Below are 72,089 nucleotides of genomic sequence, written 5' to 3' on the forward strand. Positions count from 1 at the left end.
ATAACTGGCAAAAATAACGATATCCAGAATATGCGCTAGTCCATACAGGTACATATTCTCGGATATTTATTCACTATGAACACTTGTCAAATCCAAAACCCTTTCAGATTGAAACACAGTATAAAAATTACATGGTTCAATATGAAAGCTATTACGACTTATTATCTGTCTCGTCAGATGACGAAACAAGTAACGATGAGGAAACATGGCACAACCTACAAAACATGATGGAAGGCTGACACGAGTGGTCCCAGCTCCAGTCCATAAAAAAAAAAAAGGAAAAGAAAGAAAGAAAAAGAAAAAGAAAAAATTTAAGACCGGCAAAAGAAATTTATGGCGGCAAAATTATCCATTTTGTTTTTCATTCTCTTTATTTTCCATTCTGCTTTTATTTTTACTCTTATAATTTTGCACTTTTACTTTTCTTTCTTACAAAAAATCTAACAGGGTACTGTTCACCTATCACTGTTCGCATGTGAAGACAATAGGAAGAACTGTTCGAGCACTGTTCACCCGACAAGAAGAACTGTTCAGATACTGTTCACACGTGAAAAAGTAAGTGGAAAATACTGTTCAAGATTCCAAAAAATTATAAAACTGCCCCTGGTCACTCTATATAAGGAGGCACCTATCCAAGGTAAAACCAAGGTTCTTCAACCCAAGCCTCTTCAATACAAGCTTTTATCCCTTTTCAAGCTTCTTCCTTTCAAGCTTCTTAAGCCAAGAGAATCCGAAGAAGGTCCTGAAGGAGTTTCACCCTGAGGTGAAGAAAAGAGCAAGAAGGTCGATTCACTTCCCATCCTGCCCTACCTCTATCTCACCTACAAACCTAAAAACATTATAACTTCCTTGTAATAGATCTTAGGAAGCTCATGTCTTGAGCAACCTTTGTAAGTCCTACCCGAAATTACATCTCTAAAACCTTTGTACAAATCTTACAAAATTTATATGATTTTGAAGTAAGTTTTCTTCAATTTCTTTTACAAAATTTCAAATTTATTTTGCATGCATAAGGTCGGTTCAACCGCCTACCTTGCATAAATATACGTATATATATTCATAACGAACTGGCTCTGCCACCTATTGAATATATACATGTATATTTATATTTAAATTTCTTGTTTAATTTTTATTTCTGATAAGTATATATATTCATAACGGACTGGCTTTGCCGCCTATTGAATATATATATTTAATCTTTAATTTACAAATTTAATTTTCATTTTTGAAGATTTCCTTTTCTTGTGCATTTTGTTTATTTCTTTAATTATTTATATATTGTTCAAGATTTAGATCGTAGTTTCTTCCCTGTTAGCTCATCCCCCTTTTGATCCCCGTGCGTCCTTGGTGTGTATATATATATATTTGACATACCAAACTCATTTTTGGACGATATTTTGCAGGTTTATACACACAAGCTGCAACACAATGAATTATTCGAATCATTTCTATTTTTCTATAATTATTTTGTAATTTGACATCAATGATATTACTATAATCGTGAGTGTCTAAAGCTTGTTTGAGTTGAGCTGCTACCTAAAATTTGACCAAAAAAAAAAAAGTTTTAATTCATAATATCATCATCAATATCATTATAACTCTCCGATTAACTTAATGATATTTGACTTGTTTTTTTTTTTTTTTTCAGTTGAAGATATAAACTTATTATGAAAGTAAATTACGGAGAAAAGTCAATAATTAAATCGGACTTCCATAATAGAAAGTATGGAAAAGAAATTATCTAAATTAATATAAAATAAATTTCTAAAAAAATTATTTGATTATTTTATTTTTTACGTACATAAATATTATCAAATTATTTTTTTATCAAGTTACAAATTTCATGCATATTTATATATTTAGTATCAAAATAATTTAAATATTGCACAAATTTTCTTGATTTTAAAAGGGAGAATATAAAAGTTCTAAAAGTAAATATTTTCTACATTCAAGTCCAAAAAGTTAATTACAAAAGAAAAGAATAGCATGTTTAAAACCAAATGAAACCTAAGTGAAGGATATAATGATGCATGGATTTGTAATAATGTGTTGACAGATATGGAGCTGTCCTCTGGATGCAGGAACAAATATAATATATATATATATATATATATATATATATATATATATATTTTTTTTTTTTTTTTTTTTTTTTTTTGAGGTGGTTTAGTCATATGAAGCGTAGGTATACGGAGACTCCAACTAGACAAGTAAAGCATAGTGAACTATTAAGGATATCTAAAGTATCATTTTGCTGATAGGATTTAGAGAATATATGTTCACTATGGTATGTTGGGATCATATATAGAAACAAATATTTAGAGCCTAAGCCAAAGGATTATTTGGTATGAAGACTATTCATGAGTCCAACATTTAAAAAAAAAAAAAAAAAGGAAATTTTCACATTAAAACCTAGTTATTAAAATAAGGAAAGTTACATCCTTATTAATTGGATTAATAATATTGAATTTTTCATAATATTATTATTAAGTATAAACTCACTAATTTCAGTTTAAAGTATAAAATATTTAATGAGGCTCGGTTGTCTGATTTTTATGCTATTTGACAGAATCAATTCTTTCTTTTCAGATTTTGGACTTGCCAAGGAATTTTCAAATTCATCTGTTACCCATATGTCCACTGCGGTAAAGGGAACCGAAACCTTGGGGTATACATATATATATATATATATATATATATATATATATACACACACACACTCAACTCAATTAAATTTTTATCCCAAAAATTTATTGGGGTAGGTTATATGGATTCTCTTTCTGCACTCTAAACGATTTTGGGTTAAATCATCGGAAATGCGTAATGCTTTTAAGTCATGCTGTACTACTCTCCTCCAAGTCAGTTTAGGTCTACCCATTCTTTTCTTTCTATCCTCTAATCCAATGTGCTCTACATGTGAAGCGTAGATATACGGAGACTCCAGCTAGACAAGTAGAGCACATTGGGTTAGAGGATAGAAAGAAAAGAATGGGTAGACCTAAACTGACTTGGAGGAGAGTAGTACAGCATGACTTAGAAGCATTACGCATTTCCGATTATTTAACCCAAAATCGTTTAGAGTACAGAAAGAGAATCCATATAACCTATCCCAATAAATTTTTGGGATAAAAGTTTAGTTGAGTTGAGTATATATATATATATATATATATATATATATATATATATATCTTACCCCAAGGTTCTGGTTCCCTTTACCGCAGTGGACATATGGGTAACAGATGAATTTGAAAATTCCTTGGCAAGTCCAAAATCTGAAAAGAAAGAATTGATTCTGTCAAATAGCATAAAAATCAGACAACCGAGCCTCATTAAATATTTTATACTTTAAACTGAAATTAGTGAGTTTATACTTAATAATAATATTATGAAAAATTCAATATTATTAATCCAATTAATAAGGATGTAACTTTCCTTATTTTAATAACTAGGTTTTAATGTGAAAATTTCCTTCTTTTTTTTTTTTAAATGTTGGACTCATGAATAGTCTTCATACCAAATAATCCTTTGGCTTAGGCTCTAAATATTTGTTTCTATATATGATCCCAACATACCATAGTGAACATACATTCTCTAAATCCTATCAGCAAAATGATACTTTAGATATCCCTAATAGCTCACCTGGACATCGTATAGATTTTTTTTGTTTAATAAGCTAAAATTTTATTAAGAAAGCAAAAACAGAGAACAAAATAAAACCAGCAAATACAAAACATGGCATAGATTATCTTAAGTTAATCAAATCACTGTCACTCTGTGAGTATTGTCTAAATCGAATTATATTAATTGTCTAGTGCGCGATTCATGCACTATAAATATGTTTTGAGCCCGTTATAAAATCAATATTTTAGCTCTATGTGAATTCATTTTTTACCAGACTTTTTTTTTTTTACAAATTTCACCAAACTTTTTATTTTCTAACTTGATTATCATAGTGAACTTCTAGCTAAGGCTAGACATGGAGCACTTCAAAAGTATTTATACTAAATGCATTAGATTGATGCGTTGGAATGCATCTTTAAAATTATCTGAAAGGGTCTTTAATCATCTTAGTTTCCAATAATGACTGCCTTAATCCCTTTTCTATTTCAGGGCTCTAGCTAGCTCACACTTTAAAGGCATATAATTAAAACTCTCAGAAAAAATTGCAGAACATATAGTTAAGAGATTAGCAAAAATTGTGGGAGCATGATAAAATTTTATCTCGCATAAATCTTACCTTTGGTTCAACGTTGTGATCAAGAAGGATATTGCTTGCATTGATACCCCTGTGTACGATCTTAGGATTACCTAATCATACATATATCATAAAATTAAACTGAAATTCAATGACCATACCAATACCTCAAACATGAAAAAAGAATCTGGCTTATTCGCTAAGTACTCACAGATTTCTTGCAAATATGCCAATCCTTTTGCAGAACCTATAGCGATTTTCATTCTAGTTGGCCAATTGATAATCATTCTATTCTGTCCTGTAATTTTGAAATCTTGTACATGATTTTGCTTTTCCTTTTGGATACATATAAGGGGAGAGGGTGTTGGGGATTGATTTGAACGATGCTTATTAACCTCCTCCATATGATTATCTACCCATTTATGTCATATTTTTTTGTTGCACATTTGACTAAAGGTAAGGACTCACCGTGTAAATTAATTCGCAAGGAGTTGTTGGGAACATACTCATATCAGCAATCTATTGGCTCTGTCAGCACAATATCCAATTAGCTTCACCAGATGTTGGTGATGGGCGTGGTTAAGCGTCTCAACCTCCATTAGAAATTCTTTTTCCCCCTGCCGAGACGCAGGACTAAGCCTCTTAACTGCAACAACTTCACCATTTGAAAGTGTTCCCTTATAAACTTGACCAAAACCACCCTCGCCAAGGAGGTTGACGTTGGAGAAACCACCAGTTGCTATTGCTAGTTCTCTATAAGCAAAGATTTTCTATGAAGTAATTTATATCCTCTCAACACCAAGTACAGATTCTAGATTAGTAGTAGCCCTTCCTGTACGTGATGGACAAATGATACATAAAACATATTTCATCTACAAAGAAAATAAATAAAAATGGCATTTCATAGTTGTGATAAGAAATAGAACTTTATATATAGTACCCTGTAGAGTTTCGATGTCTTTCCAATTCATAATCTTCACATGAGGCATAGTTCCCTCAAGCACTTTAATTATCTGCATGACAATCTTAAAATGTTATATATAGCCATTGTTTATATCAAATAAAATATATTTTGATTTGTACAAAATATCTATTGATTCTCATTTTATATGTCAAGTCCACTAGTGAGAATATTGCAGATTTATTTTAACTTTATTTTTGAAGATATATGATTTTTTTTTTAAATTAGTTTAACCTCTTCTCTAGCTCTAAAACTTTTTTCATAACTCTTATATTTAAAAAATATAACTCTTATTATCAAAAACTTTTTTAAGATATATTTTTCTCTCATAACTCTTATTATCTCGTTATAATCCATCATTTAAAAAAAATCAAGAACACAAGTCATACTAGCATATGATTGCTTAATCATTATGTGAATGAAAAAAAAAAAATCTTAATCGAGTACCAAACTGAAATAATTAACTGTAAAATCTTTTTTTTTTATATAATTTATAAGATTGTTTTTAGAAGTAAAAATTGCGAAAATGAAATCAACCATGTTCATATTTAAAAGTTCTTTCAATTCCCAAAAACTTGATGCGTACTCCGCAAGTATACGGGTCGTTCAAGTAGTAAATAAAAGATATCGTCTCACAGAGATTTGTTGTTTGAGTACCAAACTATAAAAGTCTCAATTATTTGGGCTATCGATATTGTGTGCCAAAAAGTAGAGTAAGAGATGCAGCAAATTTAATTGGAAAATTAAGGAAATTATAATAAAATGAGCAATTAAATTTCTAAGCACTATATTAATTTTCCAAAAAAAATTCAGCAAGTAATTAAAGATTTAATTAATTAATGACAAAATTAATTCCAGAGTTGAGGTTCATGAAGTGGATTTCATTGGGATTTGGATGACCAAAATCAAGATTAAGGGAAATACAAGTTTGAAGAAAGTTGATTCTGATTTCCTTTAATTTCTCTTTCAAACAAACTAAAGAGTGTTTTAAAGGAAACTAAATCTTATTCTCATGTGATGTTTAATTAACCAAAATCCTTTAAGCACTTTAATCAACTTGAGATTCCTCTTAACCCACCAGTTTATTTCTAACACTAGGTGATTAAGCTCATTATCTTGATTATCTATCATAGATTTTCACCTTTCGGTCCTTCAATCTAAGATTAAGAACAAACCCAAAGGGTACCAATAATGGGTATATAAATAAGCACACAAGATAAAAATCAAGACTTATATATATTAAAATCTGGCTAAATCCAGTCCAAATCCACAAATAAAACTTAAATCATTACACCCAACTTTGAAATCTTAGTATATACTCACTCATGCTTGTATTTACAAGTAAAAGATATGAAATAGAGCAAGAAAATATGAAAATAAGACTAAAAATAAAAGAATCCAGAAGAAGAGAATCTAAATCTCTGAAAATGGAAGCTGGAAACGTCACTCTGCACGTGTCCTTCCTCCAGAAAATGGCGATATTCCCTCTTTCCTCTTTCTTTGATTTTTCTCTCCCTTTCTCCTTATGGTAAAAATGAGAATATGATGCTTATATATCCCCTTAAGGTTTGCCCTAAAAATAGTCTCTAAAGGGATAAAGACAAAAGGAGTAAAAGGTGTGAAAGAGAAAATTTTTTCATGTCAGCAAATCTGCCAGCGTTATCCCACATGCCTCATGTTGATTTAAGTTATTTTCAACATGCCTCATATTGATTCGGAGGAGGAGCCTTTAGATTCTGCACGACCAGCTACACGGGACATGTTGAAGTCCCTGAAACTTTTGGCGTATTTTGTTCCAAAATCTCTGTCTACACGACCTAGTGTTGAATCTACATGCCTCATGTGGATTCCTGCTGGCTGACTCTTATCTTCACATGACCTTCAACATGGGGGATGTTGAAGCCCTTAAAAATCTCGGTTGGTCTTTTTCCTTAGGCAAATTTTCTTCATTTTTCACACTACTTTAAACTTCCAAATACTTTGAATTTCTTCTATATGAATCTTTTTGCCATTAAACCTTATTAAAACCTATCAAAAACATTAAAATTCTAAAAATCAAATATAATGAAATTAAAATTAACAAATTAACTAAAATAAGCACTAAAAGCATAAAATTACTAAACTAAAAAAGGCAAAATGAATGCAAAATTACCCTAAAATACCTATATAAAATGAGTTTATCAAATTCTCCCAAACTCAAACCTTTGTTTGTCCTTAAGCAAATTAGAAACAATTATATGCGATTGGGGTACTTTTTTCTTAGATTCATGAAAATCACTCATCCAAGCTTTTAAACTTACCTCTAGCCACCAACAAACCATATACCCACCTTCAAGGTATAAAGAATTCAATTCTTACCAAAGCTATTACCGCTTAGCATTGGGTCAATTATTCATTCCATCAAACCCAAACCAATCAATTACATAAAGAAATCATGCTAAAATAGGCTCTAAAACAATCCATAAACTAAAGTGTCTCAAATGATCATGGAAATAGTTTAAATGGAGGAATAATGTGCCAATCCCATAAGCAAACCAACTATTCCAATCTCCACTAATGTAGCAAGACACAATCAAGAGATCAAAAGGACTTTTAATGGTTGTAATGGGGCAAAGGGGTAATAATGTGGCTAACAAAGAGAAGGTAAAAGGGAAGCAAAATATGAGAATAATTAATTTTTAAAGAGATCAATATACACTTTTCTTTTTCTATTTTTTTTATTTTTTATTTTTTATTTATTTTGTTTAAGAATCAAATGGGAGAAAGAACTTTACAATAAATCACCTATGCTAGCATACAATTTTTGAAATTCTTTTAGGGACAACATAAATAACATTGGATTTTGTATTGCAATTGTTCCTTTTTGATCCACCCCCAGACTCATTTCTTTATATACTTGGGTGGTAAATAATTTGTTTTTTTAACGTATCTATCACTTAATCAAATTATTCTCATGAAGGGTAGGTAAGTGTTTAGGTTTATAGCTAGGTAAATTATGGGTACCAAGGAAATAAAGGCTATAAATGAAGGCTCAAATTGGTTTCAAAAGGAAATTTTAAAGTGAAGTTGGTTAAGGCTAAAAATATGGGTTTAAAACCCAAAGAATGCCTTGATCATTTCTCTTTTCAAGTGAATGCTAAGATTTCGCCTCGAAAGGTCTAGAAGGCTTGTTCTAGGATTGGTGAGACACAATTAGTTATTTCTTACTCTAGAGTTTTCTTTAAATACTCAAAATTCAATGTAATTAATTGGGTGGCCCTTGGCTAAGAAGATATAAACCTAGATAAGAATCTTATAGCCTTATACCAATCCGAAACTTTCAATCCATCAAACCCATCTAGAGGCAAACTCAATCGCTTTTCAAAATGATTCTTAATCTTCTAAGAATTAGGTAAAAATTTATTTTTTTTATGTATGCAAAATTCCTAAGATGAATGCAAAACTTAAGTAAAAAATAAAATAAAAACTATACATAATCTATATGATATCTATATGCAATTGTATATATTTACATGGTGTAGGTATATGGTATATGAGAACTAAATAACTCAGTATAAATGAAGTGCAATTTAAGTAATGTAAATACAAAGGATTAAAAATTTTGCAAAAATTTTGCCCTCCCCCAAACTCAAATTAGACAATGTCCTCATTGGCTTAATCGAAGTGGCAAAAATGTAAATTAAATCAATAAATGATAGCTCGAGAGATATAAACCAAGAAAGAGTGGAAAAGAATTACCATGTAGAATAGACATGCCTAGTGATGAATAATCAGAATATGTACATGAGGCATGTGAATTATAAGTATTTGGAGCATGAGGCATGTTAATAAAAAAGCATGAGGCGTGTTGAAGTAAAGGTAAATTGACATGCCCTGTGCTGAATGCTGAGCAACTGACACTGGGTACCAACATGAGGCATGTCATGCTCCATGAAAATTTCGGTAGGCCTAAAAAATTTTGCAAATTTGAAGCAATTTAATTAGTTTACATGATAGCATCACCCTTAGTATGAGGCATGTTCAGTTTGAACATGCAACATGTGAATGTCCAGAAATTACCTTAGTTGCTGAATTGTCATAGCTAATAGAAGAGCAGCTGCTAAACTTTCAATAATCCAATTATATGACTATCAAAAAGCAATATCAATAATGCTATTACAATAGACCATAGAGACTAAGATTAAAGAAAATGATCAATGCAATAGAAATCTGGATTACAAAGATAAGGCAAGTATCATAGCAAAATAAATCAATGCAGCCAGCAACAATGAGCAAGCCAACTTAAGATTCATGAAACAAACAGAAATAAAGAAAAACAAAAATTTAAACCATTCACAAATAGATAAAACATGTAGAAGTTCCAATAACCAGAAAATTAACAGTGCAAATATAAACAGACTGACCAAATTACACAATTAAAAACTAAAGTTTCATAAAGTAACTGAAACTAACAAAAACAAAGTTCTAAAATTAGACAACTGATTGGTCTTCTTCATTTATGGATTGCACTGGCTCATTTGCTACTGCAAGTGCTTGCTCATTGGATTTCTCAGAAGCAGTATCTAGGTTTTCTACCATAGCCTTCATCTCTTCAAAAATGTCTTGGCCCCATTTGTACAGCTGGTTGAAAGAGGCTGCCAGCTTGTTATAAATGTCAATAATTTCTTTGTCATGAATTTTCTGCTTTTTCCTGAATGAAGAAAATTTCTTTTTAATCTTTTTCTCAAGCTTGGCTTGCTTCTGTCCAAGTGCATCAACCTTAGCTTCTAAAGCTTTCAGAACAACCACGAGATCAGAACTATCATCAGAAACAGGTTGCCGTGCATCACTCATCTTGTCAATTTTGGCTCCCAAATTTTTAAGAAAAGCAAATAAATCTAATTGCCCAATAGTAGGTGGGTGAGAGCTAGAAGAACCAGCATCATATGGCTATCCTATACCTTGTGATTATTGCTCTTCACCATCATGTCCCCCATTGACTAGCACATAAACATCACCTCTTTTCATACAAATTTTCATTTGAGTCATGATAATCCTATCCAGAAAGGACTGGCCAACCATATACACCATAGCATATTGGTCAGGGTTAAAACCAAATGATTTCGCAATCACAGTCACTATCCCTCTAATAACTATACTGCCAGCTGAATGCTTAGAGACTATATGTTCCATATGAGAGCAAAGAAAACAAGCACCATTTATCTTTTTCTTATCTTTCATGCACCATAAAAAGAATAAATCACTTTTCCCTATAACTCCATTACTGTGTCCTCTACCTAATATAATGTAAGACATGAACCTTTGCAAGTATCTCAGAGCAGGGTCTTGGATAGCTGAGGCCTTAGCAAAACTAGGGTTGTAATACTTTCCATATGGTGCAATTGATTTTGAAAATGAATGGGGGTCATAAATAGTCGTTCGCCACTCAATCACTTTCGCACCATCATCACAAAAACCAAATAAAGCATTCACTTGAGCAGTGTCAAGTTCTCTATCCTGACCCAAACACCTAAAGTAAATAGTGTCCCTATGGTTATTGTTCATGGGCTGGAAATCCAATTTCAGTGAGCTTAAAAACTCAATTGTCAATTCCTTAGAAGTAGGTTCTTGAATCTTAGCAAAGTCACTCCAACCTATATTCTCCAAATATTCACTAACAGAGTCATATAGTCCTATCTCCCTGAGACTGTGTTCATCAATGTACTTGGTGGCTAAAATTTTCTTTTTAGCAAGTGCCTCATAATTTTTCCTCATATCAAAGTCTCTAAAAGTCCATGGGTAAAATGAGTTTACCTTATTGCCAAATTGAGGGACAATTAGAGCAGTTTGAGACACTGTTGGGGAATGATGAAAAGGTGATTGAACCCTATTTGGAGCAGAAGAGACCTACGGTGAGATAGGACCTTGGGCAGCTGAGTGGGTTCTAGCACTAACAGGTCATGGGGAAACCACCCTAGGCTATTTCGGTGGAGCAGAGGAGCTAGGAATTGATTTCTTCCTTTTTCGTGATTCATAAACAGTGGAAGGGGCGGATTTTGTGTGTTTTTGGGAGGGAGGTGTGGCATCTTGGGTTACATTGTCGGGGTTAGGGGTAGAATGAGAGGATTGGTGAGATGGGGAACTAGGGTTCATATCGAGAATTTGGAGCCAAAATGGGAATTTCGGGTGTAGCGTTTGGTGGTGTAGAATTTGGTGTTAGGGTTGAAGAGTCACTGTTAGTAGCCATTTTTATGGCTCACAGCTTAGGTATGTGTTTGGAAGACTGTTTGGTGCGCACCATGGGAGGAACAGTGAAGGTTTTAAATCGGGCTACTGATGAAGTGAAATAGGACGAAATGGCTGGGGTAAGGTTTAAGTGGTGATATACTTAGGGTCTGACATGAGGCATGTTGGAAATAGTTGTGGGGTGACATGCCCCGTGTGATTAGGTGCAAGATGAATGACATGAGGCATGTTGGAATATAAGGGAAAAGTGACATGCCCCGTGTGATTGTACATGAGGTGCTACATGAGGCATGTGAGACCCCTTGAAACTCTCGGCAAGTTTTACATTTTTAGCAATTTAAAGTGCTAAGAACAAGTTTTGATGGTGACACTACCCCTAGCATACATCATATTGAACCCAGTGCTAAATGACCTAATATACAAGCCAAAAATGTGATCCTAAACACACTAAAACCAAACCTAAGTCACAATTTGCACAAAAATTTCACTCAAAACCCAATTGAAACCCAATCAATCACTAAGAACAATTAAAATCCATTAATCCACCAAACAGAAACTGAAACATTATTCAACTAATATTCACATTAACAGTCGCACCACAAGAAATAACACCCAAATTCAACCCCAAACTCAACATTAGAAATTCATGAACAAAGAGCAAAATTCTGCTGCAGACACTGTTCACATGACTAAATTTCTGCAGAATTGTATCATAAAATTTTACAAAATATCCAATGGCAAATATGTCAATCTCAGTGCAATACATCAAAATTAATTACCTAAGAAGTAAAACCAAGAAGATATTGATATTGATTACTATGAAAATTCCTATATTTCTCACCAATTTTGTTAAATTTTTGAAACAAAAATAGCCTTCCACTCCACCATGTTGCTGCAATCAGACATAAAGCTCAAAATAGTTCAAATTTGACTTTGTTAAGTACAATATGCATCATGGAAGACAAATATAAGGTTCAGCAACTTCCCAGACATTTATTCCTTCAATTCAGCATACACATTTGTTTAAACATCACCATTAACCTGCAGAAAGAAAATTTAACGACAAATTTGAGTTCAATGGGGTATAAAATGAAACAAAACAAAAGAAAAATTAAGTATAAGGAAAAATTTTAGGGTGCCTCCCAAAGAGCGCTAATTTTAGGTCATTAGCTTGACCCTTCTTAATTTAGTGAATTGGTGAATCATAAAGGAACAACTTGTTCTCTTCTCAATGGTCTGGCCTGTGATATAAATCTTGAGCCTTTGACCATTAACTTTAAAAATCCTAGAATTTTCACTCCAAATATCCACAGCTCCATGTGGATAAACTTTGACGACCTTGAAAGGACCAGACCATCTTGATTTCAACTTCCCAGGAAAGAGTCTAAGTCTAGAATTATACAATAAAACTAGGTCACCCTCTTTAAACTCCTTCCTTTTAATATACTTATCATGCCAAAATCTAGTCCTTTCCTTAAAAATCCTAGCATTCTCATAGGCATCCAACCTTATCTCTTCAAGTTCATTTAATTGAAGCAACCTTTTCTCTCCAGCACTTTTTAAGTCAAGATTCAAAGTTCAGATTGCCCAATATGTTTTGTGTTCCGACTCAACCGGCAAATGACATGATTTCCCATAGACTAACTTAAAAGGTGTAGTTCCAATGGTGTTTTGTAAGCTGTCCTGTACGCCCATAGTGCATCATCTAGTCTCAATGACCAATCCTTCCTTGAATGATTAACAATTTTTTTCAAAATTCTCTTCAATTCCCTATTAGATACTTCAACTTGCATACTAGTCTGAGGATGGTAAGGTGTAGCTACCTTATGAGTAACCTCATATTTCTTTAAAAGATGTTCAAACTGTTTATTGTAGAAATGAGATCCACCATCACTGATTATAGCTCTTGGCACTCCAAATCTAGTGAAAATAAACTTCTTCAAAAATTTCATTACTACCCTTGCATCATTCGTAGGGGAAGCAATGGCCTCAACCCATTTTGACACATAATCCACACCTACCAAAATGTATTTATTCCCAAAAGATGATGGGAATGGTCCCATGAAATCTATGCCCCAAACATCAAATAACTCAATCTCCAAAATTCCTTGTTGTGGCATTTCATTTTTCCTTGAAATATTCCCCACTCTTTGACATCTATCACATCTCAAAATGAATTCTTTCACAATTTTGAACATGTATGGCCAGTAAAATCCAGCTTAAAGTACTTTAGCCACTGTTTTATCCACACTAAAATGACCTCCATAGTCAGAAGAATGACAATGCTCTAAAATGTTCACTATTTCCTCTTCAGGCACGCACCTTCTAACTAGGCCATCATTACATCTCTTAAATAACAATAGATCCTCCCATATATAAAATTTCACATTATGCAAAAATTTCTTCCTCTGTTGATAGCCTAAATCTGATGGGAAAACTCCACATGATAAGTAATTGACAAAATTTGCAAACCATGGCAATGCATCAACAACAACTAGCAACTGCTCATTTGAGAAAAACTCATCAATTGGCAATTCCTCTTCATTTCCATCTTTACTCTCATACTTAATCCTTGATAGATGATCCGCTACAACATTTTCAGCTCCCTTTTTACCTTTAATTTGTAAATCAAACTCCTGTAGCAATAAAACTCATCTTATCAGTCTCGGCTTTGCTTCCTTTTTATTCATCAAATATCTTATACCGGCATGGTCTATATAGACAATCACTTTTGATCCACCTATATATGACCTAAACTTTTCCACAGCAAATACCACAGCTAAAAATTCCTTCTTAGTTGTGGCATAATTTACTTGAGCATCATCTAAAGTTTTGCTCGCTTAATAAATTGCATAAGATCTCTTCTCTTTTTTCTGACCAAGTATAGTTCCCACAGCAAAGTCACTAGCATCACACATAACCTCAAATGGCAATGACTAATCCAGAGGTTGCATATAGGGGTTGTTGTTAAAGCTTCCTTCAACCTGTTAAAAGAATTAAAACTAGCTTGGTCAAAATTAAAAGGAACATCATGATTTAACAAATTTGTAAGAGGTTTAGCAATTTTTAAAAAATCCTTTATATATCGCCGGTAGAAACTAGCATGCCCAAGAAAACTTCTAATTCCCTTCACTGAAGTTGGTGGAGGCATCTTCTCTATCACTTCAGCTTTGGCTTTGTCCACTTCAATTCCTCTATGTGACACCAAATGTCCAAGAACAATGCCTTCTTGCAATATAAAATCACATTTCTCCTAATTTAGCACCAAATCTGTTTCTTCACATCTTTTAAGCACTTTAGAGAGGTTAGATAGACAATTATCAAAAGAAAAATCATATACAAAAAAGTCATCCATAAAAACTTCCATAATTTCCTCAATAAAATCAGAGAAAATGGCCATCATACACCACTGAAAAGTAGCTAGTGCATTACATAAGCCAAAAGGCATCCTTCTATATGCAAATGTACTATATGGACATGTGAATGTGGTTTTCTCTTGATCACTAGGATGTATTGGGATTTGGAAAAAAACCAGAATACCCATTCAAATAACAAAAATATGAATGTTTTACTAACCTTTCTAACATTTGGTAAATAAAAGGCAAGGGAAAATGGTCTTTCCTAGTGGCACTATTAAGCTTCCTATAGTCTATGCACATCCTCCATCCTGTGACAATTCTAGTAGGTATCAACTCATTATTTTCATTTTTCACAATGGTCACCCCTCCTTTCTTAGGGACTACATGAACTGGGCTGACCCAACTATTGTCATAAATAAGATAAATGATCCCAGCTTCAAGCAATTTCCAGACTTCTTTTTTCACTACTTCTTTCATATTAGGATTCAATCTTCTTTGATGTTCTATAGTGGCTTTAAAATTATCTTCTAAAAGAATCCTATGCTTGCACAAGGTAGGGCTTATACCCTTTGTAACATCCTCACTTTAGCTAGTCCGTACAGTCTATTGTTCTAGCGACCAATGTCGGTCCGGGCAACTAGAATGTTTAAAATTATAAATAGACTAGAGTGAGGAGTTATAAATAAACCGAATAATGCTCATAAAAATCAAGGAAAATTTATAGGAATGAAATACACTAAGGTTAAACGAGCCGGAACCCCAAGGATGAGTAACCTGAAAGGGAAGTGACGGTGAAGGCCGTTAGCAACCCTAGACCTGGGGAAAACTTCATGAAATAATTTTTGGGACCACAGGAAAGGATTATTGGGGTTCCCATGATAATAGAATGTTAAAAAAACACCAGAAAAATTTAGTCAATCGGTACAGACAATTTTGGTTTGTTAAGCCAAACGGAGGGCATTTTGGTTATTTCGTCTTCAGAGATAATTTTTTGCCAACTTGTCCAGTTAAATAAATAATTTATATGACATAAAATATAAATAAATATTGTTAAAAATTTAATTAAAATTAAATAGACAAGAAAAGGATAGAAAATGAGAGAAATGAGCATTATGACATCATTATGATGTCATTATTATTCTCCCACCCAATCAAATGTTGACACATGGCACTAATTTGTTTAAAGAGACTTAATGGGCAGAAAAGAAAAGAAAAAAAAAATCAGAAAGCTCTTATCTCTTCTTCTTGCCGTCCCACCCCTCTCCCATGCCCACCATTGTCAAGCTTCCCAAAGCTTGATTTCCATAGTTTTTCACCCACTAAACCCTAAGTTGTCAACACAAAATCTTATTCTTTCCTCATAGTGAAGCTTTTGGGAGCAAAAAGAAATCAAAAGGAAGAGTTCTTGCAAGCTTTGGATTAGCTCCATTAGAGGTTAGTGACTAAACTTGATTTTTATCTTTCAATTCATGTTGAAGGAGTGGTATTTGATGCAAATTTACAAGAAAATTTAGTAAACATCATGTGTATGTCTTGCTTAAAATTCTAGCAGCCTTAAACTTGGTAGGGTTTTGAAGAATTCTTAGAATTAAAATGGTATTGTGGCTGCCCTTAACATTAATCTATTGTTTAGGATAGTGAAAGGTAAGTGAATGTAAGTTTTGGGATGGTTGAGCTCGGGTTTGAGCATGAAATGGAAACTTTAAGCATGTAATGGTGAAAGTAAGTTTTAATGGTCAATTAGTGACCATTTGGCTATGTGTAAACAAGAAATGAAGTGGTTTGTGTAGTGGGAATTGAGGTTAGTGTGGCTGCCCTTGGTGACCTATAGGACTGGGCATGAGTCCAGCAGGTTTGGGCAACAATAACTAGAGTTGCAGAGGTTCAATTGGTACAAGGCTAATTGGATATGAAACTAGACACATAATGACACAACTTTGGTGAAGAAACCATGCCCAGAAAACCAAACCAAGTTGACCTAAAGATTGCCCTAATCCGGCTGACCTGCAACCTACCTGGGTAAAATGACCAAATGAATAGTGTTTAGTCATTTGGTCATAACTCAGTGTAGAAAGGTCCAATTGATCTGAAATTTTACCAGAAATAAGCTGAGATATAGACCTACAACTTTCATGAAGAAACCTAACCCAAATTATGAACATAATATATTCAAAAAGTGACCTACAGTCACTGCTCAAAATACTGTAGATTTAGTCAATCCAGAAAATCTGAAAAATTTGTAATCCGGCTAGTTGTGGTTTTTGGGCTATAACTTGAGCTAAAAAACTCTAAATGGAGTAATTCAAAAAAAGAAATGTAACTAGACAAAATAAGGAACAACTTTCATGTTGACCACTTTGCCAAATTCCTACTACAAAAATGACTAATAGAACAGTAAACACAAAGCTTAAAATCTGAAAATTTTGAACAATTAACATTAAGCTTAGAAATGGTATTGGCAACCAATACTAACAATTTTAGAATGCAAAATATGGTATGTTGGGAGTATTAAAACCAATGTACCTATTTTCTATGCAAAAGTCAACATTTTAGTTGACTAATAAAATGAATAGTAACACCTAAACTTAAATTTCAAGAATTGTATAAATTAAGAGTGTAACATGCCCTAGTACACCTAGCAAGATTGGTTTGGATAGGTTGGCATGCCAATAGGGTTCTGTTAGCAGTATTGCATATGGCTTCATGCCATTCTGTGTTTTATGGCCTCACGTGCCATTCTGTGACATAATAGCCTTTGGCTATGTTATTTGAGTTGTTATACTTGGGTTTTATCCTTGATAATTATTACAGCTTATTAGCTATTCTATTGCACACCGGGAGACACAATGTGACCGATGGTGTGATTGTCCGAGATACTTAGTACCCAGTGCCAGTTTACCCATTTATCCAGTCCAGTCGACTAGTATGGGTTACTCGGGAGATGATAATGAATCTTAAAACTTTTAATCAAATTATACTGCAATAAATACCAGAAATTAAGTCTACCAAAAATGTAAATATACATTCTGCATATTTATATTATTTTAATTATTTTATTTTATTTTATTTTATATTGTCACCACTAAGCAGAATTGCTTAGCACGTCGCTTTTGCCACGCGCAGGTACTGGAGATATAGCTGGAGAGCCCAGCAGACATCAGACCGAGTAAACTTTCAGAGCTGCATACTGAGTCCAGAGTCACCTCACATCTGCAGTGCACTCAGTAGGACATTAGGACTATGGGTGGCATTTTGTATTTTGCATTTTGTATTAGTTTTGGTTGTAATTACAAACTCTTGAACTTATGTGATAATGTAAAGATATAAAATTTCATGTTATTAAAATTTTCTGTATATTATGTTAAAAAATGAAATGTTGAGAAATATTCATGAATGTGCTTCAAGTGATGATGTGAACAGAAAAATTCTGAAAATAGTATTGAGATTTTGAGATTGAGTTGAGATGTGTATATAATGGAGTTCTGGATTTGGAAATTATATTGGAAGTGTCTTTTAAACAGGTTCAGAAGAACTGTTTTTCTAATTTATAGCCGGCACTCTGCTGGATTTTCTATAAAAATTGCGAAAAAATTCAGATTTATCAAAAATTGTAAATAAATGAATTAAAAGGGATAAATTGTAATAGAAATATGAATTGGTGCTCCGGTACACTGAGTGGCATATCTTGCTCGGCTACACTATAGACGGGTAAAGGGTGTCACATTTAGTGGTATCAGAGCATCGATTTAGGCGTTTCTGGGCCTAGATAGAGTGCATACTATTGCATTGCATTTATAAGTGTTGAGGTGACACTGATGCAGATCTGTTTGTTTTTTTATTTTTATTAGGATATGGATCCTGCTTCTCAAAAAGCAGTTGATGAAGAGGTGGAGAGTCATGCTCCACCAAGGGCTGAATCTAGGGGCAGGGGAGAATCTACTCCACCAGCAGCTGAGGCACCTACCCAACCTCAGTTTGCATTATTTCAGCAAATGACCGAGTTTTACCGGCAAATGATGGGGGCAATTCCACCGCCACAACCACAGCCACAACCTCCACCAGCACCACAAAAGTCCCATTTAGAGAAACTGCGAAAACATGGGACTGTGGATTTCTTTGGGAAGAAGGAGGATGATCCCATGACAGCAGGAAACTGGTTGGATAGAACAATCAGAGTACTAGAATAGCTTCATTGCACCCCGAGCGAGAACACGGAGGTCTTTGTGTCCCTACCGAGGATGATGCATACCAGTGGTGGGACACAGTAACCAGTGAGGTGCAACCGGATCAAATCACTTGGGATTACTTCCTAACAGAGTTCAGGAAGAAGTATGTCAGTAAGGTGTATTTTGAAGAGAGAATAAGAGAATTTATCAGTCTAAGACAGATATCAATGGTAGAGTATGAGCGAGAATTCGTCAGACTGAGCCGGTATGGGAGGGAGATAGTCCCTACAGAGGCAGAGAGGTGCAGACGGTTCAAAGAAGGGCTTAATGACAATATAAAAGTCATGATAATAGCATTGGAGATCACAGATTCTGCCAAATTAGTAGATGCTGCATCAAAAGTAGAAAGAGTCTGAATAAATGAGCAAACTAGAAGGGAAAGACAGCAGAAGAGGGGTCCAGGTCAATCCAGTTCATTTTCTGCTCCCAGTAAGAAGAGTAAGGGTCCTCCTGCTCAGGGTTCAGGACAAACACAAGGTCAGGGTCAGTTCCAGGCGCCCAGACCACAGTTCACACCTAGGAGAGGCCAGTCCACACCATCTGTGGGCAACTCTCCAAGGACGGTGTTTAGGGGACCAGCCCCAGCATCTTCTGCCTGTCCATACTGCCAGAAGTGGCACAAGGGGGACTGTTGGCGAGTGACTGGTGCATGCTTACGGTGTGGATCTACAGAACATCAGATCAAAAATTGTCCGAAGAGGACTACTACAGCTGCTCCAACACAAGCAGACAGACCTGCTCCTGCACCACAAAGGGGTAGGAAGCTTGGTAAATCTGAGGCAGCTGGTCCATCACTGAGGCCTGCATCCGAGTTAGCTGAGAGGCCAAAGGCTAGAGTACCTACCAAAGCCTATGCCATCAGAGCTCAGGAGGAGCAAGATGCCCCGGACGTCATCAGGGGTACATTTTCTCTCTACAGCACTTCTGTGCATGCATTGGTGGATCCAGGATCCACTCATTCATACATCTGCATCAAACTACCCGTAGAGAGGAGAGTTCTAGTAGAGGAGAGTGATCAAGACATTCTAGTCACAAATCCACTAGGCCACAGTGTGGTAGTGAATAAAGTGTACAAGGATTGCCCATTGAGGATTCAGGGGTATGAATTCTCGGCAGACCTAATTGAATTGCTCTTCCACGAGTTTGATGTGATTTTGGGAATGGACTGGTTGTCACGTCATCAGGCAATAGTTGATTGAAAATTGAAGAGGATTTCTCTGAAAACTTCTGAGGGTAATGAGATTACTGTTGTGGGTGAAAAGACAGATTTCCTGTCCAATGTTATCTCAGCCACAGTTGCAAGAAGATTTATGAGAAAAGGCTGTGAAGCTTACCTAGCACACGTGGTTGATACTAGGCAGGCTAAGCTGAATCTGTGTGATATACCCACAGTAAGAGACTTCTCAGATGTGTTTTCTGAAGAATTACCTGGTTTACCACCAGAAAGGGAAGTCGAGTTTGCTATTGAGGTAATGCCGAGTACAGCACCAATTTCTATTGCCCCTTATAGGATGGCACCCACTGAATTGAGGGAGTTGAAAATTTAGTTGCAGTAGTTACTCGATAAGGGGTTCATACAACCCAGTGTGTCACCATGGGGAGCTCCGGTGCTGTTTGTGAAGAAGAAGGATGGAACTTTGAGAATGTGTATTGATTACCGGCAGTTGAACAAGGTAACTGTGAATAATAAATATCCGTTGCCCAGAATTGACGATTTGTTTGATCAGTTGAAGGGAGCCGGTGTATTTTCAAAAATTGATCTCAAATCAGGGTATCATCAATTAAGGGTAAAGGATGCATATGTGTCAAAAACTGCATTCAGAACCCGGTATGGGCATTATGAATTTCTAGTGATGCCGTTTGGGTTAACAAATGCACCAGCAGCATTTATGGACCTTATGAACCGTATCTTCCATCCATACTTAGATCGGTTTGTAGTGGTCTTTATTGATGATATTCTGGTGTATTCCAAGACTAGGGAAGAACATGATGAACATTTGAGAATTGTTCTGCAAACCCTGCTAGAAAAGAAGCTTTATGCTAAGCTATCCAAGTGTGACTTCTGGATGAGTAAAATCTCTTTTCTTGGACACATAGTATCAGCTGAGGGGATTAGAGTGGATCCCAAAAAGATAGAAGCAGTGATGGAATGGAAGCCTCCCAGAAATACAACTGAGGTCAGAAGTTTCTTGGGGCTAGCTGGGTATTACAGAAGATTTATGAAGGGGTTCTCTCTTATAGCTGCTCCAATAACCAAGTTGTTGCACAAAAATGTAAAATTTGGCTGGAACGACAAGTGCCAAGCCAGTTTTGAGAGGCTGAAGGCTATGTTGACAGAAGCACCAGTGTTAACACAGCCAATGTCGAGAAAAGACTTTGTGGTCTACAGTGATGCCTCGCATAATGGGTTAGGGTGTGTATTGATGCAAGAGGGGAAAGTGGTCGCCTATGCTTCCAGGCAGTTAAGGCCACATGAACAGAACTACCCTACTCATGACCTGGAGTTAGCAGCAATTATCTTCGCACTGAAGATATGGAGGCATTATTTATATGGTAAAAAATGCTACATATATACAGACCACAAAAGTCTAAAATATTTGCCAACCCAGAAGGAGCTCAATCTTAGACAGAGGCGATGGATTGAGTTCCTAAAGAACTATGATTGTGTGATAGATTATCATCCTGGGAAGGCAAATATAGTTGCTAATGCTTTGAGTAGGAAGTCCATCACAGCTTTAAGATCACTAAATGCCCGTCTGTCCTTAGCTCAAGATGGAGCTATTTTGGCTGAGTTACAAGTGAGGCCATACCTGCTACAGCAGATACAAGATGGGCAAAAGGCCGATGACAAATTGATGGCTATTGTGGGTAAAATTTCAGAGGCGAAGGAAACTAATTATGAGATGAAAGCAGATGGGTGTCTGTATTATAGAGGAAGAGTGTGTGTACCAGATGATGGGGAACTGAAGACTAGTATTCTGAAAGAAGTACACACTAGTGTTTATGCTATGCACTCGGGAAGCAAAAAAATGTATAATGATTTGAAGCCTTATTATTGGTGGCCTGGTATGAAGAAGGATATAGCTGACTATGTGACTAAGTGTTTGACATGTTAGCAAGTTAAAGCAGAACATCAAGTTCCATCAGGATTGCTACAGCCTATAAGTATACCTGAATGGAAATGGGACCGGGTCACTATGGATTTTGTTAGTGGTCTACCTCTCACCCAAAAGAAGCATGATGCAGTATGGGTGATAGTGGACAGATTGACAAAGTCAGCACATTTTCTGCCAGTTAGGACTGACTACTCACTGGAGAAGCTAGCAGAATTGTATATCGGTGAGATAGTTAGACTGTATGGAATCCCACTTCCATCATATCTGACGGAGACCCAAGGTTTACATCGAGATTTTGGAAAAAGCTGCAAGAAGCCTTGGGCACACAACTCCGTTTTAGCACGGCTTTTCATCCTCAGATGGATGGACAGTCAGAACGAGTAATCCAGGTAAACCTAGAACCTAATTGAATTTTCACAATTTACAAATTGAAATGATAGTAACAATGTGAATTATGTAATAGATCCTGAAGGATATGCTGAGGAGTTGTGTCATTGAGTTTGAGGGGAGTTGGGATAGATATCTCCCATTGGCAGAATTTGCATATAATAATAACTACCAAGCTAGCATTCAAATAGCCCCGTATGAAGCACTGTATGGGAGGAAGTGTAAAACCCCAGTATGTTGGACTGAATTGGGCGAAGATAAGCTGGTAGGACCAGACCTGGTGAAACAGACTGAGGAAAAGGTAAAACGAATTAAAGCCAATTTGAAGGTTGCTTTAGACAGACAAAAATCCTATGCCAACTTGAAGAGAAAAGAGATAGAGTATGCAGTTGGCAACAAAGTGTTTCTCAAAGTCTCACCGTGGAAAAAAGTACTGTGGTTTGGAAGAAAGGGTAAGTTAAGCCCTAGGTTCATTGGCTGATATGAAGTCATTAAACGTGTGGGACTAGTGGCCTATCGGCTAGCTTTACCACCAGAACTGGATAAAATCCATAATGTATTCCATGTTTCTATGCTAAGAAGATATCGCTCAGACCCTTCACATGTCATCTCTATGGAAGAGATTGAAATCCAACTGGACTTGACATATACAGAAGAGCCTATACGGATCCTAGCTCGGGAAGTGAAGGAACTGAGAAATAAACAAATTCCACTGGTGAAAGTGCTTTGGAGGCATCACAACACTGAAGAGGCAACTTGGGAAAGTGAAGAGACGATGAGGCAACAGTTTCCTCAACTGTTTGTATTAGGTAAATTTCAAGGATGAAATTTTTATTAGAGGGAAAGAGTTGTAACATCCTCACTTTAGCTAGTCCGTACAATCTATTGTTTCGGTGATCAATGTCGGTCCGGGTAGCTAGAACGTTTAAAATTATAAATAGACTAGAGTGAGGAGTTATAAATAAACTGAATAATGCTCATAAAAATCAAGGAAAATTTATAGGAATGAAATACACTAAGGTTAAACGAGCCGGAACCCCAAGGATGAGTAACCTAAAAGGGAAGTGACGGTGAAGGCTGTTAACAACCCTAGACCCGGAGAAAACTTCATGAAATAATTTTTGGAACCACAGGGAAGGATTATTGGGGTTCCCATGGTAATAGAATGTTAAGAAAACACTAGAAAAATTTAATCAATCGGTACAGACAATTTTGGTCTGTTAAGCCAAACGGAGGGCATTTTGGTCATTTCGTCTTCAGAGATGATTTTTGGCTAACTTGTCCAGTTAAATAAATAATTTATATGACATAAAATGTGAATAAATATTGTTAAAAATTTAATTGAAATTAAATAGACAAGAAAAGGATAGAAAATGAGAGAAATGAGGATTATGACATCATTATGATGTCATTATTATTCTCCCACCCAATCAAATGTTGACACATGGCACTAATTTGTTTAAAAAGACTTAATGGGCAGAAAAGAAAAGGAAAAAAATCAAAAAGCTCTTATCTCTTTTTCTTGCCGTCCCACCCCTCTCCCATGCCCACCATTGTCAAGCTTCCCAAAGCTTGATTTCCATCGTTTTTCACCCACTAAACCCTAAGTTGTCAACACAAAATCTTATTCTTTCCTTATAGTGAAGCTTTTGGGAGCAAAAACAAATCAAAAGGAAGAGTTCTTGCAAGCTTTGGATTAGCTCCATTAGAGGTTAGTGACTAAACTTGATTTTTATCTTTCAATTCATGTTGAAGGAGTGGTATTTGATGCAAATTTACAAGAAAATTTAGTAAACATCATGTGTATGTCTTGCTTAAAATTCCAACAGCCTTGAACTTGGTAGGGTTTTGAAGAATTCTTAGAATTAAAATGGTATTGTGGCTGCCCTTAACATTAATCTATTGTTTAGGATAGTGAAAGGTAAGTGAATGTAAGTTTTGGGATGGTTGAGCTAGGGTTTGAGCATGAAATGGAGACTTTGAGCATGTAATGGAAAAAGTAAGTTTTAATGGTCAATTAGTGACCATTTGGTTATGTGTAAACAAGAAATAAAGTGGTTTGTGTAGTGGGAATTGAGGTTAGTGTGGCTACCCATGGTGACTTGCAGGACTGGGCATGAGTCTAGCAGGTTTGGGCAGCAATAACTGGAGTTGTAGAGGTTCAATTGGTGCAACGCTAATTAGACATAAAACTAGACACATAATGACACAACTTTGGTGAAGAAACCATGCCCAGAAAACCAAACCAAGTTGACCTAAAGATTGCCCTAATCCGGGTGACCTGCAACCTACCTGGGTAAAATGACCAAATGAATAGTGTTTAGTCATTTGGTCATAACTCAGTGTAGAAAGGTCCAATTGACCTAAAATTTTACCAGCAATAAGCTGAGATATAGACCTACAACTTTCATGAAGAAAACTAACTCAAATTATGACCATAACATATTCAAAAAGTGACCTGCAATCACTACTCAAAATACTATAGATTTGGTCAATCCCGAAAATCTGAAAAATTTGTAATCCGGCCTATTGTGGTTTTTGGGCCATAACTTTAGCTACAAAACTCCAAATGGAGTGATTCAAAAAAAGAAATATAATTAGACAAAATAAGGAACAACTTTCATGTTGACCACTTTGCCAAATTCCTACTGCAAAAATGACTAATGGAACAGTAAACACAAAGCTTGAAATCTGAAAATTTTGAACAATTAACATTAAGCTTAGAAATGGTATTGGCAACCAATACCAACAATTTTAGAATGCAAAATGTGGTATGTTGGGAGTATTAAAACCAATGTACCTATTGTCTATGCAAAAGTCAACATTTTAGTTGACTAATAAAATGAATAGTAACACCTAAACTTAAATTTCAAGAATTGTATAAATTAAGAGTGTAACATGCCCTAGTACACCTATCAAGATTGGTTTGGATAGGTTGGCATGCCAATAGGGTTCTGTTAGCAGTACTGCATATGGCTTCATGTCATTCTGTGTTTTATGGCCTCACGTGCCATTCTGTGACATAATAGCCTTTGGCTATGTTATTTGAGTTGTTATACTCGGGTTTTATCCCTGATAATTATTACAGCTTATTAGTGGTTCTGTTGCACACCGGAAGACACAATGTGACCGATGGTGTGATGATCCGAGGTACTTAGTACCCAGTGCCAGTTTACCCGTTTATCCAGTCCAGTCGACTAGTATGGGTTACTCGGGCGATGATAATGAATCTTACAAATTTTTAATCAAATTATACTGCAATAAATACCAGAAATTAAGTCTACCAAAAATGTAAACATACATTCTGCATATTTATATTATTTTAGTTTTTCTATTTTATTTTATATTGTCACCACTAAGTAGAATTGTAACACCCCCGTTGTATAGCCTGGTAGATTTCACTGTTCCGGTGACCGGTGTCGGTCCGGACAATTATTGGGATTAGGGCCACACCTAAGACAACTTGAGAAGCCATAAACATAAATAATTAGTAATGTTTAATTAGTTAACTACAAATAAGAAAAACAGAACATAAGAGGTTAAACGAGCCGAGAGTCACAGCGATGAGTGACCTCCTCGGGAACGACTGCGAAGTCGTTTTAAACTCAAATTTCGAACCGTAAAAAGTGACGCTGCGGTCCTTAGGACCCTTATGAACACAGTGGAAAAGAGAAAATCACGAAAAAGAACTGTTAAATTAGTCAAATAATTAGGTCAGGGAGCCGGAAGAAATATTGAATTATTTACAAACCGGGATGAACCGGTGAGGGGCAATTTGGTCAATTGACCCCGAGAGCTGACTCCTGACCTAACTGTCAAATAAAATCAGAGAAAAGAAAATTTCGGAATCGAGAATTAAATTAAAGAACTAATAGAAAAAAAAATAAATAGAAAAAAAGAAAAGGAAAGAGGTTGGAAAAGTCAAAGGGATGACATCATGTATGATGTCATAAAGGTTTAATTTAATTATTTTATTAATTTGGAAATTTTGGTCTTCAAAAAGGGATAAAGATGAAAAAAAAAAAAGAAAAGAAAAACAAAAAAAAAATCACTTCTTCTTCCATGTTGTGCCGCCCCATCTTCTCCCTCTCTTCTCCATGAAAATTTCTTCCATTAAGCTTACACTTAAGCTTAATTTGCTCCACTTAATCTTCATAAATCCCATAAAAACCTTGTTAGACCTTGCAATCTCAACTTAAGCACAAGAAAGAAAGAAGAAAGAAGGAGAGAAATTGGAGAATTGGCAAAATAGTTGAGGTTAGTATGCTAACTTACTATTTTTCCATTCAAATGCATGTTTAGGTAATTAAGTGAGCTTAGAACTTGATTTAAATGAAACAAATATGGGGGAAGAATTAAACTGAATTTTCGGGCAGCTTGAGAGGAGTATGGTTTGCATGAATATGATGCAATTGAATGAGTTTAGAAACCTTACTTAGTTAAATGATTAACATTAAAATCATTAGAAGTAGTTAAATGCAAGAGTTAGTGACATTAGGGTTTCAATGCTAGGGTTTATGAACCAAAATTTGGAGAAATGCATAAATGGCATGTTTAACCTATTGTGAAATGAAATAATGGTCAATTATGACCAAATAAGTTGTGTGGGAATAGTAGGAAATTAAACCAAATTCGTAGGTCAATGGTCATGCTGCTGGTAGCATGACCAAACCCACTTTGAAGGACCAAAACTCAAATTTTACAAGCCTAATTGATATGCCACCAATTGGAGATGAAAATAGACATAAAAGAGCACAATTTTCATTAAGGAACCATGGCCAAAAACTGACCAAAACTTGGTGAAACAATTGACCAAAGTGAAATGATATCAGGCTGCCACTGCACTAAACTGACTAAATGAACAGTAACTGTTCATTTGGTCATAACTCGAGTTAGACAGGTCAAATTGACCTGAAATTTGGTCAGGGGTTAGAGGAGATATAGATCTAAAACTTTCATGAAGAACATCACCCCAAATTATGCCATTAACCCATTCAAATTATTGAGCAAAGTTGAATTATCAAACCTGCAACTCTGCAGATTTTTAGTTGAGCAGTAATATTTGGATGGCTATAACTCTTTCTAGAAAATTCGGATTTAGGCGATTCTTGAACCGATGGAAACCTAAGACATAGTAGAACATTTCATATGAAGAAAGTTAGACCAAATTATGAACTTAACTTGATCAAATTATTGACCAAAGTTGGATCAAAATCTGCCAGAACCCAAAATTGCAGCATGAACAGTGCACGTGAACAATAAACTTATTTTGGCTATAACTTGAGCTACAAAACTCCGATTGAGGTGATCCAAAAATGAGAATATACTTAAGACAATAAGGAACATTTTCTATAAAGGAAGTTTTGTTAAATTCCAACAGTAGATCGACCAATGGAATAGTGCAACTTTGGAGAACCAAAACTGAAAATTGGCAATTTTGCCAAAATGACCTATGCTTTAAACAAATGACCAAAACCAACAAGTTTGGTGACCAAAATGTGGTATGTGGGTGAAGTTGGAGTTCCCATACCTATTAAGCCTTAGAAAGTCAATAATTTGACTTGAATAGTGCAGTGAATAGTAACCCAAAACACAAAATTTCGAGAACGTCGAATTTAACACGTTAGAGCTAGGTAAATGTGAAGTTAAGTTTATTTTGGATTTATTTTAAGTTTTAGTACTGAAACATTGGAAAATTTTGTGTTTCAGTGGAAAAGAATACCGGGACAGAACCCGAGGAGTCGAGTCAAGGCCAACGGGCGACTCGTTTGAGGTTTGTGCACAACATATACTTTTATAATCATCTTTTGCATATCGTTTTGAATAATATGAAATATTGGATTATGGCATTCTTATGATGTTTGATCTAAATTGTTGAAAGTTATTATGTATATTTGAAAAGACAATGTTTAGCAAATTGTTAAGATAAGTTTTGAAACCACAGTGTCATGACCACATATTTGAACACCTCACTAGCACGACTAGTGGGGGTAATTAGTTTCGAATTTTGATTCCTTCTCTGGAGAAGTGTTGAGGTGTGCCAGTAGAAGATGATGTGAATGGATATCCATATATTTGAGCTAGCTAGCCTTGTGATATGATTTCTCTTTAGCCTCTGGCTATTGAGATTCTATTTGTTTCGAATGGCGTGATCTAACTGTGGGTTTTATGAAATGTGTTTTGATACTTTGAAATGAACTTGGTTTACATGTAAAATCTCACAATGCATGATTGTATTTAATTTTCATGTTTAGCCAAATTTTTGAATGAATGTGCTTTAAGTTTTGCAGAAAGATTATTTTAGTATATTGTGCACCACTGAGTCCTAGTACTCAGCGATAGCTTTTATTGCTGTCGCAGATACAGAGACTAGAGGAGCAGCAGACTGAGCTGCTGAGGTGTGTGAAGTCATCAGCTTGAAGCCTTCGGGTATAATTTATACCCTAACTGTAAATACTTCTTTTGATGTATATATTGCACATAAATGTATGGACATGTAAAAATGAGTCTTGAGCAGCTTATACACAAATTTGTATAAAATTTGTAATAAAGTTTAGTTTGTGTTTCTTTTGATATAAATTTGTAAGGTTGTGTATAAATTATTTTGTTTTTAATGAAATATGAATGATATTGATTGACAGTATTTTGAGAATTATTGAACTTGTGAATTTTGAGAAATTGATTGAGTTTGATTGTGAAACCGAAGTAGTGGTTGAGAAAAACTTTTAGAAGTGCTTTTTACAGGTATTCGAAGAACGGTTTTCTCAAAATACAGAGGAAACTCTGTCAAAATTTTTATAAAATTTGCGGAAAACTAAAATGGCCAAAAATATTAATTAGTTTTAATTTCAACTAAATGTTTTAGTAATACTTATTAGAAATGCTCACCACTTGTCAAAGATAAGAAAATTGTTTTAAAATCCCTTGTAGGGTACTTAATGAGTTATCGGTAGGTGAAGTTCGGTAGTTCATTAGGTATTCTACGGGATCATGTTATGCCTTACAGAGGGGTAAGGTGTGACATGTTTTAGTGGTATCAGAGCAAGTTTTTGAATTATGTTTTAAACTGTGAATTTGTGTCTTTTCTTTGTTAAGTACAACTGCTCAATGTCCATAATTGTTACATACAGTGCATTACATCATGAATATGAACTAACGGAGGGAAATCTCCTTGTGTTACTTGTTCAGGAGATACCCTAACTTCAGACTGAAATGGAAGAAGGGGATCGCTCAGTTGAGCAGTCTGTTGAAGCTTAGGCACAAGGGGAAGCCCCAGCTTTGCAGAATGTTAGTGGGTCACAAAGGCACCACAAATGCCGCGATTTCTGGGCCGATTCGCAGATGGTCGCAATGTTTCAACAAATGGCTGGGGGTATGCCTGCTCAAGCTCCACCCCAACCACCTGTGGTACAACCACTGCCTCCAGCCAGACAATATGATAAATTATTGAAGTATGGGGCTGCAGAATTTAAGGGTACAGTGGACCCTTTAGAGGCAGAGCAATGGCTTGAAAGAATGGACAGAGTGTTTAAGAAATTGCACTGCCCAGATGAGCTGAAGTTTGAATATTCTGTGTCGCTACTGCAAGGGGATGCATATGATTGGTGGAAGACCATCCCCCACAGCTTGGCAGAACCACGGTCTTGACACAGGATGACTTCATCAGAGAGTTCAGACAGAAATACATCCCAGATGCATATGTTGATCAGAAACTGCAAGAATTTTTGAGTTTGAAACAAGGGAACCGATCAGTGGCGGAGTATGAGAGGGAGTTCTCCCGCCTGAGTCACTATGCGGAGAGTCTCCTTACTACCAGTAAGGCAAGGTGCAAGAGATTTGAAACGGGTTTGAAGCCCAGCATACGGATGCAAGTTGTAGGATTTCGACACAGCAACTTCTCAGAGCTTATGTCTCAAGCACTTGAACTGGAGAGAGTTGAAGCAGAAGCAAACCCAGTGAAGGAAAAAGCTGAGAAATTAGAAAAAGACAAGGGCGAAAAATCAGTTGAACAGAGTTTTGGTGCTACCTCTGGAAAGAAAAAGAAGTTTAGTGGACCCAGCAGGGGTCGAGGTGGAAGATTTGGTAGGGGCCGATTCTGCGGGCGAGAGACCCCTAGGTCAGTCGTGATCGAGCAGGGGTTCACATTCTGCCCGCCCCTGTGAGACTTGTGGCAAGATTCATGGGGGGGAATGCTATTGGGCCACTGGAGCCTGTTTTAACTGCGGAGGCAAGGGCCATATAGCTAAAGACTGTACTAGTGCTCCGAGATATGGTCCAGCTCCTACTCGCCGAGGATCTATTGCAGTCCTGCTCCCGAGGTTCACATCATTTGGCAGAGGAAGAGGCAGAGGTAGAGGCACCGCTTGAGCGATCGAGGCACGATTGGTCAGTCTGCACAAGGAAGTGCGTCAGCCAGAGTCTACACGATGAGACAGCGAGAAGAGGCTGAGACTTCCGATGTGGTAGCTGGTACATTCTCTATCTCTGGTCAAGATGTATTTGTGTTGTTTGATCCGGGTTCAACTCATTCATATGTTAGTGCTAGCATAGTCAGTTCACTTGATGTTACATGTGTGCAAATGGGTTTTGAAGTGCTTGTAACTAGTCCATTAGGACAAGAGGTCCAGGTCAACAGAGTCTATAGAGACTGTCCTTTGGTGATCCAAGGACATGTTTTCCTGTCAGACTTGATTGAAATGCCCTTCAGAGAGTATGATATCATCTTGGGCATGGATTGGTTAGCCAGGCATCACGCCATGATTGACTGTAGGCGAAGCGATCACTTTTGGTCTCCCTTTGTGCGGTGATGTAGTAATACACGGGAGAGGCATTTATCGCCATCAAACATCATTTAATTGCACTAGCGGAAGAATGATCAGAAAGGGGTGTGAAGCATACTTGGCACATGTGATAGACACCCAAGTGGGGAGTTCAGCACTAAGGGACATCCCTACTGTATGTGATTTTCCGGATGTATTTCCTGATGAATTACCAGGATTACCTCCAGAAAGAGACGTGCAGTTTGAAATTGATGTTATGTCTGGTGTGGACCCAATCTCCATAATGCCATATAGAATGGCACCTGCAGAATTAAAAGAGTTGAAAGTGCAGTTGCAAGAACTACTTGATAAGGGCTTTATCCGCCCTAGTGTGTCACCTTGGAGAGCGCCAGTGTTGTTTGTAAAGAAGAAAGATGGCACTCTCCGTTTGTGTATTGATTATCGGCAGTTGAATAAGGTGACAATAAAGAATAGATATCCATTGCCCCGCATTGATGACTTGTTTGATCAGTTGAGGGGTGTAGCTGTGTTCTCCAAAATTGACCTGAAATCAGGTTATTATCAGCTGAAGGTACAAGAGCAAAGTATTTCTAAAACTGCCTTCAGAACCCGCTATGGCTATTATGAGTTCTTGGTCATGCCATTCGGGTTAACTAATGCTCCGGCTGCTTTTATGGATCTGATGAACACTATCTTCAGACCATATCTCGACCAGTTTATTGTGGTATTTATTGATGATATATTGGTCTATTCGAGGAATGCAGAAGAGCATGATAGACATCTGCGGATTATACTGCAGACTTTGAGAGAGAAACAGCTATATGCCAAATTGTCGAAGTGTAAATTTTGGCTGAAAGAAATATCCTTTTTGGGGCATGTAGTATCAGAAGAGGGCATTAAGGTAGATCCAAGCAAGATTGAAGCTGTCCTTAATTGGAGGCCACCCAGAAATGTCACAGAAATTCGTAGTTTTCTGGGTTTAGCTGGATACTACCGTAGATTTGTGAAGGGATTCTCCATGTTGGCATCTCCATTGACCAAGCTGCTTAGAAAAGAGGTAAAATTTCAGTGGACGGACAAATGCCAGCAGAGTTTTGATGAATTGAAGAGATGTTTGACAGAGGCTCTAGTCCTGACTTTACCTACACCGGGTAAAGAATATACAGTTTACAGTGATGCTTCTCACAATGGGTTAGGTTGTGTGTTGATGCAAGATCGAAATGTCATTGTCTATGCATCACGCCAGCTAAAACTGCATGAGAGGAACTATCCAACACATGATTTGGAGCTTGCAGCTATAGTGTTTGCTCTTACGATCTGGAGACACTATTTGTATGGGGAAAAGTGTTACATCTATACAGATCATAAGAGTTTGAAGTATTTGGGCACCCAGAAAGAGCTGAATTTGAGACAGAGGAGATGGTTAGAGTTGATAAAAGACTACGATTGTCTGATAGACTATCAGCCAGGGAAAGCTAATGTTGTGGCTGACGCCTTAAGTCGCAAGACTATGGCAAGTCTACGGGTTACTCCTTTGTCTTTGGTACATGAGTTGAGATCATTACATGCCAGTTTAGAGATTAATGATGAGGGGCAGACAGCAGTTGCATGGCATGTACACAAGGTGTTGATTGATCGATCGTAATGGTCGCCGTAATGATCGTAAATATCGGTCGATGGAAGAAGTCCGACAAGGCAAGAAACCGAATTCTCAATTAGAGATGATGGTCTATTGCTACACCAGAGCGAATGTGTGTTCCTAATGATGTTGATTTGAGGCGATCATTTTGAAGGAAGCACATGAGTCTCCTTTGCCATGCACCACGGTGGCACAAAAATGTATAGAGGGCTAAAGGAGCATTCTTGGTGGATGGGTATGAAAAGGAATGTGGCGAATTTGTATCCAAATGCCTAACTTGTCAAGTAAAGCGAGCATCAAGTACTGGCTGGTTGTTACATCCACTACCCGATGCAGTGGAAATGGGAGAGAATAACGATGGATTTTGTGATGGGACTTCCGAGGACATAGAAGAGTCATGATGCGATTTGGGTCATTGTTGTGATCGACTAAGTCTGCTCATTTTCTCGCCAATCCGATGGACTACGCTTGGACAGATTGGCGGGTTGTACATTGATGAGATTGTGAGATCGCATGGAGTGCGGTATCCATTGTATCGCACAGAGATCCTAGGTTTACTTTTAGATTCAGGGTAGTCTTCAAAGAGCCCTAGGAACTAGATTGAACTTCGATCGCATTCCACCCACGCATGCATGGCCAGTCTGAGAGGGTAATTCAGATCTTGGAGGACATGCTACGGGCTTGTGTGATTGAGTTTGAGAGCAGTTGGGATATACACTTGCCTTTGATTGAGTTTGCTTATAACAACAGCTACCAATCAAGCATTGGGATGCCTCCATATGACGCTTTGTATGGCAGAAAATGTAGAACCCCATTGTGTTGGGATGACGTGGGTGAAAGAAAAATGATTGGACACGAAATTGTTCAACAAACTGAAGAGAAAATCAGGGTGATTCGAGATCGACTTAAGACTGCATCAGACCGTCAGAAGTCGTACATTGATCTGAAGAGAAGGGATATTGAGTATGCAGTGGGTGAGAAGGTTTTCCTCAAAGTTTCTCCTTGGAAGAGAATTATGAGATTCGGCAGAAAGGGGAAACTGAGTCCTCGCTTCATTGGGCCATACGAGGTTCTGGAAAGAGTGGGTCCTTTGGCATATCGGTTGGCACTACCTCCAGAGTTGGAAAAGATACATAATGTCTTCCATGTGTCTATGTTGAGGAGGTATCGATCAGACCCATCTCATATACTACCAGTAGAAGAAATAGAAGTGAATCCAGACCTCACATATGAAGAAGAACCCATAAAGATTCTGGCTTATAAGGTGAAACAGCTACGGAATAAGCAGATACCATTGGTAAAAGTGCTGTGAAACCATCATTCGGGCCAAGAAGCTACTTGGGAACGAGAGGAGGACATGAGGAAACAACACCCACAGCTATTCAGAGATTGATACCAGGTAAAAAAATTTCGAGACGAAATTTATTTAAGGGGGGGAGAATTGTAACACCCCCGTTGTATAGCCTGGTAGATTTCACTGTTCCGGTGACCGGTGTCGGTCCGGACAATTATTGGGATTAGGGCCACACCTAAGACAACTTGAGAAGCCATAAACATAAATAATTAGTAATGTTTAATTAGTTAACTACAAATAAGAAAAACAGAACATAAGAGGTTAAACGAGGCGAGGGTCACAAATGATGAGTGACCTCCTCGGGAACGACTGTGAAGTCGTTTTAAACTCAAATTTCGAACCGTAAAAAGTGACGCTGCGGTCCTTAGGACCCTTATGAACACAGTGGAAAAGAGAAAATCACGAAAAAGAACTGTTAAATTAGTCAAATAATTAGGTCAGCGAGCCGGAAGAAATATTGAATTATTTACAAACCGGGATGAACCGGTGAGGGGCAATTTGGTCAATTGACCCCGAGAGCTGACTCCTGACATAACTGTCAAATAAAATCAGAGAAAAAAAAATTTCGGAATCGAGAATTAAATTAAAGAACTAATAGAAAAAAAAATAAATAGAAAAAAAAGAAAAGAAAAGAGGTTGGAAAAGTCAAAGGGATGACATCATGTATGATGTCATAAAGGTTTAATTTAATTATTTTATTAATTTGGGAATTTTGGTCTTCAAAAAGGGATAAAGATGAAAAAAAAAAAGAAAAGAAAAACAAAAAAAAAAATCACTTCTTCTTCCATGTTGTGCCGCCCCATCTTCTCCCTCTCTTCTCCATGAAAATTTCTTCCATTAAGCTTACACTTAAGCTTAATTTGCTCCACTTAATCTTCATAAATCCCATAAAAACCTTGTTAGACCCTGCAATCTCAACTTAAGCACAAGAAAGAAAGAAGAAAGAAGGAGAGAAATTGGAGAATTGGCAAAATAGTTGAGGTTAGTATGCTAACTTACTATTTTTCCATTCAAATGCATGTTTAGGTAATTAAGTGAGCTTAGAACTTGATTTAAATGAAACAAATATGGGGGAAGAATTAAACTGAATTTTCGGGCAGCTTGAGAGGAGTATGGTTTGCATGAATATGATACAATTGAATGAGTTTAGAAACCTTACTTAGTTAAATGATTAACATTAAAATCATTAGAAGTAGTTAAATGCAAGAGTTAGTGACATTAGGGTTTCAATGCTAGGGTTATGAACCAAAATTTGGAGAAATGCATAAATGGCATGTTTAACCTATTGTGAAATGAAATAATGGTCAATTATGACCAAATAAGTTGTGTGGGAATAGTAGGAAATTAAACCAAATTCGTAGGTCAATGGTCATGCTGCTGGCAGCATGACCAAACCCACTTTGAAGGACCAAAACTCAAATTTTACAAGCCTAATTGATATGCCACCAATTGGAGATGAAAATAGACATAAAAGAGCACAATTTTCATTAAGGAATCATGGCCAAAAACTGACCAAAACTTGTGAAACAATTGACCAAAGTGAAATGATATCAGGCTGCCACTGCACTAAACTGACTAAATGAACAGTAACTGTTCATTTGGTCATAACTCGAGTTAGACAGGTCAAATTGACCTGAAATTTGGTCAGGGGTTAGAGGAGATATAGATCTAAAACTTTCATGAAGAACATCACCCCAAATTATGCCATTAACCCATTCAAATTATTGAGCAAAGTTGAATTATCAAACCTGCAACTCTGCAGATTTTCAGTTGAGCAGTAATATTTGGATGGCTATAACTCCTTCTAGAAAATTCGGATTTAGGCGATTCTTGAACCGATGGAAACCTAAGACATAGTAGAACATTTCATATGAAGAAAGTGAGACCAAATTATGAACTTAACTTGATCAAATTATTGACCAAAATTGGATCAAAATCTGCCAGAACCCAAAATTGCAGCATGAACAGTGCATGTGAACAATAAACTTATTTTGGCCATAACTTGAGCTACAAAACTCTGATTGAGGTGATCCAAAAATGAGAATACACTTAAGACAATAAGGAACATTTTCTATGAAGGAAGTTTTGTTAAATTCCAACAGTAGATCGACCAATGGAATAGTGCAACTTCGAAGAACCAAAACCGAAAATTGGCAATTTTGCCAAAATGACCTATGCTTTAAACAAATGACCAAAACCAACAAGTTTGGTGACCAAAATGTGGTATGTGGGTGAAGTTGGAGTTTCCATACCTATTAAGCCTTAGAAAGTCAATAATTTGACTTGAATAGTGCAGTGAATAGTAACCCAAAACACAAAATTTCGAGAACGTCGAATTTAACACGTTATAGCTAGGTAAATGTGAAGTTAAGTTTATTTTGGATTTATTTTAAGTTTTAGTACTGAAACATTGGAAAATTTCGTGTTTCAGTGGAAAAGAATACCGGGACAGAACCCGAGGAGTCGAGTCAAGGCCAACAGGCGACTCGTTTGAGGTTTGTGCACAACATATACTTTTATAATCATCTTTTGCATATCGTTTTGAATAATATGAAATATTGGATTATGGCATTCTTATGATGTTTGATCTAAATTGTTGAAAGTTATTATGTATATTTGAAAAGACAATGTTTAGCAAATTGTTAAGATAAGTTTTGAAACCACAGTGTCATGACCACATATTTGAACACCTCACTAACACGACTAGTGGGGATAATTAGTTTCGAATTTTGATTCCTTCTCTGGAGAAGTGTTGAGGTGTGCCAGTAGAAGATGATGTGAATGGATATCCATATATTTGAGCTAGCTAGCCTTGTGATATGATTTCTCTTTAGCCTCTGGCTATTGAGATTCTATTTATTTCGAATAGCGTGATCTAACTGTGGGTTTTATGAAATGTGTTTTGATACTTTGAAATGAACTTGGTTTACATGTAAAATCTCACAATGCATGATTGTATTTAATTTTCATGTTTAGCCAAATTTTTGAATGAATGTGCTTTAAGTTTTGCAGAAAGATTATTTTAGTATATTGTGCACCACTGAGTCCTAGTACTCAGCGATAGCTTTTATTGCTGTCGTAGATACAGAGACTAGAGGAGCAGCAGACTGAGCTGCTGAGGTGTGTGAAGTCATTAGCTTGAAGCCTTCGGGTATAATTTATACCCTAACTGTAAATACTTCTTTTGATGTATATATTGCACATAAATGTATGGACATGTAAAAATGAGTCTTGAGCAGCTTGTACACAAATTTGTATGAAATTTGTAATAAAGTTTAGTTTGTGTTTCTTTTGATATAAATTTGTAAGGTTGTGTATAAATTATTTTGTTTTTAATGAAATATGAATGATATTGATTGACAGTATTTTGAGAAATATTGAACTTGTGAATTTTGAGAAATTGATTGAGTTTGATTGTGAAACCGAAGTAGTGGTTGAGAAAAACTTTTAGAAGTGCTTTTTACAGGTATTCGAAGAACGGTTTCCTCAAAATACAGAGGAAACTCTGTCAAAATTTTTATAAAATTTGCGGAAAACTAAAATGGCCAAAAATATTAATTAGTTTGAATTTCAACTAAATGTTTTAGTAATACTTATTAGAAATGCTCACCACTTGTCAAAGATAAGAAAATTGTTTTAAAATCCCTTGTAGGGTACTTAATGAGTTATCGGTAGGTGAAGTTCGGTAGTTCATTAGGTATTCTACGGGATCATGTTATGCCTTACAGAGGGGTAAGGTGTGACAAGAATTGCTTAGCGCGTCGCTTTTGCCACGCGCAGATACTGGAGACATAGCTGGGGAGCCCAGCAGATATCAGACCGGATGAACTTTCAGAGCTGCATACTGAGTCCAGAGTCACCTCACATCTGCAGTGCACTTGGTAGGACATTAGGACTATGGGTGGCATTTTGTATTTTGCATTTTGTATTAGTTTTGATTGTAATTACAAACTCTTGAACTTATGTGATAATGTAAAGATATGAAATTTCATGTTATTGAAATTTTTTGTATATTATGTTGAAAAATGAAATGTTGAGAAATATTCATGAATGTGCTTCTAGTGATGATGTGAACAGAAAAATTTTGAAAATAGTATTGAGATTTTGAGATTGAGTTGAGATGTGTGTATAATGGAGTCTTGGATTTAGAAATTATATTGGAAGTGTCTTTTAAACAGGTTCAGAAGAACTGTTTTTCCAATTTATAGCCGGCACTCTGCCAGATTTTCTATAAAAATTGCGAAAAAATTCAAATTTATCAAAAATTGTAAATAAATGAATTAAAAGGGATAAATTATAATAGAAATATGAATTGGTGCTCCGGCACATTGAGTGGCATATCTTGCTCGGCTACACTGTAGACGGGTAAGGGGTGTCACACCCTTGATATCATCAATGGTGCAACCAATGACTTTCCTATGTGCTCTTAACTCTCTCAACAATTTTTGAACTTGTACATCACTCAGACTTGCACTAATAATAATAGGATAAGTTGAATTAGGTCCAAGAAAAGCATACCTTAATGTAGATGGAAGTGGTTTGAGATCTACCTATGGTGCTTCCTTCTCATCTAGCAAGGGTGGTTGTGCAACTTCATGTTTCAATTCTTCAACTTGCAAAACTTGCTCTCCTGCAACTTCTTGAGTAGTGTTGCACTCATTTCATATAGGCATTTTAAGGTAGTTTTGCATCCATTTTGCCCTTATATTTTAGTATATTTTATGTTTTTAGCTTTATTTTAGCTTATTTGTTAACTTTAGATACTTTATATTTGATTTTTGTAATTTTGTTATTTTTGATAGGTTTTTGTGGCAAATCGAAGATCAATGAGTGCATTAGGAAGTAATTTGAAGAAATTTGGAGTTCTTTAAGCATGGAGGAAAGTTGAAGAAATCCAAGCCTTAAAAGAGCAAGTTAGCCGAAATTTGCTTGAGACTTTGCTTATGATGTTGCTTAGGGTATGTCATATAAGCTTAACCTTAAGCCTGTCCAAGCTGAAAGTCAAGCACGGCTTAAATCTTACATATTCAAGCTTTTACTCCAAAACCTACCGAGAATTGCTTAAGATCCTGCTTAGGGTAAGCGGCAGTGCTTAAGGTGCAGCACAAGTCAAGCTGAAAGTCAAACATGAGCAGAAAAGTCCATTTTACTCCAAGTCTGCCGAGATTTGTTGAGGGTCTGCTTAACCCTAAGCAGACAGTGCAACCATAGGCCGAAATTTGCCGAAGAAGCTGCTTAGGGTAAGCAGTACCCTAAGCAGACTGCCCAAAACGTGAATGACTCTACTGACTTGGACATTTCTACACCTCATTTCCTACCCACTCCTTGGCTCTTATTCACTTTTAGGGCAACTTTTTGGGACCATATAAATTCATCATTTTCTAGTTTTTGCCATAAGAGGAAACGGGAAGAAACAAAGAAAAGAAAAAAAATTATAAATAGAGAGAGGAGGAGGACGCCATTTTTCTGAGGGAGGAGCTGCTGCAACCATCTTTTGGAGATCTAGAAATCAGAGTTTTGGGTTCTTCTACCTGGATTTTTCTATTTTTAGTCCTCTTATCATGTTTTTCTTTACTTTTCCATCAATCTTCCTTGTAAATACCAACATGAGTGAGTAAACTCTTTGGATTTCAGAGTTAGGGAAACATGTTTTAGATAAATTTGTGGATTTGGACTGGTTATTTCCATATTTTATATAAATATGAGTTTTGATTCTTTCCTTGTATGCTTGATTTACTTACCTAATATTGGTACTATTGTGTTAATCTTTGATTGAAGGACCGAAAGGTGAAAGTCATTGATAGATAATCAAGGATTGGAACTTAAAATTACCTAGATTTAGAAATAAACTAAGATTTTAAGAGGAATTAATGATTGGTTACAAAACTTAATGGGTTTTAAAGTAATCAAATAACATACGAAAGTAGGTTTGGTTATTTTAGAACACACTTTGGTTTGCTTGAAAAAGATATTAAAGGAATTTAGAATCAATCACCTTCAAACTCTATTTTTCCCTAAAAATTGGAATACCCAAGACAAATCTCAATTAATTTATGTATAAACCCCCAACTCTGGAATCACTTTTAACATAATTAGACTTTGATTTAAATTATCCGTTATTAATTTAGTTTAATTGCAAACTAGATTTGGAATTTATTTGCTTGCTCTTTACCCATTCCAATTAGATTAATCAATTTACTTTGCTCATTTATATTTACCAATTATTCTTCAATCATTAGCCCAAATAATCGTTTCATTTATGGTTTGGTACTCAAACGACAAATCCCCGTGGGAACGATACTTGATTCATCACTCTATTACTTGAGACGACCCGTATACTTGTGGATACGCCCATCAAGTAGCCTCCAAAATTTGAGCAAAAGTTGCAACTTCAGGATTTTCATCCTTTGTTGATTTACTATGTACCAAACAATTCTCCAAAGGGTCCTCAGGATATCTTTTCCTAAATTCTTCTTCCACAATCTCATCAATAACATCTACTCTTAAACAAGGGTCAACTTCATGATGTTTCTTCAAAGTTTGATTCAAATAAAATTCCACCTCCTCTTGTCCAACTTTTAATATCAATCTACTATTCTTCACATCAATTATAGCCGCTGCTATGGCTAAAAATGACCTTCCTAATATGATAGGTATGTGAATATCCTCTTCCATTTCAAGAACCACAAAATCCACAGTAATGAAAAATTTTCCAACCTTCAATGGCACATTCTCCAAAATTTCTACTGGATATTTGATAGATCTATCAGCTAATTGCAAAGAAATGGTGGTGGGCTTCAATTCTCCTACCTTCAACTTTTCACAAATAGAGAGTGGCATCAAACTTACACTAGCTCCAAGATCACACAATGCCTTTTCAATACTTGTCTCTCCAATGTGACAAGGAATAGATAAACTTCTTGGATCCTTCAACTTAGGGGGAAGCTTATTCTGTAAGAGAGCACTACACTCCTCTATTAATGCCACAGTTTCATAATCTTCTAATCTCCTCTTTTTTTTACAAAATTTCTTTTAGAAACTTAGAATATGAGGGAATTTGAGAAATTGCATCTGTAAATGGAATGTTAATGTATAACTTCTTCAAAACTTCTAAAAATTTCCCAAACTGCTTATCTAGCTTTGCTTTTTGAAACCTCTGAGGATATAGCAATGGTGGCTTGTATGGTGGTGGAGGCATATACTTTTCCTCTTTTTCTTTTCCAACTTCCTTCTTTTTGTTTGCTTCCTCGTTAACTTCATCATGATTTGAAGTAGATTCATTCTTGTCTTCATCTTTTTTATTCTTTTCCTCTTCTACCTTATCTTTCTTTTCATCTCTCATAATTTTCCCACTCCTTAGGATCACTGCCTTGTAATGTTCTCTAAGATTCTCTAGCTGACTTGGAAATTTTCCTTGTGCTTTGCTAGAAGAACTTGCTTGTTGAGCTATTTAGTTTTCCAACATCCTGTTATGAGTGGCAAGCTGATCCATGCTTGAAGTTAATTGTTGAATCATTTCTCCTTGTTTTTGTTGAGCAGTTAAGAAATTCTCCATCATAGATTTCAAAATTGAATATTGATCCGATGACTGAACTGGTGGCTGTGGAACAGGTGCATTTTGATTCCTTTGTGGTAGAAATCCAAGTGGTACTCTGTTTTGCTGAAAATTCTGTTGTTGTTGCTGAAAATTAGGAGGTTGTTGATAATTTTACTGCTGCTGTCCTTGTCGACCTCCCTAAGAAAAGTTAGGGTGATTTCTCTATGCTGGATTATATGTAGCCGAAAAGGATTACCAATTGGCTTCTAATTATAATTCCCAACAAAATCAACTTGCTCATTTCTAAACTCTTGCCCATAGGAAGGAAAATCATTGATATAATGCGTATTTCCTGCACCAACATCTTCTGTATGACTAGATCCTCCAATTGAAGAATCAACCTTCATGCTTAACTTATCCATTTTTCTCATTAAGGCATCAAATTTGGCATTGAACATACTCATGGCATCTAACTCATATACACCAGCTAATGGCTTCTTCATTTCATTTCTTTCACAGCTCCATTGATAATTATTGTATGCAATTTTATCCAATGCTGATTAAGCTTCATCTTCTGACTTCTCCATAAGATCACCTCCTGAAGATGCTTCAATTATACTTTTAATTGCTAGAGAAACACCATTGTAGAAATGTTGAACTAGCATCCATTTAGGGATTCCATGATGTGGACATCTCCTTTGAAGATCCTTATATCTCTCCCATGCTTCATAGAGACTCTTATCATCCCTTGGTCTGAAAGAAGTTAATTTATTTCTCAATTTTGTAGTTTTGCTAGGAGGAAAGTATTGAGCCAAGAAAGCTTGTGACAACTCATCTCAAGTAGTTATTGAACTCGGAGGTAATGAATGCAACCACTCCCTAGCACGATCCTTCAAAGAAAAAGGAAATAATCTCAACCGGATGGCATCATCTGACACTCCATTTATCTTCAGCATGTCACTAATCTCAAGAAAATGTGCAAGGTGCACATGTGGACTCTCAGTAGGACCTCTCCCAAACCATGATTATTGAACCATTTGGCAAAGTGAGGGCTTCAACTCAAAGTTGTTTGCTTCCACTCTAGGCCTTGTAATACTTGGTCTAAAATCTTCAAAACTAGGAAAAGCATGATCCTTAATTGATCTGTTGTTGTTGTTTGCCATAGCTTCTATCACTTGTTGCTCTTGCTGTCTTTGAATTTTGAGTTCAGCTTTTCTTCTTTTAGACTCTGCTCTCAAAGCTTTAGCTGTCTTTTTAATCTCAGGATCAAAAATTAAATCAATTTCTGCACTTTTTGCTCTTCTCATATAAAAGATATGTACCTAAAAAACCAAACAAGAAAATCTCAAAGTAAAATGATAAAGAAAAGAAATTAAAATAAAAAATAAAATGCCCAAATTAACCAAACAATCAATTGTCTAATATCAAACAAAATTAAATCCCCGACAACGGCACCAAAAACTTGATGCGTACTCCGCAAGTATATGGATGTTCAAGTAGTAAATAAAAGATATCGTCCCACAGAGATTTATTGTTTGAGTACCAAACTATAAAAGTAACGATTATTTGGGCTATCGATATTGTGTGCCAAAAAGTAGAGTAAGAGATGCAGCAAATTTAATTGGAAAAGTAAGGAAATTATAATAAAATGAGCAATTAAATTTCTAAGTACTATATTAATTTTCTAAAAAAAATTCAGCAAGCAATTAAAGATTTAATTAATTAATGACAAAATTGATTCCAAAGTTGAGGTTCATGAAGTAGATTTCATTGGGATTTGGATGGGCAAAACCAAGATTAAGGAAAATACAAGTTTGAAGGAAGTTGATTCTAATTTCCTTTAATTTCTCTTTCAAGCAAACTAAAGAGTGTTTTAAAGGAAATTAAACCTATTCTCATGCGATATTTAATTAACCAAAACCCTTTAAGCACTTTAATCAACTTGAAATTCCTCTTAACCCACTAGTTTATTTCTAACACTAAGTGATTAAGTTCATTATCTTGATTATCTATCATAGATTTTCATCTCTCAGTCCTTCAATCTAAGATTAAGAACAAAACTCAAAGGGTACCAACAATGGGTATGTAAATAAGCACACAAGATAAGAATCAAGAATTATATATATTAAAATCTGTCTAAATCCAGTCCAAATCCATAAATAAAACTTAAATCATTACATCCAACTCTGAAATCTTAGTATCTGCTCACTCATGCTTGTATTTACAAGTATAAGATATGAAATAGAGCAAGAAAATATGAAAATAAGACTAAAAATAAAAGAACCCAGAAGAAGAGAATCTAAATCTCTGAAAATGAAAGCTGGAAAAATCACTCTGCAGGTGTCCTTCCTCCAGAAAATGGTGTGATTCCCTCTTTCTCTCTTTCTTTGATTTTTCTCTCCCTTTCTCCTTATGGTAAAAATGAGAATATGATGCTTATATATCCCCTCAAGGTTTGCCCTAAAAATAGTCTCTAAAGGGATCAAGACAAAAGGTGTAAAAGGTTTGAAAAGAGAAAATTTTTCCATGTCAGCAAATCTGCCAGCGTCATCACACATGCCTCATGTTGATTTAAGTTATTTTCAACTTGCCTCATGTTAATTCGGAGGAAGAGCCTTTAGATTCTGTACGACCAGCTACACGGGGCATGTTGAAGTCCTTGAAACTTTCGGTGTGTTTTGTTCCAAAATCTTTGCCTACACGATCCAGTGTTGAATCTACATGCATCATGTGGATTCTTGCCGGCTGACTCTTATCTTCAACACGGGGCATGATGAAACCCTTGAAAATCTCGGCTGGTCTTTTTTCCTTAGACAAATTTTCTTCATTTTTCACACTACTTTAAGCTTCCAAATACTTTGAATTTCTTCTATATGAACCTTTTTGTCTTTAAACCTTATTAAAACCTATCAAAAATATTAAAATTCCAAAAATCAAATATAATGAAACTAAAATTAACAAATTAACTAAAATATGCACTAAAAGCATAAAATTACTAAAGTAAAAAGGGCAAAATGAATACAAAATTATCCTAAAATACCTATATAAAATGAATTTATCAAATTTTAGTAAAACTTTTTGATTTTATTAATTTAATTCCAAACTTTCATGTCAATTTTAATTTTAGTAATTAGTTTAATTAAATAATTTAATTAATAAAAATAATTTAAATATTTTTTAACGATATTAATATTAGTCAATTATTTTAATTTTTTATCATGTTAGCAATTATTCTCAAATAAATCAAATAAAAACATTATTGTTTTGGAAATTATAATTAAATTTATTTTAGTTATATTATTTATTAATATTTAATGTTTAAACATTTGAATTTTTTTATATGTCTTACACCTTAAATTCCAGATAAAATAATAAGAAAGATGTGAAATAAAAGTATAATAAAAAGAGAGAGAAAAAAAAATTAAGATAATAGTTATTCAATTATTATATTTTTTTTTTTCAATAGGAAGTTTGTTAAAATTAATTAAAATATTTAAATCATTAGACAAGTTAATAAAATTAAATATATTAGTTAAAACTGGTAAGATATAAATGAAAAGATTTAAATAATTTGTTAATTGATGAGTTTAATTATTTTTAATTAAATTTATTTTTAAAATTAAAAATAATATGAAAAATTTATGATTAAATTGATAAAATTAAAAAATTATAGTTAAAATTTATAATTGATATAAAAATTTTGATTTTTTTGTTATTTAGTAAAAAAATAAAACAAATACTTGTATACACTTAATCAATCATATTATTTGTGAACAAATTTAATAAGATTTTTAATATCATCTATAATTTAAAAAAAATTATAAAAAATGTATACATTATGTTCGTAAACACACACGCGCGCGCGCGTGCGCGCGCACACACACACACACACATATATATATATATATATATATATTAAATTTTTAATAATTAATATTAAAATTTAGTTAATGCAGTATAATATATAAATATTTAAAATATTTTCGTATCTATTTTTTTATTATTATTAGAAGTATTTTTCATATCTACAGTAAATTTATAAAAAATGATAATTTCATTTTTCTTTAACAATTTTATATTATATGAATATTAATTTAAATTTAACTTTCATGCATATCAATATATTTAGCATAAATAATTTTACTACATATTTTTATTGTAATTTTATTGAAATATATGTTCATGGATGACATATAATAAAAATAAGTGAAATAATACTATTAATATCACAACAAATTCATAATCAAAATGAGATAATCAAATTCATATATTAATGTGATGCATTCACAATTTATGCTATTTTCACTTGTATTAGGGAATTAAATGAATTTATAATTTTTTGTGTAAATTTTACTTATTGTCTTACAATTTTAGCCCTTATAATAATATTGTCCATTAATTTTTTTTAATTAATATAAAAATATCTAAACATTATTTTATGTATAATAAAATATTTTTTAACTTATTTTTGTTAAACTTTTTATTAACACGTTGACCTGGCATTGTTAAAAAAAATAAAATAATATAAATATCATATTTTTCTATTCTTTTTCTGTCTTTCACTCTCTTCTATGTCTCTCTCACCCTTCTATTCTCTTACAGTATCTTCATTTCTTTCTCCTTCTTCCTCTTTTGTCTATATTTTCATTAAAATAATTTCTTATATATAATGAAATCTGTATTAAATTAAAAATTTACAATTATAATTTAAAATTCTTATAAAATATGAAATTTTGATCTTTTATTTGGATGCTTTTTGGACATTGATTTTATTTAACTTAATAAAATAAAAATTTTATGAATTAGATAAAAAAAAAATGGCATTTTCATTTTCCTCTCCTATTAAATTCCTGATTAGAAATTTTACTAAAATTTTATTAATATTTTTAAACTTTAATAATTTCACTATTTATAATCTTTTAATACAATTTTAAAATTCAGAAAAAGGTTAGGCAATAATATTCTAATTAGACTATTAGTTATTAATATATAAAATAATTAAAACTTGTCATAATTTGTGTATAGCCTTTTATGGATAATTAGTCATTTTTTTCTAAATTAAATAAATGAAGCCTTAGTTTTCATTGTTTCTAATTAAATTATATTTATATAATCCTAGTCATGTTAAAATTTTAATTATGACACTATTCATCTTCCAAGTTATAATAAAATTAAAACTAAAATTTATAATAAAATTTTAATTTTTATTAATTAATTTTTGTATATAATATAAGTTTATAAGAGTATTTTAATTAGTTTAGAAATTCACTCCTCATTTGTACATTTATACGTATTACACAAGATTATATAAAGATAAATTATATATAAACATAAATGGATTATATATTAATTGTATTTTTTATTTTTCATTTATTGATTTTTTATTTTAGATAATTACTTGATATAATATTTTATATTTAATTAAAATTAAATATAATTAAAAATTTTAAATTTATTCAAATATTTAAATTAATTTTAATAATAAAAATATAATTATAATTAATTTAAAAAATAAAAGTCATTTTTAACAAAGCTAATCATCCCTCTTCCTATGTTTATATATAATATATAGATATTCACATGTTTCATTATTGGTCGAAAATGTGAAGCTTTATATACTGAAGCTGCAGCGCAACAAATCATTCTTATCATTTCCTCCTCATTATATTCTTGCAGTCTGGAATCAACAAGATTGTTATATTCATTATTATCCAATGCTTGTCCAATTCGATCCTTAGCCTGAATGTTGATAAGTAAAAGTATTTGTTAATATTTTTTTTATCAAAATAAAACTTTAATCATTTACTATCATTACAATTATTTCTTTTCCTGCATATGATTAATGTAAAGGCTCTATATATTATGAGGGATCTAAACCAATAAATTATCTATAGTATACATAAAAATATAAATAAAATTAAAGAAATATGTTAAATTATTAATAAATTGATATATTTTTATATATGTCTAATTAATTTATTTAAATTAATTAAAGTATTTTTTATTGAGATGGAGCATTTTTCATTATTATTTTTTTATAAAAAATTAAATATTTGAAATTTCTATTTAAATAAAATCTATAACTGTGGGTATAAAACTAATAATTTATTATGGAATTAATATCTTTTAAAAGAATATATATGTGAGTTAGTGCCATACCCAATTAATAACGGTGTCACCTTTTTTATCTAAAGGTTTTCTTTCTGTAATAAATTCTAAAAGTAACACCAAAAGAATAAGTATCTGATTTTTCTGATACTCTTTGAATATCACCATATTCTGGACCTGTATAACTGTAATAAAAAGCTTAGTTAATTTTTTTAAAAAATAAAAATTTTCACTAGTATATTCCCTTAAAAGTGGTGTTTTCTCCGTTATTGAAGTGGCCCAACTGCAAGTGCACGGGTCATACAAGTAATATAGAAAAGATATCGTTCCCACGAGGAGTTGTGTTAATGATCGAATTTTTTATTTAAAAATTGACTAATTTGAACTATTTTTGAAATTAAAGCAATAAATTGATAGATATTAAAGTGTGAAATCTATATGTGCAAAATTAATAATCTATTCAACAATATAATGATTTAACTAAATTTGCGTCAAATTAAAATAAACAAATTGAAATATGACAAGATTTAAAAGGGCAAGCAATTAAATTCAATTAGAAATTAACAATAATAAAAGGGTGATTCCGGAGTTTGGGAGTTCATATTCAAGCTATTTTGGGATTTTTGAATTGATTATCCAATCTTATGGAATTTACGGGTTTTAAGAAGATTAATTCTTAAATCCTTTGAATACTTTTTCGAGTGGGACAAAGAATGCCTTAATCAATCTAATCCTACTTTCGTGGAATAAAAATTAATCAAGACTCATTAAGTTCCTTAATTAATCTGTAAATCCTCTTAATCCTTATTCTATTTCTAGATCTAAGTTAATTAAGTCCAATTTCTTGATTATCTATTACAAGGTTTTCTCCTTTCGGTACTTCAACCATGGATTAAGAATAATACTTAATGGGATCCTACACTAAGCATGTCATTGAGCACACAAGAAATGAATAAAACTTCATTAAAACCACAAAATATGGATTATCCAATCAAAATCCACAAAATATCTCAAATATTACATCCCAACTCTAGAATCTAATGAAAACTACTCACTATCCATAATATTTACAATAAATTCTAAGTAAATATGGAAATAAATCTTAAATCTAAGCTAAGAACTAAGAAACCCAATATAAGAAAGGTAGGAAATAGGGAAGAAAAGAAGAAAACTCCAAATCTGGGTTAGAAATGGAGAGGTTATGTTTTTACTCTGTTTTCTTACTCGTCCCCTGCTGCTGCTCTTTTTGTCCCCTCCTCCCCCTTTTCTAAAATTAGATAAGGACATATTTATATCTTTTTCTAATAAGTAGCCCTAAAATGGTGTGTTTGAGGTGTAGTTTATATGAGGGAATCTTCTATCAGCTCATTATGAAGACTCTATGAAACTACATAAGTGGACTGCATAAGTTATGCAGGCCCTTATGCAGTTTTCGGCAGGTTTTGGGCCCTCTGTGTGAAGCTGCATAAGCAATGAGTAAGTCTGCATAAGTCATGTAGTGACTTATGCAGATTTCGGCAAGAATGAAAAAATTGCTTCTTCTTCCTGTGCAGAACTGCACAACTTATGCGGCAAGTTATGCACAATTTGGCCACTTCATACTTCAACTTTCAAACTTGTTTTTGATATCTTTGGTTGTAGAAATCACTCCTCATTGGCAAAATTTCTTTTTTAGTCCCTCAAAAATACTATTTTTCCTACAAAATAAAGTAAAATTACAAATTAATCCAAAAATTGACAATCATGAAAAACTATCTAAATAACTAATAAAATTAGCTAAAAGTGACTAACAAATAAATAAAATGGCCATGAAATTAAACCTAAATGACTATGCAAAATACATATATCAAATACCCCCAAACTCAAATCTTTGCTTGTCCTCAAGCAAACTTTAAAATATAATGCAATTTTTTAGGGGTGCCTTGTCCAAAGAGCTATGAAAATCACCTGTTAAAGTAACTTAACATACCTTTAGCCATACCAACAATCCATATACCCATCCTTCAAGATGCAAAGAATCTATTGCTTATCCAAGCTTTCACCGCTTAGCCATCAAGTCAATTATCATCCAAAATTCCCAAACCAACCAATCAAAAGAGAGAGTCATGCTCAAAAGGAATTCTAGAACAATCAATAGCCAAAGTGTCTCTATATAGAATGATGGAATTTAATGAGTGAATGAATTAATTTCCAATCCCATAGGCAAATTCCCTACTCCTATCTCCACTAATGTAGTAAGTACTATCAAGAGATCAAATGTCTTTTTAAGAATGTAATGGGGCTATAGGGTTCAAAATGAGGTTAAGAAGGAAAAGGGTAAAAGGGATTCAAAGCATGAGAATATTTTCAATCTTGAAAACATAAGGTACACTTTTTTATATATATATATAAAGAGGAGAGAGATACACAATGAGAATTTTTTGCAAGTGCTAGCATATTTTACAAAATACATAAAATGGAGGGACACTTTGATACTTTAAACTTGTATCTTGTATTTTCTCTTGATGATTGTCCCTAAAAATGCCACCCCCAAACTCATTTCCTTTAATTACTTTGGGTGGATTTCTTTCAATTTGAATGACAATAGTGAAAAGCACATATACTAGCACTTTTACAAGATGACAAGCATTTCTTCTCCCTTTCATTATTATATATTTTTCTCTTTTTTTCTTTTTTTTTTTATGAATATAAAGTGTACCTAATATTATAAATAATTATTCTCATAAAAAGGGTTGGAGTGTTTGGTTCATTGACTAGGTAGCAATAAGGGTTTCAAGAAAAATTTGAATACAAAGGCTCAAAGGGGTTTACAAGAGTTAGTTATAATAAAGGGAAGGTTAAAAGTTTAAAATAAGAGGTTTGCAATCAAAGAATGCCTAATCATCTCCCTTTTCAAGTACAAGCTAGTATTTCGCCTTGAAAGGTTTAGAAAATTTATTCTAGGATTGGTGAGACATCACTTGACTACCTTTTATCCAATAACTCCCTCTAAACACTCCAATCTCTAAAGGACTAGTTGGATGGCTTTTTGGCTACGAAGATATAGGCAAGGGATAAACACTTCAAAACTTTGCATCTCTTAGGAAACTTTCAATCCACAAACCTAACTTAAGGTAAGTCAAATCACTCTCATAGGCAACTTGTCATTACTCAAGGGATTTGGCAAAAGATTTTATTTCATGATGCATGATTCCTTAAAATGAGCAATGCATTAACTAAATGGAAGAAATCTATTTGTGTGCAATGTGTACAATTTCTAAGTGATATATAATGTGTATGTGAATGTGTTATGTATATGTATGTATGGATGTGTATGTAAAATATTTACAATATATATATATATAAATAGAATGGGATGAGATGTTCCTATACTCAAAATGTGAAAATGTAGTAAAAATCAAAATGCACACCCCCAAACTCAAAATTGGACATTGTCCTCAATGTCTAAGGCAGTGCAGCATGAAAACTCAAAGCAAAGAGGAATAACCAGGAATAGTTAAATTTAAAAGCAAAAAGAAAGAGTTACTTGGTATAGAGCAGTGTTTTAGCATCTAAAATGTGAATTCAAAAGATGATGGTGATGCATAAGAAAGCTGCACAAGTTATGCAGAATAAATGTTTTGCAGAACAGGTGCATAAGGAGAGTGCATAAGCTGTACAGTATTGCATGAGTTGCATAAGGGACTGCACAGGATATGCAGAACATTTGCATAAGGAGTTTCACAGCCTATGCAGTATATTGAAAAGCTGCAGCATAATGATATATCAAGGAAAAACTTGAAAACACCTACAAAGGTATGTAAATATATACAATGTATTGACAAGTATGCATAAAGGGGCAGCAAAGGCAATGAGAAGCAATGAAAAACCAATAGAATAGCCATCCTGTCGACACCATATTTTGGCCGATCCCCAGAATCAATAAACTTCGAAACCGATCCCCAGCACTAAGTCTCTCCTTGCCATTTAACCACATTTCCGATCTCTCTTCACAGAGAATTGAATCAATGCTAAGCCCTCGTACCAGTTAAAGCCTCACCGGTCTATTAAGTCTCTTACCAATCTCTCAAACCCATTGTCGAATCTCCTGACCAGTCAAGTGTATTCCTGATCTCTTTTCACAAAAGAAATTGAACTGACACTAGATCTTTGTTACCAGTTTTATTGCCGATCTCCCTCTCAAGTTTAAGAATAATCAAAGGTTCTGTTCCGGTTTAATGATGATTCCGATCTTAAATGTTCAATTCAAATTTCCAAATTTAATCAAGTCCCGTTTAGCGTTGGTTCTCTACCGATCTCATGCTCATTGTGTTTTTCGATCTCTCACACTTAGGTTAATAATCACTTTCAGTTATTTCAACATACTCAGACAATCAAGTGTTCAAATAATTTAGAAATTTTCCGATCACAACTATTCGTCGAACAAAAGAGGCATTTAATTTCATTTCATTCCAAGAATTTGTACAAGTCATTCAGCTGGAGGATCGCCCCCAGCCTGATCTACATTTTGTCCATCTCCCCTCTCACCCTCAACCTCCTCCTCACTCTCCTCACCTTCATCCTCGGGAGCCAGGTTGGCCATCCAGGAGAAGTCCTCCTCAGGGTAACGCTTCTTGAGCTCAGCCAGGAGATCTCTGTGGGCATTCACATAAGCGCCGGCCACTCCAGTCACCATCTCTTCTTCTTTCGCCTTGAGTTCCTCAGTAAGGTGAGAGATGTGAGCAGCTTCATCGGTCCGAAGTGCTTGAACTTCTTCCAGAACACGGGTTCGCTCGGCCAGAACACGAGACTGTTCGGCCAGCTTGTCTTCATAGAACTTCATCCGCCCCTCAATTTCACATATGTAATCCCGAGCGGATGAGAGTTGGGATCGGAGAGAAGACATATCCTGACTCATCTTCTCGACTTCCTTGCCCAGGCGATGAGCTTTCTCCCGAATAATGTGCTGGTTCACCAAGCACTCCACGTTCAGGCTCATAGATCTGGTCAAAATGTTATCAAGAGTATCCGGAGACAGCCTATCCCGGTCTTCCCGAAGGTAGATGGATGACCCCAGGACCTTAGCGAAGCCTGGATTTTCTCGAACCGTCCGGTTCTTCTCCAGTGAAGTAAGCAGGACCTGGGCGCCCCGGGAAAAGGGCCTCACAGGAGGCTAAGAAGGACCCCCTTCGGTGCTCGGAACAACTGGAGGAGGTGGAGGCGGCTCTTCCCGGAGAGGAGGAGATCGGATCGCTTCCACCTCGGGGATCGGCAGTCCCGAAGGTTGAGACGAGCCTTCTCGTATTTCCCCGGGCTCATGCCTAGGTGTCTGCATTTCCTCAGCTCGTTTCATCTCCCGTACCTTCCGAGAGATCTCCCTCTTGCGCTTCTGGTTCTCCTTGGAGGCTTCGTCTCTTGCCATACCTGTACAAAGAAGAGGTCAGTGAGATCGCTAAGGTCCTGAGATCTGAGATTTAGAAAATACCGATGCCGAGGTCAGAGAGCGCAAGCTCACGATCTTGGCCGGTGACCAGTTCCATTGTCCAGTGATGAAGTTCGGCAGTCACTACATCCAAGCAAGAGAACTTCTCTCTGCTCGCCTGTTCCTTCAGCTCCATCACCATTGCACCCTCTTCCCTATTCAACATGAGATGCTTCGGAATTAAGGGGCCTTGGTGTAGCCAGCTACGAGGGAAACCCTCAAAGCCGTTCGGAATTTTGCTTCTTAAAATGAAGAAGCGGTTCTTCCAATTCATCAGGGAGGATGGCAGATCGGTGAAAAGCCCGCAATGTGGCTTCTCTTGGAAAAACCAGTACTCGTCGTCCTTTCGACGAGTTAATCTATGCAGTTCGGCGAACACTTTAGGCATAGGACGGAATCCTTTAGCTCGGCAGAGGCCTCGGAAGGCTACTAATATCCGCCACGAGTTCAGATGAACTTGGGAGATGCACACTTGGAAAAATTTTAGAACTTCTTTGAAGAAGTCATCGAGAGGGAACTGCAGCCTGGCTTTTAATTGTTCCTCGTAAACCATGATCATATCGTTCTCTTCAAAGAAGTAATCGGCTCGGTGATCGCCGTGACACCGGATGAGTTCATATGAATCGGGCCGGATGTTGTACTCCTGGCTGAACGATTGCAGGTCAGTTTCTTGCAAGATTGACTGCAGCTCGTCCATAGGAAGGTTCTCTCTCCCTGAAGAAGGCGCGTGCCTTGATGATGATGCTTGCCCCTGAGCTGGAACCGAGACCCTAGGAGGTTCGGGTCGCACGCTTGGCCCAACCACCTCTACTTCATCCGATGACCATGAAACGTGGACGGAAAGTGGGCTTGCTGCTCTCTGACCTTCGGCGCCGCTCATTTTCAAAAGAAATAAAGAACTTAAAGTAAAAGAAGGATCAAAACCCTTACCGGAGCTTGATCGGTGTCGGAAGAGCTTGAAAAATCGAGAGAATTTTGGAATTGTTTGCGAGAGACCGAAAATGGCATAAGAGAGCAACTGGCTAACCCCCACCCCTATTTATACTCGTCCGAGCATTTAATGCTCACGATGTTCCAGGCAATGCATCGGTTAGCGGGACTCGCCAGCTGTTCTGACACGTCTCTCGAATATTCCAAAATTACATAAAGAGATCGGTTAACTGGAGACCGGCATATTAAGATAAATATTTTGAATAAAGGATCAGTTAAGGGTTGTTCAGTTAGGAACTAGATCGGACAAATACATCAGAGATCAGAAAATAATCAATAAGATGATAATTGGTGAAATAAGATTTTTATTTCCAAAAGATCAGATTATATCATTTGGGCGATCTCTAGGGATCGGATTTTTTTTTCCAAAAAGTCAGATTACATCATTTGGGCGATCCCTAGGGATCGGATTACATTTCCAAAAAGTCAGATTACATCATTTGAGCGATCTCAAGATCGGATTACATTAAAGATCTGATTACTTCAAAAGGCCGATCTCTAAAGATCAGCGGAACATCCTATCTAAAGGGCCTATGTCAAAGCCTACATTGTGACTGATCCAAAGGGTGTCACCGACCCGAACCGAGCCGCTGTCGAAACACCCAATGTGGAGGAAAGCCGCTGTCGGAACACCCAATGTGATGAGAAGCCGAATAAACTTGGAAGAGCAACCGCCAAGGGTCGGCGAAACATTAGCAGTTTGCTCGGCCGAAATCGGTTCGCCGATTATACCGGTTGAACGACTCAAGATCGGCACGATCGAGGTCCACAATCCAGATCGGTTAATTGGTCCAGTTCTCTCACCATCATCAGATAAGGTTATCGCGATTATTCAATCACCGGGATCGTAAATTTTCAGTCGGGGAATAAAGAAGTCCATCGAAAAGGGATCAAAAGCCACAGTCGTAGCCGAAACTACTGCCGGAGCAGCTAGAACAAGCAAGGAGGGAGAGAGGAAAATCGAATGAGGGAAGTCTCTTCTGTCAGGGATATATATAGGGAGAAATCAGGCATTTATTGCTAAGCAGAAAACGAAGCGGACGCTTCGGGAATCGAGGGGAAATTAATGCTTTGACCGGACCGGGCCTGACTAAGGAAAGGATCGGAATGATAGAGATCGGAAGAGGGGAGACCGGTATGAAAGATCGAAAAGGGCGCGTGTCAAGAAGATCAGAAAGAGGGGAGATCGGAAGGCAAAGAGAATAAGACAAATCCCAATAACCGTCGTCAGAATCAGAACCAAGGTAGTTAAAGCGTTGCAGACGAAATCTCTACCGCACGCCTGAGAATCGCCCACAATGCTGACAGGTGCCAGAGTATGTCATGACAGTCCTGTACATCCCAATCTCCACCGTTGGTCTCACTTGCAAGGACGAGTCCAGAGCCTTTAGATCAAAGGAGAAGACGACAAGACCGGCGCCTTTTATTCCCAGCCCTTGGATCGCCCAGGTCAACGAAGTTTTGGACCGTCAGATTAGAAGAAGAAAAGGACAAGTATCCTGAGAATGATCTCGGCCGTTCATTTTGATTCGCCTTAATTCTCAAGCATCCAATCATGTCCTTTGAAATCTTGACCCTTCATCTCCCTCAAGGAAAATCCTGACCCTTCATGGAGAGCACCCGGTTCCTATAAATACCTGCATGAAAACTGTTCAAAAAAAAGGAGAGGATACGATAGGCAGTGACTATAGTGAAAGAACTCTGAAACTTAATTCAGTTTGTTACTCTGCTATTCTTTTGAGCTTTTATAAGAAAGACTTTTGAAACCAGTTTTCTGAAGTGTTTTCTAGCAAAGGGATTTTTGAATATTGAAACTTCATTTTCAGATCGTTCATTATCCTGTGGCATTCTCACTTTCTGTCTTTGTTATGTTTTATTTTCACTCCTGTTGTCCAAGCTCAACTCCATTCAAACTCGGTTATTTTGACCCGACTGCATTTTAGCAAGGAATTCTTCATTTCAAGGCGAACCTTAGTCCTCCAACTATCAACCTGCAGTCTTATTACATTCTATGATTCCGTAGTTAGTTTAGTAGACTCGGCTCCCTACAGGTGAGTGCTTATATTGCTACTTCATCAAATGCTCTTATTTATTTATGTATTTTATTCATTCTTTTTATGTTGGTAATGCTCCCCAAGTTTATACCACATTTTAAACACGAAGACACTCATTCTCGAGTTTACTTCTTTGCTAATCCGTCCATTCTTTGGTTAATCCTTATTACTTCTTAATACAGGAGTTCTAGTCCCTAATTGCGTAAAAGTAACTAAATAAAATGTAGGTAACTGTGTTTTAAGCGTTTTCTCGAAATAATAGAAGGTCTGCATAACAAGTCAGGAAAATAGTAAAGTATTAGGTCAACATAGAAAATAATGGGGAAAATGTCACAAAGCGAAATAAAACTAAATATTAGCTAAGTGAATAGAACAGATCGGATATCAAAAGGTAGTGGTTAGGCGACCACTCAGGAGGTCAGTAAAATTTGGTTTAATGTCCCCTGTCTAATTCCGAGGTGCCAAAGAAAAAAAAACCTTCTTTCTGGTCCTCGGTATCTTCGAATGTCAAAACCCTTAACCTTAGGCTTCCACAATATGTAAGATTTTCAAGAGGTCGGAAAAGTCCTTATCCGATTCCCATCAAAGTATAAAAGAGATCGGAGGAGAGTTCTTATCCGATTTTCACCTAAAAATTTTAACAAATAACTTAAAAGAGATCGGAGGAGAGTTCTTATCCGGTCTCAATTCAAAATTTTAATAAATATTTAACAGAGGTCGGAGGAGAGTTCTTATCCGATTCTCAACTCAAAATTTTAATATTTAAAAGAGAATGGAGGAGAGTTCTTATCCGGTCTCAATTCAAAATTTTAATAAATATTTAACAGAGATCGGAGGAGAGTTCTTATCCGATTCTCACCTAAAATTTAACAAATAACTTAAAGAGGTCGGAGGAGAGTTCTTATCCGATCCTCAAACTAAAAATTAATAAATACTAAAGAGATCGGAGGAGAGTTCTTATCCGATTCTCAAATTGAATTTTAATAAAATAGCTTTTTCGAACGAAACTAACATACAACAGTAACTCACTAAGGTTGTCTCATTTACTTATGTATCTGGGTAATCCAAATTAGTGAAAAATCAAATATTCCTTTTGTCAAAAGGATTAACATTTCCCTTCGAGCCCTCCTAACTAATTTACAAAGAATGCAAAGTTAAATCTACATACCCTTATTAAGGGACGAGGTGGGGTGGCTAACACCTTCCCCACCCGTTTACGGACCCTGAACCTAGAATCTCTGTCTTGAAGTGGTTTCATTTCAATTTATCTTCACAAATGGTTTTCTTTAGTTTCCCTCAAAATTAAAGTGGCGACTCCTCATTCTTTTCCACTTCGGTGAGTGATCGTCCAGGCGACCGCAAAACACGTTGCGACAGCTTGGCGACTCCACTGGGGACCATTTGACTTAACCCTGGTCTAGAGGTCTAAAAGTAGATTTAATTTTTCGATCAAATTATAGTTAGGTGGGCTCACTCGGCAATATTTTATGTGTTAATCGTTGATTATTCCTACTAACTGTTTCGCTTGTTTTGCTTGTTTTACTCCTTACAGTGCTCTTCATTTTTAAAAAAAAAAAGAGAAAAGAAGAAAATGGGAAAAATAAAATCCCCCTGAATCGGGAAGAGGTAAAGGTGTCCCTTCACACACTGAACACTCACACAATGTCCTCACACACTTCGGCCCTATACCCGGGCTTTCTTACCTTTTTAGGAAAGTAGGAGGGGGTCATGTAGCGGTACCCGTGGGTTCTACCCCGTTAGTATCCGTGAAGGCTTCTGCTCAAATTGAAACTCGTTCTATTCACCGTGATACCCGTGGAATTTTCCCGATAATATCATGGTTATAGAATGGGGCTCTACTGTTTACAGTAGGGGCAATTTGGGAACCTGTGGCTTTTAGAAAATTAGATCTCGAGCTGAACTATCACGATAGCCGAAAGCCGTAGTAAGCTACCTTATAAGATAGAACTATCCAATTAGGTAGCACTCATCCGGTATCAGGAGTCTCCCTATTCTAGGACAAAAGGGGCATACTTACTCTTACCCTATTCTGCCTCAGTTTCCTTTTGTTCGTTTTTGTGAGGGTAATCTTGAATTCTACTGAAACACCTACACATTTTCCTACTTTGATAAATGTGTATGTGTCACCCTGTCAACAGTATGATTCGAAATTACCCAAATTTATCTTGCTAACGAGTTTTTCCGCAGGCATCACCAAACCAAGAGTCTGTAAAAAGGATAGGCATCATTTTTATCATGGCATCCTCGAGTCAGTCGGCAGAAGAGGTTCAGAATGCTAAACTTTGGTCCAAATCAGCTCATAGTCCAGTACCCCCGCAAAATGATGTTTCCAAGGCACATGCTAGCTTACTACCTTCATTGGATCTGAATAAAATTGAGGTCAGAATGAACAGCCTCGAGGGTCTGTCTAATGGTTGGAGGTCGCTTCCCGATCAGGTCAAGGCACGATTTGAGGGGAAGTACGGGAGGATTGCGACCTTAATGCAAGTCAAGGTCCAAATCCCGGCATTAAAGGCCATGCTGTCGGTTTGGAGTCCTAAGTACGGGGTATTCTCTTTCAATGATATTGATACAGTTCCCACTATGGAAGAATATCAGGCATTACTAGGGATTCCTTATTCATCGCAGAATCGGATCTACCTACACCTCGAGCATAGGCAGACCTGGAAACGATTGGCACATATGTTGGGTACTTCCCCAGAAGAAGTAAAGTCAAAAGAAACTGTCAAAGGAAACACGCATGGTTGGTATTGGACACATCTCAAGAAGTGGTTAGATCAATACCTCCAAGAGAAATAGTGGGATCGAGCTTCAGCGGCACTCGCGTTGGGAATCTATGGCCTGATTTTGTTCTCGGGACCATTGGGAATCATAACCTGCAGCACGGTGGAAGTATTCTGGGCAATAGAAAGGCAGGAGGTCAATCCGATACCGGCAATTCTTGCGGAGACCTTATTAACCCTTACCTACTGCAGACAATAGGGCAAAGGGTCCATTAAGTGTTGTTCTCAATTGTTGTACCTCTGGATTATCAGTCACATGTGTCCTGTGGAGACAAAGGGATTGACTTGGTACCTTGACCAGCCTCCCATCGAGAAGATGACCCAATTAGTAATAAGTCCGAAGAATGAACAGCAGTGGCGGGAACGGATTTTGAGTTTCAATAGCCATGATTACTGTTGGAAGAAACTGTGGACGTCAGGCCAATCCGTTTTGATCAGCACGGGAGGTAATCAGTCGGTATCCCTAATTGGAGTAACCGGATACACAAGTTACACTCCGGCATTGGTAATGAGGCAGTTTGGCTCAACACAGTCCAGAATCAACATTGAAGAATACCACCAGGGTCATTTCTACCATGAGCTCAAGGAAGAGGAAGGGTTGAAAATGGCTCGCAGGTCTTGGGAAAACATCTCTCTGATGGAAAGGTTGCCTAAAGGTCCAAGTGCCACACGCGATTATCTTGAATGGAGGGCTGACAGGGACCGAGAACACTCAACTACAGAATTTGAAGACAGCGACCCTCGCCGAAACGTCCTATTAGAAGAAGCTGATAATCGTCTGGTTGACTCACTACAAAAGGCAAATACCGAAAACTCACAACTGCAAGAACAAATGAAACAGTTGAAGGACCAACGGCAGAACCTTAAAAGAAAGGTGAGAAGACTCAGGGAAGAGGCAAGGGCCGAAAAGATGGGGTTCGAAGAGCAAGAGGTACGGTGGGAAAAGGAAAAAGACTCTCTCCAAGCTGTGGTAAAAGAAGTAAAAGTACAGAATAGTAAGCTTCAGGAAAAAATGAAATACCAAGAAATACTCGTTGAAGAGTATAAACAAGAAAACAAAAAGAAGAAGCTCGAATTGAAAGAACAGGCACTACTCATCAACGATATCTTGAAAGAGTGTGCTAAGGAAAGGAAAGAGAAAGAAAGACAAGCTGCTCTCTATCAAGAGCTGAAAGAGAATGTTGACCAGCTGGAGAGAACGATAGCACAGGGAAAGCAAGAACTCCTACCTGAATCTGAGTATGCTCTAAAAGCATTCAACCCTGCCAAACAAGAAGAAAGGTTATATGAGTATCTCAAAAAATGTCATCTCATTATAAAGAACCTTCTAGAGCCTAGGCCGATGTAAAGAATACGGTGTACAAATTATTCAGTTAATGGAATGATTTTTGGACCATTGTTTAGCAAATTTGTGAATGAATAATATGACTCCCGTAGGAACTCCCTCGCTAGGGTTATATGAAAAATTGAATGCGCTATATGGACAGGTATCATAAAAGCGCATTCAATCTAGTCATTCACAGTCAGACTATCGAACGACGCCATGATAAAATTGACGCAATCATCCTTTCGCAGATTTCATTCTGGCTCCCAAATGCCACTGTATCCTTCGTCCGGACCAGGATTTTTAGTTTTTTTTTACAAAATTCGAAATTCATTAAAAACCTTTTTGCTCCTTACAGGAAATCAACATTGCTTCGAACAAGGCCAGTCTGACCAAGCACACGGTTCAACCCAAGTGAGTGTACTTAACCAGATCTCGAACAAAGAAGATAATGGAAGATCAGGAACAAGTACAGAACCTACAAGGGCAAGTCTCCGAGTTGAAGGATCAGGTCTCAGAACTTATGAGACTAATGAGGGAGATGTCCCAGAATAAACCTGTTTCAGAACCAAACTTGCCATTACCTCCTCCACCACCTACAACAAATGATCCGCACCAAGCTTCAACTTCTTTTACCTTTCAGTCACCTATTCCGGACCCGACAATCACTGTCAATCCGGCTACCATGAATAATGACCTACCTTACTCTCATTACCCAGCCGTTTCAAACACCGACCCATACCCTTCAATCCTAATCCCACCAGTACACTCCGCCCCTCATCTCCCAACTGGGGGAGTATTTCATGCAGTGGGAGGAGAAAATAAGACGAAAGAAAGCGAGAAACTATCTGCTCTAGAGGAGAGATTGAGAGCAATCGAAGGACTGAATATGTATGGTTCAGTCGATGTGGCATCGCTCAGATTGGTTCCTGATGTGGTGGTGCCGCCCAAGTTCAAGGTCCCTGATTTCGACAAGTACACTGGGAATTCAGACCCTCGCATTCACTTGGCCACCTATATCGCCAAGATGTCCGCCCTGACAGATGATGACAGACTGCTAGTCCACTTCTTTCATGAGAGCCTCTCCGGGGCAGCCCTGAGGTGGTGCATTCAGTTGGACAGGAGCAAACTGCGCTCCTGGAAAGATTTGGCAGATGCTTTCCTGAAACAGTATAAGTTTAATTGCGATGTGGCCCCCACAAGGAGGGACCTCCAGAACCTGGTGCAGAAAGACAGGGAAAGCTTCAAGGAGTATGCCCAGAGATGGAGAGAAAAGGCGGCAGAAGTACACCCCCCGGTGACCGACAATGAGCTATGCTCTCTGTTCATCGAGACTTTGAAAGCTCCTTACTTCAACTTGATGATTGGAAATACTTCCAACAGCTTCTCAGACATTATCCAGGCTGGTGAGAGAATTGAAGTTAATTTAAGAATGGGACGACTACAGGAGTTGGCTGAGAACCCTGCAAAGAAAGCTGCCAATTTTGGTAAGAAAAAGGAGGGTGATGTGCATTCCGTCACCCGGCAGAATAATTACTCCCCACTTTCCCAAAATAACTACCAGCCATATCCTTCCCATCATAGCCAAACCATTACAAACATCCCACCTCCTTTTCCAAATTATCCACACCCGCGCCCGCAGTATCCCCCACCAACAAATTACCAACCTAGACCGCCTCCTCCTCCTGCTCAGCCGAAACCACCACAAAACAACCCAAGACCCCCAAGAAACCCTGATCCACCTCTTCCCCTCCCGCTCAGTGAAATATACCGATATCTTGTCGGTATAAACCAGATAGTACCAGTTCCCCTAGACCCAATTCAGCCTCCATATCCCAGGTGGTATGATGCCACTGCCCGTTGTGAGTATCATGGAGGGGCACAAGGGCACTCAACTGACAACTGCGGAGCACTCAGGGGAAGAGTGCACGCTTTAATCCGAAACGGGTGGCTAAAAATTGAGGGAAATGGTTCCCTCCCCAATGTTACCTCAAACCCACTGCCCAACCATAATACGGGCAGTGGTGTAAATATGATAGAGCCTGATGGAGAAAGGCCGACACCGGAGGTAGACAAGCTGATTCCTCACTTTGAGGAAATTTTTACTGTGACAATGAGGGAAGGCTACCTTTGCCCTCAGATAACGGGATCAGAAGAAGGTACGGGGTGTCCTTACCATGGAGGGGCAGCTGATCATGAGCTGCGGGACTGTGAGGGATTCAAGCAAGAGGTTCGGAACTTGTTATCTCTCAAAATTTTGAGATGCCAGACAAGGTCGAAGACGGAAGTGGGAGTGAACACAACTAGATACAGTCAGAATGATTCTGCCTCTAAACCTAGAATCACCTTCTCACCCCCAGTAGCCTCACCGCCAGTAACGGTTATCCGAACTCCTCCTCAGCTCCCTCTCACCAATACTCACGCTGTTCCTTGGAACTATAATTTTCAAGTCTTCACTCAGGGAGCGTCGAAAAGACATCGACTCTAACCTTGCTTCACCTCCGGCACCTCCTAAACCATGCTTTACTCCTCATGAACACTTTAAGATGACTTATGCTGGACCCATCACCAGTGCTACTCCCTAGGTTAATCTTCAGCCCGTTGCTTCCACAAAATCCTCCTCGCTTGAGCAAGAAGTCGAGTTCATAACTCGAAGTGGGAGGTGTTACGGGAACGAAGAGAAAGAAAAGAGAAAAGGGAAAGTAAGGATGGGAGAGTCACTGAAGAATACTGAAGAGGAGGTTGAGAAGACAGAGGAAGTAGAGCCTGCCGGACATAAAGAAGAGGAGGAACTGCTGCTCCAAATAATGAAACAGAGTGAGTATGACGTGGTGGAGCAGTTGAGGAAGACACCTGCCCGAATTTCGCTGTTATCGCTGATCCTGAGCTCAGAAGTACACCGACAAGCCTTGCAGAGAATCCTGGATCAGGCCTTCGTAAACCCCGACATCACACCGGGGCAGTTTGAGAAGATAGTTGGACAAATCCGGGCATCCAGTTTTGTTGCTTTCTCGGAAGACGAGATAGACCCTGCAAGTTTAAGGCACACTAAAGCTCTGCATGTGACTGTGAAATGTAAGGGTTGTATAGTAGCCAAGGTCCTTATTGATAACGGATCGGCTCTCAATGTACTGCCTAGTGCTACCTTGGCTAGGTTGCCAGTTGACCAATCAGATATACGTCAAAGTGTTATGGTGGTAAGAGCCTTTGATGGTACCAGAAGAGAAGTATTGGGAGATATTGACTTGCCACTTCAAATTGGCGCATGCACCTTCAACGTCACATTTCAAGTTATGAATATTGAACCGGCCTACACTATGTTGCTGGGGAGGCCATGGATCCATTCCGCAAATGCTGTTCCTTCAACTTTGCATCAGAAAATAAAGTACATCATGGACGGCAAGATCATCACGGTAAGAGGGGAAGAAGCCATATTAGTCACCAAGCCACAATCACTTCCTTACGTGGAAGCTGCAGAGGAGTCGTTGGAAAGTTCTTTCCAGACCCTCGAATTACAAGAAACCGGAAATGAGAGGGCTATGGCTATGGTGGCCAAAGTGATGTCAAGAAATGGGTATGAAGAGGGCAAAGGCCTAGGGGCCGCATTACAAGGAATCGTTGAACCTATATCGGCTATCCAAAAGGTAGGCCGTTGTGGTTTGGGTTATGAGGAAGATGCCCTTATGGATGGGCGATTCTGGATGAGGAAAATGCTCCGGGATCAAAGGTTCGACCAGAAAATGGGAAAGATGAAAGTAGTCCCGAGAATCACAGAAGTCTTCACTAAACCGGTCATTGAAAATCCGGCAGATGTGGAAGAATCACCTGATGAACCATCCATCGATGTCATCTACCTGGATTCCTTGTATGAAGCTCTGGTCTCGCCAATAGCTGAGGGGCAGGAACTGGACAACTGGACGGCAGAGGACATCCCTGTACTCAATTTCGAGTAAAGTACCTTTGGTTATCTACACTTGATCATTTTGTCCATGGTGACAAGTTTAACTCTGTAAATGGACCTTTTTCTTATGGCATAAACATTAATGAATTAATAGTGCATTTTAAATCCAATTCTCTCTTTCTTTCCTTTTGAATTCCACCTTGATAATATGTTCTATTTTCATTCATTCAGGACCATTCATCAATTAATACCTAATAATTTAATAGACTCAGAAATTCCTCTGGTTAATTTTGAAATCCCCATAACTGCCATTACTTCAAGTGATTCTGAAGAAGGGCTCACAGAAGAAAGCGATGAAAGGGATGAACCTACCCTAGTGCCTTGCGAAGACAAAACGTGCACCATAAACTTGGGTACTGAAGAAGTAAAAAGGGAACTTAAGGTAGTAGAGAGTGAAGAATTGGGAGAAATGATCAGTTTGCTCAGAGAATTCTTGGACGTATTTTCCTAGAGTTATGATGATATGGTTGGTCTGGACCCCCAGATAGTAATGCACAAAATTCCCCTAATTCCAGGGACGATCCCGGTAAAGCAGAAACTAAGAAGAATGAATCCAGACACACTGCTCAAAGTTAGGGATGAGGTCAAGAAACAATATGATGCTAGGTTCCTGGAAGTAGTCAAATATCCCCAATGGATAGCTAACGTTGTCCCAGTAATGAAGAAGGATGGGAGAGTTAGGGTGTGCGTCGATTACAGGGATCTCAATAAAGCAAGCTTGAAAGATGATTTCCCTCTCCTCCACATTGATGTGTTAGTAGACAATGCTGCAGGATTAGGTAGGTGTTCATGTATTGATGGGGCATCGGGGTACAATCAAATCCCAATGGATGGGGAAGACAAGGAGAAGATAGCTTTTATCACTCAATGGGGAATATTTTGCTATCGGGTCATGCCTTTTGGATTAAAAATACTGGCGCCACTTACCAACGCGCTATGGTCACATTATTCCACGATATGATGCATAAAGAAGTGGAGGAGTACGTGGATGATATGATCATTAAATCCCGGGGAAAAGAGAGCCATGTGCAGGTGCTGAGAAAAGTATTCGAGAGACTCAGGAAATATCAGTTGAAACTAAACCCTGCCAAATGCATATTCGGGGCCAGATCTGGAAAGTTATTGGGATTCATAGTAAGCGAGAGAGGAATAGAAGTTGACCCAGACAAAGTTCGAGCTATTCAAGAAATGCCATCCCCAAAAACAGAAAGGGAGGTGCGCAGTTTTCTGGGAAAGTTGAACTACATTTCGAGATTTATTTCTAATCTCACGGCCAAAGCTGAGCCTATTTTCAGATTACTCCAGAAGAACAACTCTACTCAATGGGATTCAGTTTGTCAAGAGGCCTTCGAGACAATCAAGCAGTATCTGTCAAGCCCACCAGTATTGGTTCCACCCGTGGCGGGGAGGCCTCTGATCCTTTATATGGCAGTCCAACAGAACTCGATGGGATGTGTTTTGGGACAACATGATGATACTGGCCGAAAGGAACGGGCTATTTATTACCTGAGCAAAAAGTTCAATGATTGTGAGTCAAGGTACTCTTTCTTAGAAAAGACTTGCTGCGCGTTAGCTTGGACAGCAAACCGCCTCAAACACTACATGTTGAATCACCAGACATGGCTCATCTCAAGGATGGATCCTATCAAATATGTATTCGAAAGCCCATTTGTGCCAGGAAGGATAGCCAAATGGCAAGTCATACTCTCCCAATATGACATAGTCTATATGACCCGGAAAGCGGTGAAAGGTAGCGTGATCGCTGACTTCCTAGCAGAAAATCCTATCTAGGATTATGAAGCTCTGGATTTTGAGTTCCCTGATGAGCATATTAATGAAGTAGACTACGAAGAAGAGGGGCCAGCTGATGTATGGGAAATGTATTTCGACAGAGCTGTCAATTTGTCCGGTAATGGAATTGGAGCTGTATTGATATCCCCGGATGGAAAACACTTTCCGATAGCCATTAAGTTGAGATTTGACTGCACCAACAACGTCGCGGAATACGAAGCTTGTGTGATGGGTCTACAGGCTGCCATCAAAATGAAAATCAGGAAGTTGGAGGTATATGGAGACTCAGCCCTTATTATTTATCAAGTCAAAGGGGAATGGCAAACCAAGGATCCGAAGCTAATCCCATATCAGAAGTACTTACTGGAGCTGATTAAGAAATTCGCAGAAATCTCTTTCACTCACCTTAGTAGAGACAAGAATCAATTTGCTGATGCCTTAGCTACGCTAGCTGTTATGGCCCAAATGGAAGAAGGGCAGATGACTCAGATGTTGAAAATTAAGGCGAGGAATGAGCCAGCTTATTGCTTCATGATTGAAGAAGAGCCCGATGGTAAGCCTTGGTATCATGACATCCTGGTCTACTGCGGAACCAGAGAATTCCCTTCGAGGGCAAGCAAAAACGAAAAGAGGATGATTCGGAGATTAGCACTGGGATACTTCCCTAGTGGAGAAGTCCTATACAAGAGGAGCTCCAACGGCGAATTGTTGAGATGTGTAGATGCAAAAGAGGCGAAGAGAATCCTTTTTGAGACTCATGAAGGAAATTGTGCAACCCATGCCAATGGGCACATGATGGCTAAGCAAATCATGCGACGTGGGTATTTTTGGACCACAATGGAAAAGGATTGCATCGAGTATTTCCGAAAGTGCCATAAGTGTCAGATTTATGCCGATCCGATAAATGTGCCACCTCACAAGTTGTTCAACCTCGTCTCACCGTGGCCTTTTGCAATGTGGGGCATCGATGTGATTGGTCCCATCAACCCCAAGGCATCCAATGGGCACAGATTTATCCAGGTAGCAATCGACTATTTTTCTAAATGGGTCGAAGCCACGTCATACGCCCATATTACACAGAACACGTTTCTCAAATTCCTCAGAAGCAACATCATCTACCGGCATGGTCTCCCCAATGAAATCGTCACTGACAACGCTAAGAATCTCAATGGTCCAAAGATTCAAAAATTGTGTGATCAATACAAAATCCGACATCTCAATTCCTCCCCATACCATCCCCAGATGAATGGAGCGGTGGAAGCCGCAAATAAAAATCTCAAGAGGATAATCCAGAAAATGACAGTCACATATAGGGATTGGCATGATATGCTTCCTTACGCTCTTCACGCATACCGGACTTCTGTAAGAACCTCAACCGAGACAACTTCGTACTCACTGGTTTACGGGATGGAAGCAGTATTACCTATAGAAGTTGAAATTCCTTCCCTAAGGATTCTGAAAGAATTAGGGATTGATGAATCAGAATGGATCCAGTCAAGGTTGGATCAGTTAAACTTGCTAGATGAGAAAAGGTTAACAGCGGCATGTCATGGGCAATTATACCAGAGGAGAATGGCTAGGGCATTTGACAAAAGCGTTCGCCCACGCGAATTCCAACCCGGGGACCTAGTTCTGAAGAAAGTGCTGCCAAATCAAAACGATCCCTGGGGCAAATGGTCACCGACCTACGAGGGACCCGATGTGGTTAAAAAGGCATTTTCCAGAGGAGCCTTGGTCTTGACCCACATGGACGGTGAGGAATTCCCAAGACCTGTGAATGCTGACACCGTCAAGAGATATTATGCCTAAAAAAAAAAAAAAAAAAAAAAAAAAAAAAAAAGAGGAGTAGGGGTGAAAACTCGAAAGGGCGCCCTTAGCAAAATGTGTGAAAAAAGGCGAAAACCCCGAAGGGGCGCTTTTTGTAAAATGAGTGAAGGATGAAAACCCGAAAGGGCATCCTAGAAGAGCAAGCAAAAAAAAAAAAAAAAAAAAAAAAATCTAGGGGTGAAAACCCGAAAGGGCACCCCAAGAACCAAAAGGGAGAAATAAGGAATGGGGCATGAAACCGAGGATGGAGAGAAACCGTCACGGCATGAAGCTTCAGAGAACTTGGAATAATGGCAGTTAAGGGACTTCAAAGCTAACCACAAGGACTATGTGAGATCTATCCTTGTACCCTTTCTTTTCCTTTGAAACTCTATCTTTGTTTTTATTAAAGCTATAATAAAGTCATACTTCATTCCCTATGTTTTTATCTTCCCTTTATACTCACTCTTTAACATTATCTTTTTGCAATCTCGTTATTTAATGCGCTATTGATCAGTTAAAAATTTTTGCCATAAGATTAAGATTTGACAATTGATAACCTCACGTACTTTACTATGAGATTTGCAGGGAATGACCTTAAAAAAAAAAAAAAAAAAAAAAAAAAAAAAAAAAAAAAACTAGAGGTGAAAACCCGAAAGGGCGCTTCTGGTCAAATGGACGAAAGGAAAGTGAAAACCCACAAGGGCGCTTTCCGTAAAATAAGAAGAAAGTCGGGAACAAAAATGGGGCAATAAGGTCATAGGTCAAGTCTTGCAACTCGTCCTCCATCAATCCTCGGCTTTCGGGATCCTGTTAAGTACACTTCATTGGGGAAGAACTTCTTGTGTCTGGATTAGGATTGCTTTGTAAGTGCAATTTACATTTCCTGTTATCAACCTCTGGTTCCTTGATCTAAGTTGATTTTAATTTCCAGTAATTTACATTTCCTGTTATCAACCTCTGGTTCCTTGATCTAAGTTGATTTTAATTTCCTGCAATTTAAATTTCCTGTTATCAACCTCTGGTTCCTTGATCTAAGTTGATTTTAATTTCCAGCAATTTACATTTCCTGTTATCAACCTCTGGTTCCTTGATCTAAGTTGATTTTAATTTCCAGCAATTTACATTTCCTGTTATCAACCTCTGGTTCCTTGATCTAAGTTGATTTTAATTTCCTGCAATTTAAATTTCCTGTTATCAACCTCTGGTTCCTTGATCTAAGTTGATTTTAATTTCCTGTTATCAACCTCTGGTTCCTTGATCTAAGTTGATTTTAATTTCCAGCAATTTACATTTCCCGTTATCAACCTCTGGTTCCTTGATCTAAGTTGATTTTAATTTCCAGCAATTTACATTTCCTGTTATCAACCTCTGGTTCCTTGATCTAAGTTGATTTTAATTTCCTGCAATTTAAATTTCCTGTTATCAACCTTTGGTTCCTTGATCTAAGTTGATTTTAATTTCCTGTTATCAACCTCTGGTTCCTTGATCTAAGTTGATTTTAATTTACAGCAATTTACATTTCCCGTTACCAACCTCTGGTTCCTTGATCTAAGTTGATTTTAATTTCCAGCAATTTACATTTCCTGCTATCAACCTCTGGTTCCTTGATCTAAGTTGATTTTAATTTCTTGCAATTTAAATTTCCTGTTATCAACCTCTGGTTCCTTGATCTAAGTTGATTTTAATTTCCTGTTATCAACCTCTAGTTCCTTGATCTAAGTTGATTTTAATTTCCAGCAATTTACATTTCCCGTTATCAACCTCTGGTTCCTTGATTTAAGTTGATTTTAATTTCCTGCAATTTACATTTCCTGTTATCAACCTCTGGTTCCTTGATCTAAGTTGATTTTAATTTCATGAAATTTACATTCCCTGTTATCAACCTCTGGTTCCTTGATCCAAGTTGATTTTAATTTAACTTCTGTTGCCAATTTCTAGGTCACTAACTTAGGTGTGCTTTAGTTCCCTAACTTCGAACACCTAATCGTCTAAAATATGAGTCTGAATCTTTACATAATTCCTACACAAGAAAATCTTTCCCTTTAATAGAAATTATGTAAAGAGGGGCAGCTGTCGACACCATATTTTGGCCGATCCCCAGAATCAATAAACTTCGAAACCGATCCCCAGCACTAACTCTCTCCTTGCCATTTAACCACATTTCCGATCTCTCTTCACAGATAATTGAATCAATGCTAAGCCCTCGTACCAGTTAAAGCCTCACCGGTCTATTAAGTCTCTTACCGATCTCTCAAACCCATTGTCGAATCTCCTGACCAGTCAAGTGTATTCCTGATCTCTTTTCACAAAAGAAATTGAACTGACACTAGATCTTTGTTACCAGTTTTATTGCCGATCTCCCTCTCAAGTTTAAGAATAATCAAAGGTCCTGCTCCGGTTTAATGATGATTCCGATCTTAAATGTTCAAGTCAAATTTCCAAATTTAATCAAGTCCCGTTTAGCGTTGGTTCTCTACCGATGTCATGCTCATTGTGTTTTCTGATCTCTCACACTTAGGTTAATAATCACTTTCAGTTATTTCAACATACTCAGACAATCAAGTTTTCAAATAATTTAGAAATTTTCCGATCACAACTATTCGTCGAACAAAAGAGGCATTTCATTTCATTTCATTCTAAGAATTTGTACAAGTCATTCAGCTGGAGGATTGCCCCCAGCCTGATCTACATTTTGTCCGTCTCCCCTCTCACCCTCAACCTCCTCCTCACTGTCCTCACCTTCATCCTCGGGAGCCAGGTTGGCCATCCAGGAGAAGTCCTCCTCAGGGTAACGCTTCTTGAGCTCAGCCAGGAGATCTCTGTGGGCATTCACATAAGCGCCGGCCACTCCAGTCGCCATCTCTTCTTCTTTCGCCTTGAGTTCCTCAGTAAGGTGAGAGATGTGAGCAGCTTCATCGGTCCGAAGTGCTTGAACTTCTTCCAAAACACGGGTTCGCTCGGCCAGAACACGAGACTGTTCGGCCAGCTTGTCTTCATAGAACTTCATCCGCCCCTCAATTTCACATATGTAATCCCGAGCGGATGAGAGTTGGGATCGGAGAGAAGACATATCCTGACTCATCTTCTCGACTTCCTTGCCCAGGCAATGAGCTTTCTCCCGAATAATGTGCTGGTTCACCAAGCACTCCACGTTCAGGCTCATGGATCTGGTCAAAATGTTATCAAGAGTATCCGAAGACAGCCTATCCCGGTCTTCCCGAAGGCAGATGGATGACCCCAGGACCTTAGCGAAGCCTGGATTTTCTCGAACCGTCCGGTTCTTCTCCAGTGAAGTAAGCAGGACCTGGGCGCCCCGGGAAAAGGGCCTCACAGGAGGCTGAGAAGGACCCCCTTCGGTGCTCGGAACAACTGGAGGAGGTAGAGGCGGCTCTTCCCGGAGAGGAGGAGATCGGATCGCTTCCACCTCGGGGATCGGCGGTCCCAAAGGTTGAGACGAGCCTTCTCATATTTCCCCGGGCTCATGCCTGGGTGTCTGCATTTCCTCAGCTCGTTTCATCTCCCGTACCTTCCGAGAGATCTCCCTCTTGCGCTTCCGGTTCTCCTTGGAGGCTTCGTCTCTTGCCATACCTGCACAAAGAAGAGGTCAGTGAGATCGCTAAGGTCCTGAGATCTGAGATTTAGAAAATACCGATGCCGAGGTCAGAGAGCGCAAGCTCACGATCTTGGCCTGTGACCAGTTCCATTGTCCAGTGATGAAGTTCGGCAGTCACTGCATCCAACCAAGAGAACTTCTCTCTGCTCGCCTGTTCCTTCAGCTCCATCACCATTGCACCCTCTTCCCTATTCAACAAGAGACGCTTCGGAATTAAGGGGCCTTGGTGTAGCCAGTTACGAGGGAAACCCTCAAAGCCGTTCGAAATTTTGCTCCTTAGAATGAAGAAGCAGTTCTTCCAATTCACCAGGGAGGATGGCAGATCGGTGAAAAGCCCGCAATGTGGCTTCTCTTGGAAAAACCAGTACTCGTCGTCCTTTCGACGAGTTAATCTA

General features: G+C 37.0%; 2 protein-coding genes and 1 non-coding gene across 3 annotated transcripts; 1 reads left to right on the forward strand and 2 right to left on the reverse strand.

The window, feature by feature from the left end:
• Nucleotides 1–12,404: 12,404 nt before the first annotated feature.
• LOC131183818 (uncharacterized) lies at nt 12,405–15,217 on the reverse strand. The gene is made up of 5 exons (XM_058154475.1): nt 14,958–15,217; nt 14,499–14,575; nt 13,704–13,995; nt 13,205–13,538; nt 12,405–12,422 (listed from the first exon to the last, which is right to left on the reverse strand). The coding sequence occupies exons 1-5, from the start codon at nt 15,215–15,217 to the stop codon at nt 12,405–12,407; spliced, it is 981 nt and encodes a 326-aa protein (XP_058010458.1).
• Nucleotides 15,218–40,596: 25,379 nt separating this feature from the next.
• On the reverse strand, nt 40,597–41,584 carry LOC110663640 (uncharacterized). Its single transcript, XM_058154481.1, has 2 exons — nt 41,445–41,584; nt 40,597–41,251 (listed from the first exon to the last, which is right to left on the reverse strand). The coding sequence occupies exons 1-2, from the start codon at nt 41,582–41,584 to the stop codon at nt 40,597–40,599; spliced, it is 795 nt and encodes a 264-aa protein (XP_058010464.1).
• An 870-nt stretch (nt 41,585–42,454) lies between these two features.
• LOC131170249 (small nucleolar RNA R71) lies at nt 42,455–42,561 on the forward strand. Its single transcript, XR_009141150.1, has one exon. It is a non-coding gene; the product is annotated as a small nucleolar RNA R71 (small nucleolar RNA).
• The last annotated feature ends 29,528 nt before the right edge of the window (nt 42,562–72,089 follow it).

Source organism: Hevea brasiliensis, chromosome 1 (assembly GCF_030052815.1).
Source record: "Hevea brasiliensis isolate MT/VB/25A 57/8 chromosome 1, ASM3005281v1, whole genome shotgun sequence".
NCBI classification, from domain to species: domain Eukaryota; kingdom Viridiplantae; phylum Streptophyta; class Magnoliopsida; order Malpighiales; family Euphorbiaceae; genus Hevea; species Hevea brasiliensis.

Excerpts from the sequence above, each read along its gene's own strand:
- LOC110663640 (XM_058154481.1), bottom strand. The coding sequence starts at position 41,584 with ATGAGAGATGAAAAGAAAGATAAGGTAGAAGAGGAAAAGAATAAAAAA. Across the intron at positions 41,252-41,444 it reads GGAAAAGAAAAAGAGGAAAA|GAGATTAGAAGATTATGAAA; the intron begins GTATATGCCTCC and ends TAAAAAAAAGAG.
- LOC131183818 (XM_058154475.1), bottom strand. The coding sequence starts at position 15,217 with ATGAAAGAAGTAGTGAAAAAAGAAGTCTGGAAATTGCTTGAAGCTGGG. Across the intron at positions 14,576-14,957 it reads ATTTACCAAATGTTAGAAAG|AGGAATTGAAGTGGACAAAG; the intron begins GTTAGTAAAACA and ends GGTGTCACATAG. Across the intron at positions 13,539-13,703 it reads AATGATGGCCTAGTTAGAAG|ATGTCAAAGAGTGGGGAATA; the intron begins GTGCGTGCCTGA and ends GAGATGTGATAG.